We start from the raw sequence: 72089 nt of genomic DNA, 5'->3' as shown, positions 1-72089 counted from the left end.
ATTCAGGTCTGTGATCAGCATGCTTACTGTAATATGGTGGAAGAAGAACTTGATGGGGAGCCATGGTTCCATGATATCAAAGAATACATCAGGATGGGGGTATATCCGGTACAGGCCACATGTGATCAGAAAAGAACAATTCGACGATTGGCAAGTGGATTTTTCTTCAGTGGAGGGGTATTGTATAAAAGAACTCAAGATTTGGGATTGTTAAGATACATAGATGCTAGACAGGCCACAACTATCATGACTGAGGTACACTCCGGGGTTTATGGACCACATATGGGTGGGTACGTTCTAGCAAAGAAGATTCTCCGAGCAGGTTATTACTGGCTCACTATGGAGCGAGATTGCATAAGTTTTGTGCGCAAGTGTCATCAGTGCCAGGTGCACTGAGATTTGATTCATTCCCCACCATCTGAATTGCATACAATGTCGGCACCATGACCCTTTGTTGCTTGGGGCATGGATGTCATTGGGCCAATCGAGCCAGCAGCATCAAACGGACACAGGTTTATTCTGGTAGCCATTGATTATTTCACCAAGTGGGTTGAAGCAAAAACTTTCAAATCTGTAACGAAGAAAGCAGTGGTCGATTTTGTGCATTCAAATATCATCTATCGGTTTGGGATTCCGAAGGTAATCATCACGGACAATGGTGCTAATCTCAACAGTCATCTGATGATGGAGACCTGTCAGCAGTTTAAGATTATACATCGCAATTCCACCCCATATCTCCCTAAAGAGAATGGGGAAGTCGAGGCAGCCAATAAGAACATAAAAAAGATACTTCGGAAAATAGTGGAAGGGTCCAGACAATGGCATGAGAAGTTACCTTTCGCATTGTTGGGTTATCGCACTACTGTTCTCACTTCAGTAGGGGCCACTCCTTATCTGTTGGTGTATAGCACGGAGGCAGTAATACCCGCAGAAATTAAAATCCCATCCCTTCGAATTGTCACTGAGGCAGAAATTGATGACGTTGAATGGGTCAAAACCCGCTTGGAGCAATTAAGTTTGATTAATGAAAAGAGATTGGCAGTAGTATGTCACGGCCAATTGTATCAACAGAGAATGGTGAGAGCATATAACAAGAAGGTACGTCCACGTAAGTTCGAAGTGGGTCAGTTAGTGTTGAGACGTATCTTGCCTCATCAGGCTGAAGCAAAAGGAAAGTTCGCCCCAAACTGGCAGGGGCCATTTGTCGTAACTAGAGTGTTGTCCAATGGCGCGTTATATTTGACAGATGTAGTGTGGAAGTGTAGAAATGGCTATCAATTCCGATGCAGTCAAGAGATACTATGTATGATTTCTTTGTTTGATTGTACTTGTTTGTATTTGGCATATTTTGAAGATTGAAATGACGAAGGCGTTTTGTTCTGCTATCTAAACACTTTATCCCTCGTCACCCCTTTTGAACCTTATTTATTTTCTTTCTTACCCGTCTTTCGAAATTAGTAGTGAATATCAGAAACACGAGCGTGAAAGATAAGAAAAGGAAGAAAAGAAAAAGAGAAAAGAAGGAAAAAGAAAAAAAAGAATGGAAAAAAGAAATACGAAAAGAGAAAGAATAGGAAAAACAATAAAAAGGAAAAAAGAGAAAAGCAAAAGAAAAAAAAGAGAAGAAGAAAGAGAAAAGAAAAATCACAACAACAAAGTAATTTCTATGACATGAACTACGTTTGACATGATTCCTTTTAGGGATATGTAGGCAGCCTCACTGTTCGGTCTCATCAAAACAAAAATCCAAAAGCCCCAAGCAAGAAACTGGGGCAGAAATTGTGGCTGTTGTGAGAAACTTGATTCCGAAAGTTGTAACTTTAACCCATTTGAATTGTTTTGAGCCTTTTATACCATTTCTTTCTAACCCTGCCTAAAAGCCCACATTACGGTCCATAGAAAGACCTTCTGATCAGTCTTTGAGAAATGCCAAGTCGAGCAGGTAAAGGTAATTCATGTCAGGGGCAACACTCTGGTTCAAGCAGGAAAAATAAAAATGAGAGAGTCTTATTGGTGAAAACATTCACAGGCACCATAAGGCGACGGGAGTTGAGAAAAATAAAATGAGAGAGTCTTATTGGTGAAAACCCTCACGGGCACCTTAAGGCGAAAGTGAGTTGAAAAGTCAACCAGTGAGAAAGGTCTGTTGGCGGAAAACTGTTTCAAGGCACCACAGGATGAATAAGATCAAGGTTTGGGTAAAGTAATCAGGTCATGGAAATTCTGAGGCAACAAAGTACGGCAACTGAAAGTTGATTGGTTGGACAGATTGGGCCGATTAATCCAAAATTCATGTCATGATCATTGGTACCAACTGTTCCACTCAGATAAGTTTCTTTTTCTTTTTCCCTTTGTAGCAGTCATCTGGTTTCAGATTCTTCTTATCTAACCCGCAAAGTCATTGCATTTTATTTTCTTTTGAGATTATTTGTATAAGATGTTTTAATGTCGGTCTTGTCCCAAGTAAGTGGAAAAGAATTTCAAATCTCACTACCAAGTTCCAAAATTGCAAATCACAAAGTGGTTAGAGCATACTAAAGACATCATGATGAAAGGTGGGACACAGGGGATCACCCAAAGTTTCACCGGTGGAATGATTTGGTGGGAGGTGCAAAGGTTCAGATAAAAGGGGTCAGAGGTGTGAAACAACAACATGGGTATAGAACACTCGGTTCGTCAAAGGTCATGGGATTTGAAAGTCACTCAAAAAGTCAAAGCGGTTCAGGGCCAGTTTGGGAAAGCCATTCAAAACAAAACAATGCAGTGGAAAGATTTTCAGCAAGAATGCCATCAGCTAACCGCCACTTGAAACTGACAAATTTTCTTTGATTGAAATAGGGGAAGAAAATTCATTTGTTTCAGAGAAACTCTCCGCAGGGGAAGAGCAAGCATCAAAACAGGTTTGACCGTAAATTTTCAGGACCCTCCTGGAAAATGGGACTTAGTTTAAAGTTCAGAAATAGCATAATCTAGCATAAATGTATCCCAAAAGAATATAAGTTAGCTTAGAAGTTTGCATGTTCGAGATAGGATTCAATTAGGAGTTTTCAGGACCCTCCTGGATAATGGGACTTAGCTTTAAAATTTCGATTAGATAGCAACATTTAGCGTAAATTTTGCTGTAGGGTAGTATAATTTAGCCATAAAAGTTGTCACTCTTAAGATAAAACTTGACTTTTGATTTTCAGGACCTTCCTGGATAATGAGGAGTAGTTTGAAGACCCTCTTAGATAATAAGATTTAGGAGAAGTCACACTTTAGAAGATATAACTTAGATTTTTAATTGTCGTTTAACTAGGAGTTTTCAGGACCCTCCTGGATAATGGGACCTAGCTTTCAAATTCTTAGTAATATTTGGTAATATGATTCAGTTTAACACTTACATCTGTGCCCATCCACCAAACTGGGGCAGAAAATTTTCTTTGTTTTTGTCTATTTTGTTGAAGTCAGGAGCCCGCCTGGAGAGCAGGGAATACATTTCAAATTGAAATCAGGAGCCCGCCTGAAGAACAAGGGAGTACAATTTAAATTTTAGCTTTCAAATTCTTTGTTTTGTCTATTTTGAAGTCAGGAGCCCGCCTGGAGAGCAGGGAATACTTTCAAATGCAGTAGTCAGGAGCCCGCCTGGAGAGCTGGGAATACATTTCAAGTTGAAGTCAGGAGACCGCCTGGAGAACAAGGGAGTACCATTTAAGTTTTAGCTTTCAAATTCTTTGTTTTGTCTATTTTGAAGTCAGGAGCCCGCCTGGAGAGCAGGGAGTACTTTCAAGTTGAAGTAAGGAGCCCGCCTGGAAAGTAGGGAATACTTTCAAGCTTCGCAGTCAGGAGCCTGCCTGGAGAACAAGGGAGTACAATTCAAGTTTTTTTTTTTCAAAATTCTTATTGATAGTCGGTAATGTGATTCGTTTTACACTTACACCTGGGCCCACATACCTAAACTAGGGCAGAAAACTTTCTTTGTCTTTGTCTATTTTGCTGAAGTCAGGAGCCCGCCTGGATAGCATGGGAATACACTCACGTTTTGAAGTCAGGAGCCCGCCTGGATAGCATGGGAATATACTCATGTTTCGAAGTCAAGAGCCCTCCTGGATAGCATGGGATTACATATCAAGTTCAGTAGTCAGGCATACACCTAGAGAAAGGGAAACATCTCAGTTTACAATTCAAGGCGGCAACGAAGGACTTTTACCGAGAGAATACAAGGCAACAAGGCAACAAGAAACACAAGATCAAGTTTGAAGATCTAGATAGGATTTTGTAAAGCATAGATCATAGTCTAGTCTAGCTTCTTTTATTTTTGACATGGTGTAATAAGGGGTTCAGTGAGCAGCAGCAACAACAACAACAACAACAACAGTGAAATCATAGCTCCATGGTAGTCCCAGCTACCAGACATTCCTGAACTACACTGACCTGATTCCTTTTTAGCCAAGGATATGTAGGCAACCTCGGAAGTAGGGTGCGGTCAAATCTTTCAAAAATGCTTCCCACGGAGTATTCAGACGGGAAAAAATAGCTCGTATCCGCTCACTTATCTTTGCACGAAAACTCTTCGTGTTTTCGGGCAAAGAGGGGAAGCTGTGAGCACGTGATTTTTGCCCTATATGAATTATTCCAACAAATTCAAAATAAAATAATTTCTTTCAGTGTTTGCAATTTTGTTGGATTTTGTGGCATTTTCTGTTAATTATTTGCATTTGTCTGTGCACGTTTATTTTATCTAATTCATGAAAATACAAAAATATCACGCACTGCATTTAGGATTTAATTTAGAAATTAGTTTGTTTTACAAAAAATGAAAATCCCAAAAATAGTTCATTTGGCATTTTAACTTTTAATTTGAATTGCATAGTTTTTCTTTAAATTTAGGATTTAATTGATTATTGTAAATACCATAATGAGTGATTAATGTAATTAATTTAGGTTTTATTTTAATTTTGAAAAGGAAAGAATTTTGAAATTGAAAAAGGAAAAGAAACAAATGAAAGAAAATCTAAATTTGGGCTAAAACCAATTCAAATTTCCCCAGCCCAAACGAAATTACCCGAAACCCGGCCCCGGCCCAAACCACCTTAACCCGGTCCGGTTTCCCCCCAAACCAAACAACGTCATTTCGATAAGTATTGATCTGAGTCGTTGATCTCCCCTTGATCAAACGGCTCAGAACTGAAGCTCCGGGTGTATTTAAGTGTCCGAATAACCCTCCCCCCTTCAGAATCCCCTTCTGCTCACCACCCTCATCAGAAACACCCTCGAAACCCTAGCTAGCCGCACCCAAATCCTCGGCCTCCGGTGGCGGCGCCACCTCCAAACGCCACCAAAATCACACCCTATAGCCTCCTCACTCCCCTCTTTCCAAATCCATACTCCATTACCCTCGAATATTTCCCCAATTCCTCTAATCGTAGATCAGAAACGAACCCCAGAAATCCCAAGTCAAGTTTTGGCGAAATTTCGTGCCGAATCCGATTTTATTCGTGTGCTCTTCGTAAGAGCACACGATTAACATCAGATTTGGCCGAAAAATCCGAGGATCTGAAGACCCAGGCTCCCTTGTTTATTTTTCGAACTTTTCTTAAGTATTCTTCTTTTCTTCTTTTGGTTTAATCTGTCCTTAGTTTGTTTTAAATTTTTTGTTTCTTCTCTTCTCCTTGAATCATTCTTCATTTGTTCCGGAGTCTATTCATTCATGCATGAGTAATTGGAGTCTTGTTAGGTTAGTTTCAAAATTGTTAGTTTGGTTAAGTTTAGTTAGTAAACCATTTAGGCTAAAGTTTTAATGGTTCTGTGTTATTTCGTAATCAGATAACTGCTAGTTGGGCTGAATAGATCTTTGACCTTGAGGGTTGGGTTTTGGGTCTATTCCGGTTCATTTGGGGTTGAACAGTTGGGCCAAATTAACCCATGACCCATTCGGTCTGTCTAAGTATCAACAAGGGTTCTGCTAGGTTGGTTTCTTAGAGTAAATAATCAGGGTTCAAGGGGTAGTTTAGGTAATTGGTTGAGGGAATCTCTCAAATAACTACCTAGGAAGCTTCCTAGAAGCTGGGATTGGGACTTATATGAAATGCTAATTTTAAAACTTAGGACATGAGAGCAAAAATAAAAATTCAAAAAGGGTTCAAGTGCAAAACTGAACCCATTCTTTGTTGCCCTGGTGCCTTGCCTATAAAGGCAGCCTTTCTTGCCTTTCAAGGCAGACCCAAGAGAACTTTAGAGAGGAAAAAAATACAAAAATTGAAGAAAACAACTGAAAATTCTGAAAAGAATACACTGAATTCCCTGCATTTCATTGTCGAAACTACTCAAAAATTCTGCTTGGTTTTTGGTTTTCGGATCTTCATTGTTTAATTTAAAACTACTGAAAATACCAAAGTCTTGCACCTGGATTGAAATGGATTGAGTTTTGGATCTTTAGAAGTTTGGGTTTGAGTTTTGATGTTACTGTTATATTGTTGATCACTGCTACTGTTGTTTCCTCCTAATCTCAAGCTAAATTTCTGATTCTTTTGTTGTATTCAGGTACACATTTCTGAGTTCTATCTAATGTGAGGCCTGATTTAAAGATGAAATGAAAATCTGGAGTTTTGAGCATAATGTCACCTTGTTTTGCTCATAGTCTTAGCTTTATTTTGTTTTAATTGCATTGTTTTAGAATCGTATAGTGCATTGTATTCTGCCGGTTGTTGATAGTACCCTTCTGAGAGCTGAATTTGGTTTGAAATCGGTGGGTGACTCCATTTTCTATCAAATATCTCATAGCTAAATGTTTGTTTTGGGCAATTGAACTCCTATCCCTGAATCTGATCCTAGACTATCATAGAAACTTGATGAATAACTTGTTTAGTCGAATTAGTAGTTATACTTTACCATCAATCGTGCAAATCGAGTAATATGGACTGTATGAAAGCTTCTTTTGCTGTGTAATTTATTTGAACTGTCATGGCAGGCTTGGTGTACTTAAATAGTATTTGGTTTTCATGAATTGGCTGATTGGACGGGTTTTAAGTTAGTATGCAGTTCTATAGTATTTTGGTCAAGGAAAATGTTTCGGTTTGTCACTTCAGGGTCTGAGACGTATATAGAATTACCTTGATTATTTGTGAACATGTTAAATATGAGTCTATTGTTCAAATTCAGATTCACTTATTTAACAGTCTCATGAGGTGTAATTTGTTATTGAAATGGTTTAATTAGGTGTAGAATCTCGCATAATTGCTTTTATTGAATTAGCTAAAGGACTGATTTGTTTGAATATGATAGTCTGATGTCTAGGCGTCCCTTGTGTGTGTTGTAGGGACTCAATCACGGGTCTTGTTTTGGCCTTGCGTCATTTTTAAAAAAAATTACTTTGCCTTGGGGTTTGGATTTCGAATCCATGTTGATACGAAAGGGGAGGCTTCGTTTGTCTTACTTTTGGTCAGTGCACATTCCATTATTAGTTTAGATTTAGCCGTGTGTTCCATTCTGACGTGTATAGCATGTAGCCTAAATGTGTATAACATGTAACCTAAATGAAATCTAAAACAAAATGAAGTAGAAGAATTGAAATTGTAACACCCATATGTCGTATGCTCCAAAGAGTCCTTTTGGCCTCACAACAATCTCACATTAGCTTTAGGAAAATAATTGTACATTCGTAGTTTGCTTTAGGCATGTTTAATATACCATTGCGATTGTGGACACGTCCGCGTGACATGATTTGGAAATTCTAAAAGTAACTCGAGGGATGCGTTCGCGCAACTTCAACAAAATTTTCTTAAATAAATAAACAAAGCGTTATTAGTTATGGACACGTTCGCGTGACATGATTTTTGACGCGCCAAAGGAAAAGAGTATACGTACGCATAACTCAATTCTTTAACTACGAATAATCAAGTGATTTAAAAGCGGTAAAGGGTAAATGCACATAGGATCTAAGTCTGTAATTAAACAATTTTAATAAGCCAAGTATGATCAAAGCGACCCTGCTGGAACCACGGAACTCGGGAATGCCTAACACCCTCTCCCGGGTTAACAGAATTCCTTACCCGGATTTCTATGTTCGCAGGCTGTAGAACAGAGTCAACTTCCTCAATTCGGGATTTTAAACAGGTGACTTGGGACACCCTAAATTATTCCAAGTGGCAACTCTGATTTTAATAAATAAACGATCTCGTTTCAATTTTCCTTTAATTAGAAAAACTCCCTTGTATTTATACCCTTTACGGGGTGTAGTAAAAAAGGAGATGTGACATCCTCAAGATGTCAAATATTTCTTGAAGATGAATCAAATAATCCCCTGCATTAAGAGACTTAGCCAACATGTCGTCAATGTATACTTCCATAGTTTTTCCAATTTGATTCTCGAACATCTTATTAGCAAGCCTTTGATAAGTAGCTCGACATTTTTAAGTCCAAATGAATTATATTATAGTAATATGTGCCAAAATTTGTGATGAATTAGGGTTTTTTCTTCATCAATCGGGTGCATCTTATTTTGATTCTACCCAGAGTATGCATCAAGAAAACTCATCAACTCATGAACAACTGTAACATCGATCATTTGATAGATATTTGGCAATGGAAAAGGATCCTTCGGGCGAGCCTTATTTAGATCTTTATAACCTATACACATTCTAAATTTATTATTCTTTTTAGGTATGAGTACTACGTTTCCCAATCGGGATAACTTACTTCACTTATAGAACCTATGTTTACCAACTTGGTTACCTTTTCTTTTAAAACTTATTTCTGATCTCGGCTATCAACCAATTCTTTTGCTTTACCACAGAGAAATTAGGATCCAAACTTGATTTGTGGACAACCACTTCCAATAGAATACCTGTCATATTTGAATGAGACTATGCAACACAATTAAACTTATCTTTTAAAAATTCAATAATTCAAAGCCTGAGTTCGGGACTCAACCCTATTCCCAAGTAAACCTTTTTATCCGGGAATTCAATGAACAAAGAAATTTATTTGAGTTCATCTACAGTTGGCTTTGTTGCATTCTTTCAGTTCCTGGAAGGATCTAGGCACCTGGTACAATCCGATGTCTCATTCTCTTCATCGCCTTCAACGGGGATCGGAAAGGAAGTAGACATCGGTTCCTATAGTTTTTATTTGCTGGTTCCCTCTGCCTTGCTACTCTATAAGGTGACTACATTCATTTTTCTCACAGTAGATTGATCACATCTAATCTATTTGATCTCATCCGGTGTAGGGAGCTTCAACAATTGATGGTAAGTTAATGGCACAACCTTCATTTCATAAATGCATAGTCTACCAAGGATCATATTGCCATCCACCGCCTCTAACCCATTCGGTATGCATAGGAAAGAAGACCTCTCCTCGGGTTGTTATGCTGGTTAAGTTGAATCCAGCCAAAAGCTTTGTCGAACTTTACTTATTCTAAGACCCTCAAGATGTTATTGGCTAAACTACCTAGATCAACCAAAACACATTTAATTTTAATATCTAAAACATTTAAAGATATTTCTATCATGTCACTATGTGGTAAAATAAGGCGTCAGCATCTTCCTTTGTGAAAGTGATTTCATAATCTTCTGATGCTTCTCGAATTCTCTTGCCATGAGTTACCAATATTTTCGTATTGTTCGCTGCAGAAAAATGTCGCCCCATTTATTTCAATCACACCAAAATCATGTTTATTATTAAACGAGGTGATCATGCGGCTGGTTTTGCCAGATCCATTGCATCTCGGTTCCTCCCAAAATTGTTCTTAGCCCGGTCATTCAGAAATTCAGGTGACCGTTTTTCAACAACATCTCTACCTCTTCACGAAGGGGCTGGCATTCCCCAGTCCTATGGACATGCATTTTGTGAAATTCACACTACAAACTAGGATCCTTTTGAGTGGGATCTCATCGAATTAGTTTCAGAAACATTGTCTCCTTGATATTTCTCATCGCTGAAACTAACTATACCAAACTTATATTAAAATTATAATTCGATAACTGGGGATATCCTAAATCTCAGGATCCCATGGCTCTTTATCCTAAAAAGCTCCACTAATTTGTCCATGATCCGTTCTTCTATCCAAACCAAACCTTTTTGAAGACTGAAAACCTTTAGATCCACATCCATCAGATCTCCCATTTGATAAATAAGGTTGGAAATGACTTCTGGATGATCTGGTCTGCATCAGAATCATTTTTGAACTTTTCTTGATTTCGATCATGGTTACGACCCTTGGATGACATTCAAGAACTCAATTGGTCATCTTCAATTCCGATTTTTGATTCATAACGATTATGGATATATGCCTATGTGGTTGCTGAAATTCCTACAGTCTATCCTTCAATTTCCTCGAGGAATCGGATCTTAAAGGATTGAGGCCTTTGGTGAATGCCTCTGCTGCCCATTCATCTGGTATTGCCGACAACAACATCATCTCTTTTTGGAACTATATCACGAACTCTCGAAGTAATTCAAATTCTCCTTGAGCGATTCTAAATATATCTGCCTTCCTAGCTTGGACTTTTCTTGACCTGGCATGTGTCACACCTTCTTTTTACTACCCTGAAGGGGTATAATGGAGTTTTTTCAAATTTAAGTGACAATAAAAATGAGATTAACTATTTATAATATAGAGTCACCACTTGAGATAATTTATGGTATCCCAAGTCACCGGTTCAAATTCCGAATCTAGCAAAGATTGACTCTATTCTATAGTCCGCGAACACAGAAATCTGGGTAAAGAATTTTGTTAACTCGGGAGAAGGTGTTAGACATTCCTGGATTCCGTGGTTCTAGCACGGTCGCTCAAACTATTATAATTGGCCTATTATTAGATTCATTACATGTGTTTAGCCTATGGTGCATTTTAACTTTATTAACTGCCTTTAATTATTTTTAGGAAAATTCAACGTTATTTAAAGCATGCCTTGAATCACGTCACATGAAATGCACCCGCGGTTTGCGACACGTTCTATTTAACGTTGTTTGAAATTGAGTCACATGAAATGTGCACCCGGATTTAATAAAACAAAAGAAAATCAATTTAAAATAGCGCGCCTAAAGCAACTACAAAATTCCAAATTAATCACAAGGTTTGCGAGGGCCATGGAAAGTTTAATTGATGGCACACCTCGATTTTAAAGAGTTAGTATTAATTATACGAGGGCCATGGGTTATCTAATTTTGTTTATGGCACACCTCAAGTTCAATTTTAAAGGATGTTTGAACTACTCTTTTGAGGGCCATAAATTATATGTTTTGTTGAAATGGAGCACCTCAATCTAATTGAAGGACAATACTTAATAAAAAAAACCAAGACGTTAAGCCTAATCTAAATTGAGGTTCAGTTTGCTCTTGCTAGTCACAAACCCAAGTGTAATGAAACAAACATTTTAATCACATGAGATGGTTTGGGCCAGCTATAGGCCCAATGTTATTTGAAGACTTTTCAGAAGAAAGAATGAGAGTGGCCAGGCCTGATACCCGAAAACCAACATCAAAAGGGAATGGCCATTCAAATCTCGAGGACGAACCCTTTTTCATCATATCCATTACAAAAAAAAACAACGAATTAGAACTTTTCTGGATAGGGCCCAAAGTTGGGCCTGAAGAGTCACCAAGGGCGGAAACAAACATATTAGCCCCTTCCTAACAGGCAGACCCATATTGGCTTAAGCGGGGTCCAATTCCCTTAAGAAAACTCCAAGAAAGCATAGGCAAGAACTAATATACATTACCATATTGAGAGTTCAAAATTTCTTACGCCTGTTTACAAGTAATGGTGAGGTGAACAAGAATCCAAGGCTACCCTTTATCACATGCTAATTTTGGCATTAACAGCTTACCCTAACGATGATAAAAACTATGTATATTCAACAATCAACCAACGTTAATCAAATTATAACAATTGAGCTGTGGAGTTTCAAACAACCAATTTTAATGTGATATCCAAACCAAACCTAAATATGAATGAGAGATGCAGAACTCAAACTACTGATTCAACCGATAACATTATTCACTAAATCTCTACCATAATAGTCCAAACACACAAGTACTTGAGAAAGAATTTAACCAAACTAGAATCAAAATAACAAATTAGAGTCCAAATACAGTCCGAAAATACACTGCCTAAGCATGACTGAATATAGTAGCGTTCAAATAGTCAAGCTGATTCAATAAGAAACACATAAGCAATCTTTGAAGAGCATAGACCAATATTCAGCTAACATTCAACCACAACTATCTAAATCAATTACAGGGCTTCACATTTGCACCTCATATGTTACTCAAGAGCCAAGGCATACCTGGAAATCTAAACAAAAGCAAATGAGTGAGGACTTCAAGCAGTAACAGCAGCTCATCACATCAATCAATAGCAGTACTCAATTCTTCTAGACCATTTTCGGACCAAGATAAACCAGAAATTCTTTTGAAAGTTTTAAGCTATTCCTAACAATGAACCTAGAGAGCAATTTTCAGCAATTTAAGTTGAAATGATGCAGAAAACTTTCTGTATTTTTCAAGGTATCTGGGCTGCCTCTGAAATGAATCAAAGAAGTCTTTATATAAGCAGCTTAAGGCAGCCCTAGCCTGAATAACTATTTCCTCTTTTACCATCCCAATTCATGGTCATTTTACCTCTTTTAACCCTTCAAAATATCTAAAAATTCCCTCTTCTTAACCAACCAGCCAAACCTTATCCTCTAGAAGGTTCTATGCTAACAGAAAAATATTCCCTGAGTTTTAAAATACCCAAATTAACCCTCTGCCCCCTACAATTTACATTCAGAAGATCACATGGGTCAAGTTTGACCCAAAACCCAAACCAAAATGAACTGGTTTCTTGAAACAGGTCAGTGATGACCGGAAAAAAAAAGGCCCACAGCTAAAACATAAATCACCCAACTGAGCATTTGAAGCTCAAGCTATGACCCAGGCTACACTAAGGGTGAATTGAAGGAAAAGAACAAAGAAGAAAGGAGCTGTAATAAAGGAAAATAATTCTGATTCAGCAAACACTTAATAATCTAAGTATTAGTTCGAAATCAATGACTAACCTAAGTAAATTCGGCCAAAATAAAATATAAAAAAATCAAACAGAAAAATCATGATAAAACATTTAATCCTAATCATGCATTCAAATAGTTAGAATTGTTGATTTTAAGCAAACTAAAACTAATTCAAACCAACAACAAGTAGGAACCAGAAAACGGACACAAGAAAAAGGAAAAGAAGAAGGAATGGTACTGGTTTTAACCGGAATAAATCGACAAAGAAGACGAACTTGTCCGGCGTCAATGGTCTGGTCAGAAGTTGGTAACTCTCGAAGTGAGCCAAAACTACTGTTAATCAATTATTCTGAACGAGAACAATCAACTAACGTAAGTCTTGAGTCAGATCAAGCCTTGGAAACATGAAAATCGACGTTAGGGACGGCTTAGGTTTTTTTTTTTTGAATTTTCAGAATTGGGATTGAAGAGAAAAGGTGGGGATTTTGGGGAAATTCGTGTTGTATTCATATTCCATGGGGTGTGAGGATCGTAGAGGACAAATTTGGGGTTGATTGAGTTGCCCACCGCCGGTAGAGATAGTGGAGGAATTTAGGGCGGCGGGTCTAGGGTTCATAGAGAGAACCTGAAGGAGGAGATGAAGTGAGGGGGTCGATTCGGGAGGGGGGTGGGCTCGTTTCGGACATATATGTATCTAATGGAGTTCAGTTCTGGTCCGCTGGATCAGTGTGATCCAACGGTTGACATAGGAGGGAGTCGGAACGGCGTCGTTTGGCCATAGTGGGGATTTGGACCAGGTACTGCTGGACTTGGCGGGTTAATGAGAGGAGAAAGGTTGGGCTCAATTGAACTTTTGGCCCAAATTAACCCAATTCTGATTCTCTCTTTTTTGCTTCAATTTCTTAATTTCTCTTTTTCTTTTCAAATTGATTAACAAACAAAATAACTATTAACTTAAAATAATTTACCAATTTAAACTAACTACTCATCATAGTATTTACAAAAATTAAATAACTCCTAAATTAAAAGAAGAACTATAAAATTTAAAATTAAAAGGTTAAAAATGCAAAGTGAGTCATTTTTGTGATTTTTTCATTTTTATAGAACAACTAAGTTACTAATAAGCCCCAAATGCAATGCAAGGTATTTTTTGTAATTTTTTATGATTTAAATAAAATAAACATGCATGGACAAATGCAAACAATTAATAAAAATCCTATAAAAAATCTACAAAAAATAATGGGAAAATTTATTTCTTGAATTTATGGGAGTAATTGATATAGGGAAAACATTACGTGCTCACAGCTGCCCCTCTTTGCTCGGAAACATGAAGAGTTTTCGTACAAAGATAAAGTGAGCGGATACTAGCGATTTTTGCCCGTTTGAATACTCCGTGGGAAGCATTTTTAAAAGATTTGACCGCGCCATGCTTCCGAGGCTGCCTACATATTCTTGGTTATAAAGGAATCAGGTCACTGTAGTTCGGGAATTTTTGGTAGCTGGGACTACCAAGAAGCCGTGATTTCACTATTGTTGTTGTTGCTGCTTGCTGAACCCCTTATTACATCAAGACAAAATAAAAGAAGTTGGACTAAACTCTGATCTATGAATTACAAGAATCATATCTATATCTTCAAACATGATCTTGCAATATCTGTTGCTTTGTTGAATTGTACTCTCCAGGTGAACTTCTTTTGTTGTTGACTTGAATTGTATTCTGAGGTGCCTTCCCTTTTTATCCAGTTGGGCGCCTGATTGCTGAACTTGAACTGTCTTCCTTTGAACATTATTGCTTTCCCTTTGTTCTCCAGGTGGGCGCCGAATTACGAACATTTGAATTATATTCTTTTCCTCCGACACTTGACTTGTTTTCCCTTTGTTTTCCAGGTGGGCGCCTGATTGCCGAACTTGCACCGTCTTGCTTTGAACCTTGCTTCTTTCCCTTTGTTCTCCAGATAGACTCCTGATCACCACCATTTACGCAGTTTTTCCTCGAAACTCGAACTGCTTCCCTTTGTTCTCCAGGTGGGCTCCTGATTACTAACACTTGAATTGTTTTCCCTTTGTTCTCCAGGTGGGTGTCTGATTTCCAACACTTGAATTGCTTTCCCTTTTTTCTCTAGGTGGGCTCCTGATTACCAACACTTGAATTGCTTTCCCTTTGTTCTCCAGTGGGCTCCTGATTACCAACGCTTGAATTGTTTCCCTTTGTTCTCCAGGTGGGCTCCTGATTACCAAAACTTAAACTGTATTCCCTTTGTTCTCCAAATGGGTTTCTGATTACCAACACTTGAATTGCTTTCCCTTTGTTCTCCAGGTGGGCTCCTGATTACCAGCATTTGAATTGCTTTCCCTTTGTTCTTCAGGTGGGCTCATGATTACCAACACTTGAATTGCTTTCTCTTTATTCTCCAGGTGGGCTCCTGATTACCAACGCTTGAATTGCTTTCCCTTTGTTCTCCAGGTGGGCGCTTGATTGCCAAAACTTTAACCGTTTTTCCTCGAAACTTGATTTGTTTTCTCTTTGTTCTCTAGGTTGGATCCTGATTGCTGAACGTGAACTACTTCCTCTTGCGACTGCTTTTCCTTTGAACTACCTTCCCTTGTTTCTACTGGCGGGTGCCTGATTGCTTGAACCTAAATTGTCCTTTTCTTGAAACCGCTTTTCTTTTGAACTGTCCTCCCTTGTTTCTCCAAGTTGGTGCCTGATTGCTTGACCCTAGACTGCTTTCTATTCTCAAAACTCGTGTTGTTTTCCCTCACTCTCCAGGTGGGCGCCTGATTACAACAGAATAGACAAAACAAAGAAAAATTTCTAAAGGTATGACTTCCACTAAATCTTGTTATCTATGAATGTCTTAAAACTACATCCCATTATCTAAGAGGGTCCTAAAAATCAAAATCAAATCTCATCTTAAGAGTGACAACTTTAAGGCTAAATTATACTTCCCTACGGCAGAACTTACGCTAAATCTTGTTATCTAATGGAGGTCTTAAAGCTAAGTCTCATTATTCAAGAGGGTCCTGAAAATTTCCAATTGAGTCTCGTCCTAAGAATGAAAACTTCAAAACCAACTTATATTTTCACAAGGTAGAGCTTATGCTAGATCTTATTACTCATGAATATTTGAATTTTAAAACTAGGTCTCATTGTCCAGGAGGGTCCTGAGAATTTACAGTCGAACCTGTTTGGTGCTTGCTTTCCTCAAGGAGGGTTTCTTCGAAACAAACGAAATTTTCTACCCCTGTTTCAAATCAAACAAAAATCTTGTCAGTTTAAAATGTGGTGGTTAGTTTGTGGAATTCTTGTTGAAAGTGGTCTCTCTGCTACCGTTCTTTGCTTTGATTGGTTGCCTTGAACTGGCCAAGAACCGTTTGACTTTCTGACGGACTCTCAACCGCAGAACCTTGGATGACCCGAGCGTTCTACATCCAAACCGTTGTTTTACATTTCTGACCCTTCTACCTAAACCTCTGTATCTCCCACAATATTACTAAACCATTCGACCAATGGAACTTTCACTGACACCTTATTTCCCACTTTACATCATGTTATCTCTGGTATGCTTTGGCCGCACTTTGCTTTGTGCAATTTGGAGGTTTGTTATTAAGCTTTGAAATCCTTTCTTTCTTACTTAAACAAGGGTGACATTTGGAAAATATTAGAGAAATAAACATAAAGAAATGAAACGCAATGACTTCAAGAGTTAGGAATAAAGAGGAAAATCCAAAACTGGATGACATGTTTGAAAGAGAAAAGGGATAGAGACTTATCTGAGTGGAGCAGATGGTACCAATGATCATGACATGCATTTAGAATTAACCAGCCCAACCTATTCAACCAATCTTCTTTCAATCTTTGCACTTTTATGCCCGTGGTTCCCATAATCTAACTCTCTTTCCAAGTCAATAACCTTATTCGGCTTGCGCTGCCCTGAAGAGTTTTTACTAACAAACCTCTCTCATTTATGTCGCCTTACGGTGCCCGTGATGGTTTTCACCAATAAGACTCTCTCATTTTTCACTTCCCTGCTCAGAACAGAGTGTTTCCCCTGATACGACTCGCCTCTACTTGCTCGACCTGGCATCTCTCGACGACTGATCAGAAGGTCTTTCTTTAGACAATAATGTGGGCTTTGGATAGGGTTAGAAAGAAAGTATATCGAAAGGCTCAAAACAATTTGAAAGGGTTCAAAATTACAACTTTTGGAATTAGATTTCTTACAACAACCACAACTTTATGCCCTAGTTTCTTTGCTTGGAGACTTTTGAATTTTAGTTTGATGGGACCGAACCGTGAGGCTGCCTACTTATCCTTAAAAGGAATCAGGTCAAACGTAGTTCATGTCATAGGAATTACTTTGTTGTTGTGATTTTTCTCTTTTCTTTTTCTTTATCTTCTTTTCTTTTTTTTTTCCTTTTTCCCTTTTTGTTGTTTTTTTTCTCTCTTCTTTTTTTTCCACTCTTTTTCGTTCTTTTCTTTCTCTTTTTCTCTCTTTTTCTTTACTTATCTTTTGCGCTCGCGTTTCTAAACTTTGCTACTAATTCCAAAAGAGGGGTATGAAAGGAAATAAATAAGGCTCAAAGGGGAACAAAGGATAAAGTGTTTAGATAGCAGAACAAAATTCCTTCGTCATTCCAATCTTCAAAACATGCCAAGTACAAACAAACACAATTTAAACCAAAGAAATCATACATAATATCTTTTGACTGCATCAGAATTGATAGTCATATCTATACATTTTCCTTCTATATCTGTTAAATACAAAGCACCATTGGACAACACTCTCGTTACGATAAATGGCCCCTGCCAATTTGGAGCGAACTTGCCTTTTGCTTCAGCCTGATGTGGAAGGATGTGTATCAATACTTGCTGACCTACTTCGAATTTCCGTGGACGCACCTTCTTATTGTAGGCTCTCTCCATTCTCTTTTGGTACAACTAGCCATGACACACTACTGCCAATCTTTTCTCATCAATCAAACTTAACTGCTCCAGACGGGTTTTGACCCACTCATCGTCGTCAATTTCGGCTTCAGCAACAATCCGAAAGGATGGGATTTCAACTTCCACGGGTATTACTACTTTTGTGCTATATACCAACAAATAAGTGTTGCACCTATTGAAGTGCGAACAGTAGTGCGATAACCCAACAACGCAAAGGGCAAATTCTCATGCCATTACCTGGAACCTTGCACCATTTTCCGAAGTATCTTATTTATATTTTTGTTGGTTGCCTCGACTGATCCATTTGCCTTGGGGCTGTATGGAGTGGAATTTCGATGTGTAATATTAAACTATTGACACACTTCTTTTATCAGATGACTGTTAAGATTATCCCCGTTATCTGTGATGATCACCTTCGGGATTCCGAACCGACAAATGATATTCGAATGAACAAAATCGACCACTGACTTCTTGGTCACAGACTTGAAAGTTTTAGCTTCAACCTACTTGGTGAAATAATCAATGGCCACCAGAATGAACATGTGCCCATTGGATGCTACCGGCCCAATTGGTCCAATGACATCCATACCCCAAGCAACAAAGGGCCATGGTGTGGACATCGTGTGCAATTTGGATGGCAGAAAATGAATCAAATTTATGTGTACTTGGCATTGATGACAGTTGCGCACAAAACCGATGCAACCTCGCTCCATGGTGAGCCAATAATAACCCGCTCGAAGAATCGTCTTTACCAGAACATACCCACTCATATGCGGCTCGCAAACCCCGGAATGTACTTCGGTCATGATGGTCGTGGCTTGTCTAGCATCTATGCATCTTAACAATCCAAGATCTGGCGTTCTTTTGTATAAAACTCCCTCACTGAAGAAAAATCCACTTGCCAATCGACAAATTGTTCTCTTTTGATCCCTTGTGGCTTATATTGGATATACACCCGACCTGATGTACTCCTAGATATCGTGGAACCAAGGCTCACCATCAAGTTCTTCTTCCACCATGTTACAGTAAGCGTGTTGATCACGGACCTGAATATGCAAAGGGTCAACGTAAGCCTTATCTGGATGATGTAACATCGATGCCAAAGTAGCCAAGGCATTGAAAACCTCATTATTGATCCTTGGAATGTGCTTGAATTCTATTGATCGAAACCGCTGACAGAGATCATGCAGACATTGTCGATATGGTATGAGCTTTAAATCCCGCGTCTCCCATTCTTCTTGAATCTGGTGCACCAGAAGGTTCGAGTCTCCCAAGACCAAGACTTCCTGGATTCCCATATTTACAGCTAGCCTTAAACCCAAAATGCATGCCTCGTACTCACCCATGTTGTTGGTGCAATAGAAATGAAGCTGAGCCATAACAGGGTAGTGATGCCCTATTTCAGAAATGAGTACAACTCTTATCCCAACACCTTTCATGTTAGCAGCCCTATCAAAGAAGAGTTTCCAACCGGGCTTTTCCTCCTTCTCGACCTCGTCAATGTACATTACCTCTTCATTAGGAAAATTGGGCTTCTGAAAGATATACTTCAAAGGATCCAAACGAAAGATGAGGTAAGTAGTGTAGGACGACAAATAATGCTTCAACTTCTGTGCCACCCAAGTCAGGGCGCAACATGTACTTTCAAGGGGAGTATACTTAACCTCGTAAGATGTGAACTTCTTGCTGAGATAGTAGATGGCTTGCTCTTTCCTGCCAGTGATGTCATGCTGACCCAACACACAACCAAATGAGTTATCCAGGACTGTCAAGTAAAGAATCAAAGGTCTCCCTGGTTCCGATGGGACCAACATAGATTCGTTTGACAAATACCCCTTTATCTTATCAAATGCTTCCTGACACTCATCAGTCCACTTAACCGCATCACCCTTCTTTAGCAGCTTAAAGATGGGCTCGCAAGTTGTTGTGAGCTAAGCAATAAACCTACTAATGTAGTTCAGCCTCCCTAACAGACTCATCACCTCAGTCTTGTTCTTTGGCGGTGGTAATTCCTGGATAGCCTTGATCTTTGACGGATCCAATTCAATGCCCCGCCGACTAACTTTGAATCCCAACAATTTCCCCGATGGAACACCAAATGCGCACTTTACAGGATTGAGCTTAAGATTGTACCTGCGAAGCCTCTGGAAAAACTTTCTCAAATCCCTAACATGGTCAGACTGCTTCCTGGACTTTATGATCACATCATCCACATAAATCTCAATCTCCTTGTGTACCATGTCATAGAATATGGTCATCATTGCCCTCATGTAAGTTTCCCCAGCGTTTTTCAAACTAAAAGGCATGACCCGGTAGCAGTATGTTCCCCATGGTGTGATGAATGCCGTCTTTTCCGCATCTTCCTCGTCCATTAAAATCTGATGATACCCCGCATAGCAATCCACAAAAGACCTAATCTCATGTTTGGCACAATTAATGATCAAAATGTGGATATTTGGTAGTGGGAAGTTGTCCTTTGGACTTGCCTTGTTGAGATCATGGTAGTCAACACACACTCTAGTCTTACCATCCTTCTTTGGTACAGGCACAACATAGGTTAACCACGTGGGGTACCACATGACCCGAAAGACCTTTGCATCTAACTGCTTTGTGACCTCTTCTTTAATCTTCACACTCATGTCGGTTTTGAACTTTCTCAAATTTTGCTTAATGGGTGGAAATGCTGGATCAATTGGCAATTTATGGACCACCAAATCGGTACTCAAGTCGGACATATCATCATATGGCCATGCAAAAATATCCTTATACTCAAACAATGCTTTAATTATCTCTTCCCTGATTTGCGGTTCAAGATGGACGCTGATCTTAGTTTCTCTAACATTATCTGGATCCCCTAGATTGATTCTTTCTGTATCATTCAGGTTAGGCTTGGGTTTTTCTTCAAAATGACTTAATTCCTTACTAATCTCTTCAAAGGCCTCATCCTCATCATATTCTGATTCATCGTCACACTCTATTTCTTGGATTATTATTTCAGAATTAGATTAACTTTTAAGACTAGGCCGAAGATTCCTCATACATGTCATGTCATTGAAATCAACATAAAAAGAATTGTACAGAGAAGAAAAGAAAACAAAACTATCAAGAGTGATGGAAAGGGAAATTGCATTTCATTAAAATAAAGGGTAACGGGGTTTGTACATCAACAAGCGAAAAATAAAAATCTGGGTCACAACCCTGGAATGACCCAGTTAGAAAGAAAAACAAAACAAACTACCAAGACTCCTTCCTGGTAGGGAGAGGAGTAGCCTTCCAATTGTTAAGCTTTGTGTCCGGCGCAACGAACACGTCTGCTTTGCTAGAACCTTCTCCAACTTCCACCATGTTCACATCATCAAACAACCTCTGGAACCTTTCAATTAACTCCTCATCAATGTGAACCACAGAACTTGGGACCTTCGTCACTGGGCGTTTCCTGGCATCGGGCTTGACAAAGGACCTGGAGAGATGGGGAACAGGCTTTGGAAGTGCCCATGCCTTCTGTTTCAACCTTTTAGCCCTTTTCACATCTGCCGCTGTAGGTTTGAATCCAAGACCGAACGTACCCAAATTTTCATAGAGGGACACTGGCTGTACGATACCCTGCAGAGATGCACCTAGATCTTTACCGGGCACAAAACCATTTTTCAGCATTTCAAAGGCCACCATGACTGATACGGAGGTTATCTTTGGAGTTGGAACACATTTTCCCTCTGGAACCTTCTCGACCGGCACTGTTTCAAAAACTTGATAGACCCAAGGCCCTTTGTCATCTTCAACCTCAATGAACGGGATAGAGGCATCACTGTGAGCACACAAATTATCTTCGCCATGCATGACGATCTCCTGCCTATCCCATTCGAACTTGACCATCTGATGCAGGGTGGACGGGACTGCTTTGGCGGCATGAATCCAAGGTCGTCCTAATAGCAAATTATAGGAGACGGCCACGTCCAGTACCTAGAACTCCATGGTGAATTCCACTAGCCCTATTGTTAAATCAAGCACTATATCACCAACTAAATCATTCCCTCCACCGTCAAATCCCTGAACGCAGATGTTATTCTTGTGAAACTTTTCATCATCCACTTTCAACTTGTTCAGAGTAAAGAGGGAGCAGATGTTTGCACTGGAACCATTGTCAACTAATGTCACACCTCCTTTTTCCGTCCCCGCAAGGGGTGAAGGAGTTTTTCCAATTAAAGGACAATCGAAACGGGATTTATTTATTTATTCAGAGTCTCCACTTGGGAGATTTAAGGTGTCCCAAGTCACCAATTTAATCTCGTATCGAGGAAAAGAATGACTCTGTATTACAGTTTGCGAACCAGAAATCCGGATAAGGAATTCTGTTAACCCGGGAGAAGGTGTTAGGCATTCCCGAGTTCCGTGGTTCTAGCACGATCGCTCAACTGTCATATTTGGTTTGTTTATCTGATTTTATACAATTATGAGCTCATGTGCAAATTTTTAACTCTTTACCGCTTTTATTATTATATTTTAAAAAGAGTGTGAACATCGTTTAAAAACATGTCTTTCGATTGCGTCACATGAAATGCACTCGCGATCCGGAACGCATTTTTATTCAATGTTTTGGGATTTGGATTTGGGTCGCATGAAATGCACACCCAAGTTTAAGAAGGTAAGATTATTAAAATGTGCGCCTAAAGCGATTAGCATATTATTATTTCTGGGTAAGGCCGTGGAATTTTGCTAAACGGCTCATCCTGAACTCTAAGTAATTTTAATTAAACATTTATCTAGGGGCCCTCAATTTGTGGGTTTTATTGGGCGAGGCTCATCTCATTTATTTTAAAAGGATAATCCTAAAGTGCCTACATTTTTTCTATTGAAATTGTCTCTACAAAATGAAAGAGAAAAGGTCTTAATTTATTTACATGCCTGAATTGTTATAATTGGGTTTCGAATATGATTCATAAATTCTGAAAATGATGCAAGCAGGGCAGTCCGTTGCCAATGCGGGCCCAGGCTCAACGTGTATGGCATAAACTAGACCTGGGCCATCTTATTCAAATGTTACTACCTAGTTACATTATACTAGGCATGTTCACAGTTTGTCAAATTAAAAAAAACTTAGCAATCTAATTTTAATTCTAAACCATTTACATGCTGAAATTAACCAATAGTATTTAACTAAACCACATTCCTACAAGTTCCTAAATGGTCTATTTGTTTGATGAACTAACGTGCTTTTTGAGACATGGTAATCATCCAACAATAACGAATTAACTAGACGGAGTTACTACACCATTTATTTATTTTTAGGCAATATATTGATAGTTCGTCCGTTAAGCTATCGTCAGATGTTCCACTATATATTTTAAACAGCTACATGATTCTGATTAGAGTAAGCTAAATAATTTATATATACAAATAAAATTCAGAATATAATTAAAATAAATTCAGAACTTCAACTCTTCATTTTTCGTATTCATGCTTCATGTTTCAGTTTACAATAACCAGCGTGTCAGTTGTGTACCTGATATTGGAAGCAAAAGAAAAGGGAGATCAACAGAAATTTAGTAGCACACAACAACAGCGACACCCAGTAACCAGTAACAACCAGCAATGAGAAACCAGTGACGGATTTTAAAACTCAAGATAAAAATCCAGAAGCACCAACAACAATCAACGGACCGAAGCAAAGGGAATTTTTTCAGATTTGAAAGACTAGTTAATGCTTAACCCTTAATTTCTGAATCCGTATATCAGAATATTTAGATTGTATATCAGGTGTATACTACTCACTCTTTTAATTTCCAGAATGTTTTTATTTGTATTTTTTGGAAGTTTTAATATTTTCGGAATTTTTCTCTCTCTTCAATATTCAGCTCTCTTTTTCTCTATTTTTTTTTTTCAAATCTGTCCAAGTCCCCCTATTTATTACCATCTTTCAGCAATTTTTAAAAATTAAAAACCCACTATCTTCCACTTATCCCCCTTTTAATCTCACTACCTAATGTTTTGTCCCCCATTATATTAAACAAATACATTATCCTCCCCCCATTATATCTTGTTCCTCATGCTTATATTAAACAATTGCATTATTCTCCACCATTATATCTTGTTCCCCATGCTTATATTAAACAATTGCATTATTCCCGATGCTTATATTAAACAAATGCATTATTCCCCACCATTATGTCTTGTCCCCCACAATGTATTATTTTAATATTATTAAAAAAATTATTTAATTTTAATGGACAAAGCACTCAAAATAAATAATTGTTCAAATTTTTAATTCCAAAAATACCCCTCCGCCCTTACTGAAATTACCATTTTACCCCTGAAAATACTGCATTTTACCAATCTAACCCGTCAGCTATAATCAATTCTAACCAAAATATAGCAGCTATAACCAATTCCTAATCAAATTTTATGAACAAATTCAAACTAAATGATGAACAACAAAGAAACAACTTGAATTATTTTGACTGAACAATTTTTTTTTAAACAACAAACCTATTTTTAGATTCATCAACAATAACAAACAAATATATTCAAAGCATGAGCTAAAATTCAAATTAAACTTAAACAAATAAATAAACAGATTCAAATCACTAAACTCAAATAATCAATTGATCTTCAAATTAAATCCAACAAAATTATAACAAAGATACATGATTCAAACTAAATCAAAAAATTAAAAAACCAAAACATAAACTCACATTAAATCACTAGATTAAAAACGAACTTCAAACAAAAAATGAACATGAATTAAATCTATATTAAACAACAAACATGGATGATTCAAGCGATTAAACTGACATATTTCTATATTACAACTAAATTCTTTTAAACGAATAAAAACAACCGAAGAAGAAATAATTAATTGAATTTCAACTTGAATCTAACAACATTAAAAATTTCTAAAGAAATACATAAAAATACATGAAACAAACTAAAGAAATAATTAATTAAATTTCAATTTGAATCTAATAACATTAAAATTAAACTAACAATTTCTTTTAATAAATAAAACACTTGAACAAACTGAAAAACTAATTAATTAAATTTTAATTTGAATCTAATAACATTAAAATTAAACTAACGATTTCTTTTAATAAAAACACATGAACAAACTGAAAAACTAATTAATTAACGATGAACACGAACAAAACAAGAATCAAACATGCACCGATTTTAGATCCGAGAATATCAAAACAAAAATACGGACAAAATGAAACTCAAACCCACTAACCGGATCGAAATGACGAAGAACTTGAATGAAAGCAAATCTGTTCGGAGACAATTATTGCACCAAAATCACTCGAATCTGCCCGAAAACTTAAACAATAGACGAAGCTCTATGGAGGGGTGTTTGGCGACGACGAGAACTGAAGCAGCAGCAATAAAGCAGCCATGGCCGCGCGAAGCTGGAGAAGAAGAAGCATCGAGCAGCAGCAACAAAGCGGCCATGGCTACGCGAAGCTGGAGAAGAAGAAGCATCGAGCAGCAGCAGTGACGGAGTAGCAGTAGCGGAGCAGCTGCTCGACGAGCTCGACGCAGCCATGGCAGCGAGGATGAAGAATGCAGCAGCGTCCATGGCGACGTGAAGCTGGCAGTAGCAGCACGTTGGAGCAGCAGCGACGCAACAGTGAAAGATGAAGAACGCAGCAGCAGCAGTGTCGGAGAAGAAGAAGGAGACGCGCAGCAGGGAGCTTGACGAGCTCGTCAATGGCGGAGCTTGGCAGGGTGGTCGACGGACTGCTGTGGTTGGGCGAGTGAGCTGGTGTTCAGAGGAAGAAGAAGAAGAAGGAGGACAGTCCATGGACGAGCTTGAGCTCGCCATGGAGAAAACAAAGCAGCAAGGGGCATCCATGGGAGCTTGACCTCAAGGGTGGTCGTTCATGGCGAAGCTTCGAGGGTGGTCGTCCATGGCTGGTCGTTCAGCTGAGGAAGACGGACGACGGGGCTGGTAAAGGCGATGGGGAAGGCAGCCATGGGAGTGTAGTCTGAAAGCTTGAATAAAGAGAGCAAGAGAGGGGCAGGTGGGTTTTTTTCCAACAGTGAATGCTTTAGGTTTTTTTTTTTTTGAAATGAAAGATAGGGAAATAGGGGTGTTGGGTCTTTGGGGTTATGGACTGGGTCGGCCCGGTTTGGAATGGAACGGGTCGTAGAGGAAGGTTGGGTATATTTGGGCCTGTGGTTCAAAATTGAAGAAGATGCCTAATTCCGATTTTCTTTTATATTCTTGCTCTCTTTTCTTTTACTTCCTAATTAATAAAACTAAAATTCTAAATTAACTTATAAACTAAATTAACTTATAAAAAATACTAATTAATTCCAAATAACTATTATCGCACATTTAAATAGCAATTAACGATAAAATCGCACAATTTAGACGTTAAATGCTAAAAATGCGACGTACATTATTTTTTTTATGATTTTCTCATTTTTGTAAAACAAACTTAAATAAATACTAAATGAAAATGCGACATATTTTATATTTTTATTAATTTAAACAAATAAACATGCACAGACAAAAATACAAATAATTATACAAAAATACCACAAAAATACAAACATTGCACACAAAGGAAAATTGTTTTATTTTGAATTTTTGGGAGTGATTCTCATATAGGGCGAAAATCACGTGCTCACAGCTGCCCCTCTTTGTCCGAAAACACGAAGGGTTTTCGTGCAAAGATAAAGTGAGCGGATACGAGCGATTTTTACCCGTTCGAGTACTCCGTGTGAAACATTTTTTTTTGAAAAAGATTTAACCGAACCTTTGCTTCAAAGGTTTCCTACATATTCCTGGCTAGAAGGGAATCAGGTTAATGTAGTTCGGGAAGTTTTGGTAGCTGGGACTACCATGGGAGTGCAATGTTACTGCTGTTGCATGTTGTTATCACTGCTTACCTATCTCCTTGTTACACCGTGCATAAAAGAAAACAAGAAGCTAGGCTAGACTACGGATCATAAGATCTCATCTATCTTCAACTTGTTCTTGTTGCCTTGCTTTCTTGTCAGCTTGTGTTTCTTCCGGTGCTTTTCTTCCGTGAATTTGGGGATGACACTGGCCTTTTGCTTTTCTGAATACCAGTTTTCATCATTTTGTTCGGTCCGCTGGGGATATGGCTTCCTTCATCAGATTTGTTATGCTGGGCATAATTTAATGTTCACAGACCGCTTCTTTCAAGACGCGTCTTTTCTTCCTTTTGACTCATGCGCTTGAATTTGTGCTGGGACCTCTTATTGCAACCTTCTGCTTTCCGGTGCTGGGGATTTTTATTGTTTCCTGCTGGGGATTCCTGTTGTAACCTTCTGCCTTCCGGTGGGTTACTGATTTCAAGATCTGCAGTATAATACTGAAAAGTATTCCTCTCGTTATACAGGTGGGTGCCTGAATGCAAAAATATGAAATGTATTCCCTCGTTATACTGGTGGGCGACCTAGGACATGAAATGAAAAACAGAAATGTATGCCCGCATTATACTGGTGGACGACCTAGAAAATGAAAGAACAGAAATGTATGCCCGCATTATACTGGTGGGCGACCTAGAACATGAAATGAAAACAGAAACGTATGCCCGTATTATACTGGTGGGCAGCCTAGAAATGTATTCCCGCATTATACTGGTGGGCGACCTAGAAATGAAAAAACAGAAATGTATGCCCGCATTATACTGGTGGGCGACCTAGAAATGAAAAAACAGAAATGTATGCCCGCATTATACTGGTGGGCGGCCTAGAAATGAAAAACAGAAATGTATTCCTGCATTATACTGGTGGGCGACCTAGAACATGAAATGAAAAACAGAAATGTATTCCCGCATTATACTGGTGGGCGCCTAGGACATGAAATGAAAACAGAAATGTATTCCCGCATTATAGTGGTGGGCGTCTAATGGTAAAGACATGAAATGTATTCCCTTGTTATACAGGTGGGCGCCTAATGGTAAAGACATGAAATGTATTCCCTTGTTATACAGGTGGGCGTCTAATGGTAAAGACATGAAATTCATTCCCTTGTTATACAGGTGGGCACCTAATGGTAAAGACATGGAATTTATTTCCTCGATTCTCCGAGAAAATTTTCACTTGTGGCAGAAAATTTTCTGCCCCAGTTCTGGCGATCTTTCTTATGGCGTGTCTTTCGGCCATCATCACCACTCTATTTTCCTGTTCAAATTAAAGAAAATTTAGTTAGTTTTTTTTCAAATATGGCGAGTGGTCATGTCACTCCTGATGGGGATGATTGTTCCCTTCCCCTTATTCCAGTTTGGCGTTCCCGAAACTTGTTGGTGATGATGTTATTCGCTGGGGATAACATTCTGCTGGGGATGGTTTTTCCATTTATCCCTTCCCCGTTCTGTATCTCAAAACTTGTTGGGGGTTGTTTTGCTGAAGATGGATTTTCCTTTCTTCCTTTCCCACTCTGTGTTGTCTGACCACCTCGGAACTTGGTCGATATTCGGTCGGAGTCCTGCTGGGGATCCTCTTGGAACTTGGCCCACAATTTCCTCAACATGTTTTTTCCGGTTCTTCCCCGTACTTTCCTTGCCATTTTAGACCAATATTATTCGGCCTGGAAACCAACGTCTTTTGTCTTATTGCCTTGTCTCTGGCCTGCCCTCTTCACATTTTACGTTGTACCATTTTGGCAACTAGTTGTAAGCTCTGAAAGACCTTTCTCAAAAAAAAATTCTGGAAAAAGTCTTTTAAACAAAGAAATGAAAAGATAGAAAAAGAGAAAATCTTTCTGAACAAATGATGGAGAAAAGAAAAGAAATGAACTTATCTGGGTGGTATAACCGATTCCAACGATCATGTCGTGCATTCCGGATTAATCAACCCAGTCTATTTGTGTCGATCAATCTTTCTGATGTCTTCACTTGCTGGGGATAAATAGGTGTCCACCTCTTTGCAAAATGCGGATCCTTTCCGCCAATCTATCTTGTCGCCTCATAGTGCCCTTCGCGGGGTTTTCACTAATAAGACTCTCTCATTTCTCTTAGTTCCCGTCGCCTTATGGTGCCTGTGAAGGTTTTCACCGATAAGACTCTCTCATTTTGCTTCTCTTAGTTTACGTCGTCTTATGGCGCCTGTGAAGGTTTTCACTGATAAGACTCTCTCATTTTGCTTCTCTCAGCTTACGTCACCTTATGGTGCCTGTGAAGGTTTTCACCGATAAGACTCTCTCATTTTGCTTCTCTCAGCTTACGTCGCCTTATGGTGCCTGTGAAGATTTTCACCGATAAGACTCTCTCATTTTGCCTCTCAGCTGGGGATTGGAGTGTTGTCGGTAAGATTCTCTCTGCTGGGAATTCTTATGGCTATCAATTCTTTCAGCTCAGGATCCTCATTCAGTCGGGGACCGGCGTGTTATTCTCGGCTTTCATTTGCCTGTCTTGGCACCTCTCGAATACTGATCGGGAGGTCTTTTTTTGGACATCAATAGGGGTTTTATGTGGGGCTTAAAAGAAAAGGATATAAAATTCAAAATAACTTTGATGGGTAAAACATTACAACTCTTGGAATCAAACCCCTTTTTTCCAAAATTTAAAAACATAACTTCTGCCCCAATTTTCTTGCTTGGGGAATTTTTGATTTTTGTTACATTATGACCGAGTTGTGAGGTCCCTACGTATCCTTTTTGAGGAATCAGGTCGAACGTAGTTCACTCGATTCCTTAGTTTTTCTTGCGACCTTCCTCTTTTTTTTTATTATTATTATTTTCTCTTTTTTCATTTTTTCTTTTTCATTAATGATTCCAAGAGATGGGTATAAAAGGATAAGTAAGGCTCAAAGGGGTAAAGCAAAGGTTAAAAATGTTTGGATATAAGAGAGAATTGCCTCCGTCATATCATTATCCGATAAGCACCAAGTACAAACAAACAAATAACCAACAAAAGAAATTACACATAATATCTCTTGACTGCATCAGAATTGATAGCCATGTTGATGCATCTTCCTTCGACATCTGTCAGACGTAAAGCGCCGTTGGATAATACTCTGGTCACAATATACGACCCTTGCCAATTCGGGGCGAACTTGCCTTTTGCCTCGATCTGATGTGGGAGGATCCGTTTCAATACTTGCTGCCCTACTTCAAATTTCCTAGGGCGCACCTTCTTATTGTATGCTCTTGCCATTCTCTTCTGATATAACTGGCCATGACATACTGCTGCCAAACTTTTTTCATCAATTAAACTCAACTGCTCCAGTCGGGCTTTGACCCATTCGTCATCATCAATCCCGGCCTCAGCGACAATTCGAAGGGATGGAATCTCAACTTCTGCTGGTATCACTGCTTCATTTCCGTATACCAACGAATAAGGAGTTGCACCTACTGATGTACGAACAGTAGTGCGATAACCCAACAATGTAAACGGTAACTTTTCATGCCACTGTCTCGACCCTTCTACCATCTTCCTCAAAATCTTTTTTATATTTTTGTTGGCTGCCTCAACTGCACCATTCGCCTTGGGACGATACGGGGTGGAATTACGATGTGTAATCTTGAACTGTTGACATACTTCTTTCATCAAATTGTTGTTAAGATTAGCACCGTTGTCCGTGATGATCACCTTCGGGATCCCAAATCTACAGATGATATGGGAATGGACAAAATCCACCACTGCCTTTTTGGTCACCGACTTGAAAGTTTTGGCCTCCACCCATTTGGTGAAATAATCGATGGTTACCAGAATGAACATGTGACCGTTTGAAGCTGCCGGCTCAATGGATCCAATGACATCCATGCCCCATGCCACAAATGGCCATGGCGCTGACATTGTATGTAATTCTGTCGGCGGAGAATGAATCAGATCTCCGTGTATCTGACACTGATGGCATTTTCGCACGAAACTGATACAATCATGCTCCATGGTGAGCCAATAATATCCCGCACGCAGAATCTTCTTTGCCAATACATACCCGCTCATATGGGGCCCACAGACTCCAGCATGTACCTCTGTCATCACTGTCGTGGCTTGACTAGCATCTATACATCTCAGCAATCCCAAATCTGGGGTCCTTTTGTACAGCACTCCTCCACTGAGGAAGAATCCATTTGACAATCGCCGAATGGCTCTTTTTTGATCTCCGGTGGTCTGTTCCGGGTATATCCCCATCCTGAGGTATTCCTTGACGTCATAAAACCATGGCTTGCCATCCACTTCTTCCTCTATCATGTTGCAATAAGCATGTTGATCACGAACCTGAATAAGCAACGGGTCAATATGGATCTTGTCTGGATGGTGCAACATCGATGCTAAAGTGGCCAAGGCATCGGCAACCTCATTGTGAACTCTCGGGATGTGTCTGAACTCCACTGATCAAAATCGCTTGCTCAAATCGTGCAAACATTGTCGATATGGTATAAGCTTTAAATCCCGAGTTTCCCATTCACCCTGGATCTGATGTACCAGAAGGTCCGAGTCTCCCAAGACCAAGACGTCCTGTACATCCATCTCTGCAGCTAAACGTAAGCCCAGAATGCATGCCTCATATTCAGCCATGTTGTTGGTACAATAGAAACGTAGCTGAGCTATAACAGGAAAGTGATGTCCTGTTTCCGAAATAAGTATCGCTCCTATTCCAACTCCTTTTGCATTCGCAGCCCTATCAAAGAAAAGCTTCCACCCTGGTTCCTCATTCAGTTCTAACTCCTCTATATGCATCACTTCTTCATCTGGAAAATACGTCCTCAAATGCTCGTATTCTTCATCAATAGGATTCTCAGCCAAGTGATCGGCCAATGCTTGGGCTTTCATGGTCGTCCTCGTCACATAGACAATGTCGAACTCTGTGAGTAATATCTGCCATTTTGCCAATCTTCCTGTGGGCATAGGCTTCTAGAAAATATACTTTAATGGATCCAGGCGTGAAATAAGGTAAGTAGTATGTGACGATAGATAATGCTTAAACTTTTGTGCTACCCAAGTTAGAGCACAACATGTCTTCTCAAGTTGAGTGTACTTATTCTCATAGACTGTAAACTTCTTGCTGAGATAATAGAAGGCTTGCTCTTTTCTTCCTGTGATGTCGTATTGCCCCAACACACAGGCAAACGAATTCTCCAGGACCGTTAGATAAAGGATTAATGGTCTCCCCGGCTCAGGCGGAACCAACACAGGTGGATTTGATAAATATCCTTTGATCTGGTCAAATGCCTCCTGACATTCTGCCATCCATCCTATCGCGGCATCTTTCTTCAGTAATCAAAAAATAGGTTCACAGGTTGCTGTGAGTTGAGCAATAAATCTGCTGATGTAGTTCAACCTTCCCAACAGACTCATTACTTCTGTCTTGTTCTTCGGCGGTGGCAAATCTTGGATAGATTTGATCTTTGACGGGTCCAGTTCAATACCTCGCCGACTGACGATGAATCCCAACATCTTTCCAGATGGAACACCAAAGGCACATTTACTGGGTTAAGCTTAATATAATACCTTCTAAGTCTTTGAAAGAACTTCCTTAGGTCTGCTACATGGTCTTCCTGATGCTTAGACTTTATGATCACATCATCCACGTACACCTCGATTTCTTTATGGATCATGTCATGAAACACAGTAGTCATTGCTCTCATGTACATTGCCCCAGCATTATTCAAACCAAATGGCATCACCCGGTAGCAATAAGTTCCCCACGGCGTAATGAATGCCGTCTTTTCCGCATCTTCTTCATAAATCAGAATCTGATGATACCCAGCATAGCAATCTACAAAAGATCCGAGCTCACGTCCGGCGCAATTGTCGATTAAAATATGGATGTTGGGTAAAGGAAAGTTGTCCTTTGGGCTTGCCATGTTCAGATTGCGGTAATCGACACACACCCTGATCTTCCCATCTTTCTTTGGCACCGGCACCATATTAGCCAACCAATCAGGATATCGAGTGACACGAATAACCTTTGCTTGCAGCTGCTTGGTTACTTCTTCTTTGATCTTCACACTCATATCCGTTTTGAACTTCCTCAATTTCTGCTTGACGGGAGGGCATGCCGGGTCAGTGGGCAATTTATGAACCACTAAATCTGTGCTTAACTCCGGCATGTCATCGTATGACCATGCAAAAACGTCTTTGAACTCAATAAGTGTTTTGATCAATTCTTCCCTGATATTTGGTGCAATGTGGATGCTTATTTTAGTTTCTCTGATATCGTCGGCATCCCCTAAATTGATGGCTTCTGTGTCATTTAAGTTGGGCTTGGCTTTTTCTTCAAACTGACTTAACTCCCTGTTTATCTCCTCGAAGGCTTCATCCTCATCATATTCCGATTCATTATCATAATCGACCTCTTGTATAGTTAGTTCAGAATCAGATTGATCTTTTAGACTAGGTTGAAGATCCGTTGTGCATGCCATGTCATTAGAACCAGTATGAAAAGAACTGTTCAGAAAAAGAAATGAAGGAAACAAAATTAAAAATAACATATAAAATAAGGAATAAAGAAGAAACTTTTTCGTTTTATTGAATTATGGGATAACAAGGTTTCACACTTTGTTGAGCAGTAATAAAAAGGAATCTGGATTACAACCCTGGAATAATCCAGAAAACAAAAAGGAAAATCAGAGCCAACTACCAGGACTCCCTCCGAGTAGGAAGAGGAGTAGCTGTCCAATTGTTGACATTAGCCCTAGGCCCCACAAACTGTATGTCTGCCTTACTGGAACCCTCTCCAGCTTCTATTGTGTTGACATCTGCGAACATTCTTTCTAAGCCCTCATCCAAATCTCCATCTGGCCCAATCAACGGTCCACGAATTTTCGGGACTGACGACCTTGTGACTCCTGCTCTAACAAAAGATCTAGAGAGACGCGGAACTGGCTTGGGAAGAACCCAAACTTTCTTCTTCATTTTCCGAGCTCGCTTTATATCTGCTGCAGTTGGTTTGAATCCCAATCCGAAAGTCTCTAAATTCTTGGGCAAAGAGACAGGTTGAACAATTCCCTGGAGCTCAGCCCCCAGACCTTTTCCTGGCACGAACCCATTACTTAGCATCTCCGAAACTATCATGACGGTTTCGGAAGCTATCCTGGGGTGTGGAATGCTTTTACCCTCGGGAATCTTGTTTGCTGACACTGCATCAAAAATCTGGTAAACCCAGGGACCTTTGTCATCGTTAGTTTCTATGAATGGCACAATGGCACCTCCCATGGTGCACGCAGTGTCTTCCCCATGCAGCACGACATCTTGTCTGTCCCATTCAAACTTGACCATTTGATGCAATGTGGATGGCACTGCTTTGGCCGCGTAGATCCACGGTCGTCCTAACAAAAGGTTATAAGATACCGAGGCATCCAATATCTGGAACTCCATAGTAAAGTCGACCGGGCTGATGGTCAACTCGAGTATAATATCCCTCACGGTGTCTGTTCCACTTCCGTCAAAACCTCGGACGCAAACGCTGTTCTTGTGGATTTTATCATGGTCAATCTTCAACTGGTTCAGTGTGGATAATGGACAAATATTTGCACTTGAACCTTTATCCACCAATGCCCGAGTAACTGCCGCATCTTCACATTTGACAATCAAGTAGAGAGATTTATTATGTTCTGTGCCCTCTACTGGCAAATCGTCATCAGAGAACGTTACCCTATTTACCTCAAAAATTTTGTTGGCAATTGTTTCAAGGTGATTCACTGAAATTTCATTGGGTACATGAGCTTCATTTAGTATCTTCATCAGGGCCCGGCGATGCTCATCCGAATGGATCAATAGTGATAACAACGAGATCTGGGCCGGTGTTTTCTTCAATTGTTCAACAACGGAGTAATCCTGCACTTTCATCTTTTTCAGGAATTCCTCCGCCTCTTCTTCTGACACAGGTTTCTTTGTTACTGCTGGGTTGGACCTTCTCAACTCCACGGGAGTAAAACACCGTTCCGATCGAGTCAGTCCCTGCGCCTCACAACTATCCTCCTCCACTTGCTTTCCCTTGTATATTACCACTGCCTTTTCATACTTCCAAGGCACAGCCTTGCTAGGCACAACCTTGCTATCAATCACTGACAATTGGACTACTAGCTTTATGATGACCGGTTCTCTGTAGACCCCTTTCACAACAACTGTGGGTGCAGATGATGCTCCCGATACTACCAACTTGGCTGGCTCTGGTTCCTTTGTAGTGGTGGATGGATTCTTCCCTAATATCACCACTGGCTTGACATCTTCCCCCTTCAACTATACCCCTACTTCCCCACCGGTTTATTTTTCTTTCGGAGTGGCACGGATCATCATCACTGTCTGTGAGGGTTTCTTTGGCTCCCCTCCTTCATGCACAAGCTCGATCATATGGGCTTCGTGGTGCTTTGGCAATGGGTTCTGGTTAATTTTGGGTACCTCCGGTGCCTGTACCTCGATCTTGTTGGTATCAATAAGATCTTGTATCGCATGTTTCAGCCTCCAACATTTCTCGGTATCATGTCCGGGAGCTCCCGAACAATATTCATATCTTACCGAGTGATCCATATTTTGGGTAAGGGATTTGGCAACCTAGGCTCAACAGGATTTAATAAACCCAACTGCCTTAATTTGTGGAACAAGGCAGTATAAGTTTCTCCCAACTCAGTAAAGGTTCTTTGACTCTGCAGTCTTTCATTTCTGGAAGCCGGATTTCCCCTGAAACCTGTCCCTGGAGGGTTACTATAGGCTCTTGGCGGTGGATAGGTGTTTTGTGGTGGTGGGTAGGTATTATGTAGTGGTCGGTATGCATTATGGGGAGCTGGCGCACGCCATTGCGGGCGAGCCGGGGGTTGAGTATATGTCTGGGCTTGATGGACGGAGAAATGTTGTTCTTGTGGTGGGTAGTAGGGTTGTGGAGGGTAATTTGGAATGTGTGGGTAGTTTAGATGATGGGGTCTGGGTTGGTAATGAGGGGAAGGACCTCTAGATCTGGACCAATTGCCTGCCTCTATTGTCGTGACCTCCTCTCTCCTTTTCTTTCCGAGCGCACCTCCCGTGCCGCTCTGAATGGCCTGAGTCGTTGCCTTAATTGCCGAGTGACTCAGGATCTTATTGGACTTAAGTCCCTCTTCTATCATACCTCCCATTTTCACCACTTCATTGAAGGATTTTCCAACTGACATCACCAAGTGACCGAAGTAAGTCGGCTCTAGAGTTTGTAGAAAGTAATCTACCATTTCTCCCTCTCTCATTGGGGGATCAACTCTGGCTGCCTGTTCTCTCCATCGGAACCCAAATTCCCGGAAGCTCTCTCCGGGTTTCTTCTCAAGCTTTAGCAATGTGAGATGGTCTGGGACTATCTCAAGGTTGTATTGGAAGTGTCCTGCGAAAGCCTGTGCCAGATCATCCCAAGTGCACCACCTGCTCGGATCTTGTCTTGTATACCACTCTAATGCTGACCCGATCAAACTCTGGCCAAAGTAACCTATCAGTAGCTCATCTTTGCCCCCCGCTCCCCTCATTTTGCTACAAAAGCCCCGTAGATGTGCCATAGGATCGCCATGCCCTTCGTATAAATCGAATTTGGGCATCTTGAACCCTGCTGGTAATTGGACGTCAGGGAAAGGGCATAGATCCTTGTAAGCCACGCTGACCTGGTTGCCTAACCCGTGCATGTTCCTGAAGGACTGCTCCAGGCTTTTAAATTTCCGCATTACCTCGTCCTGCTTTGGGCTCTTAGCCGGCTTTTCAATCTCCGCCGGGACCTCAAAGTGGGGATTATAGGTATGTGGCTCGGGTGCTTTGAATGTGAGTTCAGGGGGGTAATATTGTGTATTGTGAGCCTGAAACAATGGCTCACTAGACGATCTGTGCAATGGGGCTGGGGCAGGTGCCACAAAGACGGGAACATTTTGTGGAGGAGGATTCTGATTGGGTGGTGGAGCTTGGGGATCATAGGCCTCTCTTCCTTGATAGTAGTGATGGCTTGGGAAACTCGTTGAAGGACTGGGAGAGGGGTATTCTGACGTGTGTCCTGGTTGGAGAGTAGGAGTAACAGGTAATTCATGCCCCTTTTGGGCTCTAGCTAAGGCTATCTGCATTTCATTCATTTCCAGCCTCATCTTTTCCATTTTTTCCATGGCTTCCTTCAGCATCTGATTTGCCGTCTTTTTTGACCCAACACTGTTGTCTGAACCAGTCATGCTTTCTGGTATGGGCCCTTTTGATCTTGTTTGATAAGGTACGGTGCCAGCACGCTTTAACAAACTAACTGATATAGATTGGAAAAACAACAAACTTGTCAGTGTTAGAATCTTAACAGATATTGTAATTACACGTTGGGGGATGCCATGTTCTTAGGCAGTTAACCATTTCTAACATGCTTTTGCTCTGACCGCATGCATCATCCCGGCTTATTTTATTTGTACCTCTTTCGAGTGTTTTAGGGACCTTTCTTTTCTTCTTCTCTCTCTTTTTTCCTTTTTTAGTTACGATCGAATCCTATAGAGATTGCCTACGTATCGTGACCCCGCACGAATCAGACCAGGCGTAGTTCGTGCATCAGTAAAATAAAGACCCAATTTTACATTCTATTACCCAAATATGCTATTACAAACTGTTATTTGAAAGAAAACAAACGAAATACAGACTCCACACTATTAACAATGTTTGAAGAGAACATAGGGGTAGACAACAGACTCTGAAAAACAAACAAGTGCAGACTTGAACTAGGGATACATTAAAGCCTTGAATTTTGGTGCCCGCGAGGCATCGTTCGGCCTTTCCGCGTGCTTTGGTGTAAGATCCCTTTGTAAGCTTTTCAACTCATTCATGATCCGGTGGACGTAGCCCATGATGGAAGTAAGAAGGGTATCACGAGGTATTTGCTCACATGCTAGGCATCTCATGTAGATGTAGTGCCCAATCTCATCAATCCTACCTCGGATGTTATCCCTTTCCCCTAACAGTTGCTCTATTCGCTGGTTCTTTAGTCCCAGTACTTGAGCATTGTCGGCGAGTCGATCCTGAAACCTCTCCATTTGTTCTTCCATTCTGGCCATCACATCATAACAGTGTCTTCTGTCTGCTTGGGCATCTCGGACTTGTTTAAAGATCCGCTCCTGAAGAGTGGAGTTTGTTTCTCTTAATAGTCCAATGCTTATTTCAGAATCCCTTATGACTTGTTGTAGATGTTTTCTCCGTGCCATTGTACCTTTTGCCCATCTGACCTGCATTCTTGCTATGCAAGCCTCGGATCTCTCCAAGTCTTCTCGGCTTTTGCTGACTTGATTTCTCAACTCTGTTATCAACCTTTCATCAGAGCGACGTTTCTGTCGGTCGTTGTTACTCTTACTGACTTGGCGAATTTGGGCTTTTAGTGCCTGGTTTTCTTTGGTTAATTTGTTCTTTTCACCCTACTCCGAGGTAACTTGCACGCTGTTCTCAAATTTAATCCTTTCATCTTGTTGCTTCAGCTTCCCGATTTCAGCCCGGTAACCTTCCTTTCTCGTCAACCAACCCCACTGTTCCTGCGAATCATCCGTAAATTATTGGACATGAGCTCTTTTAGCAGGTCTCTGATGAATCTGGAACCTTTTCCCGAACCAAACATCGTACTTTGGGTCTACCTCACCCTTAGCCAGTTCTCGAACCATAGTCTTGGGCTCAAGGAATCTACATTCATGCCACAACTTTCTAATTTTTCCTTCGGGAAACACGACTCCTGGACTCAATTCTATGGCGTGCTTGCTTAGATCCTCATCAGTGGGAATTACTTGAAATCTTCCTAGTTGGCGCAATACCCGATGAGAAGCATATGGTTGGATACTGCGAACTCCCATCAAAAGAATATGACATTCCTCGGCCGCCATGTATATTACCTCAGTATCAGGCAACCACCCAAATGCCCATTCAATTTGGTCGGTTGTCATTGACCTTAATCGTGCAAGCCACGCTTCGACACCTTCAGGGAATACAACACCTGTCATCCGTTTCTCAAAACCACTGATACAATTTTGTTCGGTCAACCCGTGATTCATGTATCCTACTCGGTGACATAGGTGTTCTTGCATCCACAGCTGGAGTAACAGATTGCATCCTTGGAAGAAATTGCCTCCTTCTCGGCATATAGTTAAAGCTCGGTAGATTTCGGACAAAACCAAAGGGACCAAAGTACTGTTAATTTTCTTGATTGCAACATCAGCTATCCCTACAAGGCCTATCTCTATTTTCTTATCTTTGCGGGGACAAACCACGATACCTAGGAATGCTGTTATGAATGCCAAAGTACGTCTCGCCTCCCACTTGTTCCTGTTCCCAGCATGAGTTAGTCTGAGGTTCAGCTCTTCAAAACCCTGAGGAGTACCATATCGTTGATACAAGAATTGGAGAGCGCAGCATCCTCTCGACAAATCATCATTTTGCACTTTCTGACTAATGTTTAGCAAATCCAAAAACCCATGTGGAGATATCGGTCTTGGTGAAAGCAAATATTGTCCCCTTAATTTCCCATTCAATCCCGCATATCCGGTGATTTCCTCTAGTGTAGGTGAAAGTTCAAAGTCAACAAAACGGAATACATTGCGGGTTGGGTCACAGAACGGTATTAGATCCCCGAGGATATCTGTCCTCGACTTGATATTCAACAGATTGACAAAACCTCCTAAAATTCTTCCCACTATCTCTTTACTATCGTCTTTCAGATCATTCCACCACATGTGGAGTTGTAGAGGGGCCTCACTAAAGACTGAGAATGGTACATTTTGATTTGTGCTCATCCTGCACATTTATTAATGTGATTAAACAAAAGAAAATTTATTTGACTAAAATGATTTGATCATTTATCCTAAAAAAAGACCTTTCAGCACTTCAGGGACGAAGATTTTAAAGTTGTGCGAGTTAACCAATTAATAATAATAATAAAAATGACAGAAGTGGCCGTTTATACAAAGTCAGCCTTTCGGCGTTCCTTTTGGGAACATTCGGCTATTTTTGATAAAAACGGCATCACCCTATGGGCATCACCCGACTCTATGACGAAAAATTAAAATTGACACATTTTTCTTTGGGCTATTTTTACAAAAATGAGAGGTTGGACCCGACGAGGGTTGCCTACGTATCTCACGCCCTGTGAGAATCAAACCGGCGTAGTTCACCCATAAACTGAACTTTGTAAACAATATTCCTTTCTTTCCAAATAAATCAAACTTAAAAAAATTCAAATTTTTTGGCAGGGTTTTGACACTACTTGCCATTGTTTTATTTTTTTTATTTTTTTTTTGTTTAAAATAAGTAGTTATCTCCATATACTGCTATATACTCTTTTTTCATTTTTTTTCTTTTTTTTTTCAAAAAATGTTTTTTCAAAAATTCCCTATTTCAGAAGCCGGTCAGCATGCAGATGGGGCAAATAAATGTGCAAAACAAACAAGATGCAGCAGGATGGTCTTTTTTCATTTCAGGCTGCTTGTCCTAGACGGACCCAACCCCTGTGTTGAGTCCCTAAGCCAAATGCAAAATGATGCAAATAAATGTTCCTACTAGGGATCCGGCATGAAGTCAAGTTATTCTAGGTTCAGAACCTGGGTGTTTGTTCTAGACCTGGCTTACCCGAGCGGACAGCTCGAGCCGAGGGGGAGGCAGCAATCCGGAAATACAGAAGCTTCGCCGGCTTTGCAACTTATCAAAACCTCGTTCTAAATTGGGATTTGACACTATACAGAAAAGAAGTCGTACGAAGTACACCCTTCTTCATGATTTAGAAGACTCATATAGGAGATGGGTTTCGGCACAGTTTATATACAGTTCACAAAATATCAAAGAGGTAAAAGCAGTTAGTTAGCACATTATACACAGATCATGTAACAAAATTAGATAAAACCAAATATAACAATTTATCTAAGCTCGAATTTCTAACCCTGAACCAGTGGTTCTGGGTCTAGTCCCCAGCGAAGTCGCCAGAGCTGTCACACCTCCTTTTTCCATCCCCGCAAGGGGTGAAGGAGTTTTTCCAATTAAAGGACAATCGAAACGGGATTTATTTATTTATTCAGAGTCGCCACTTGGGAGATTTAAGGTGTCCCAAGTCACCAATTTAATCCCGTATCGAGGAAAAGAATGACTCTGTATTACAGTTTGCGAACCAGAAATCCGGATAAGGAATTATATTAACCCGGGAGAAGGTGTTAGGCATTCCCGAGTTCCGTGGTTCTAGCACGGTCGCTCAACTGTCATATTTGGTTTGTTTATCTGATTTTATACAATTATGAGCTCATGTGCAAATTTTTAACTCTTTACCGCTTTTATTATTATATTTTTAAAAGAATGTGAAAATCGTTTAAAAACATGTCTTTGGATTGCGTCACATGAAATGCACCCGCGATCCGGAACGTATTTTTATTCAATGTTTTGGGATTTGGATTTGGGTCGCATGAAATGCACACCCAAGTTTAAGAAGGTAAGATTATTAAAATGCGCGCCTAAAGCGATTTGATTATTTCTGGGTAAGGCCGTGGAATTTTGCTAAACGGCTCATCCCGAAGTCTAAGTAATTTTAATTAAACATTTATCGAGGCCCCCGCAATTTTTGGGTTTTATTGGGCGAGGCTCATCTCATTTATTTTAAAAGGATAATCCTAAAGTGTCTACATTTTTTCTATTGAAATTGTCTCTACAAAATGAAAGAGAAAAAGTCTTAATTTATTTACATGCCTGAATTGTTATAATTGGGTTTCGAATATGATTCATAAATTCTGAAAATGATGCAAGCAGGGCAGCCAATGCGGGCCCAGGCTCAACGTTTATGGCATAAACTAGACCTGGGTCATCTTATTCAAATGTTACTACCTAGTTACATTATACTAGGCATGTTCACAGTTTGTCAAATTAAAAAAAAACTTAGCAATCTAATTTTAATTCTAAACCATTTACATGCTGAAATTAACCAATAGTATTTAACTAAACCACATTCCTACAAGTTCCTAAATGGTCTATTCGTTTGATGAACTAACGTGCTTTTTGAGACATGGTAATCATCCAACAATAACGAATTAACTAGACGGAGTTACTACACCATTTATTTATTTTTAGGCAATATATAGATAGTTCGTCCGTTAAGCTATCGTCAGATGTTCCACTATATATTTTAAACAGCTACATGATTCTGATTAGAGTAAGCTAAATAATTTATATATACAAATAAAATTCAGAATATAATTAAAATAAATTCAGAACTTCAACTCTTCATTTTTCGTATTCATGTTTCAGTTTACAATAACCAGCGTGTCAGTTGTGTACCTGATATTGGAAGCAAAAGAAAAGGGAGATCAGCAGAAATTTAGTAGCATACAACAACAGCGACACCCAGTAACCAGCAACAACCAGCAATGAGAAACCAGTGACGGATTTTAAAACTCAAGATAAAAATCCAGAAGCACCAACAACAATCAACGGACCGAAGCAAAGGGAATTTTTTCAGATTTGAAAGACTAGTTAATGCTTAACCCTTAAATTCTGAATCCGTATATCAGAATATTTAGATTGTATATCAGGTGTATACTACTCACTCTTTTAATTTCCAGAATGTTTTTATTTGTATTTTTTGGAAGTTTTAATATTTTCGGAATTTTTCTCTCTCTTCAATATTCAGCTCTCTTTTTCTCTATCTTTTTTTTCAAATCTGTCCAAGTCCCCCTATTTATTATCAGTCAACAATTTTTAAAAATTAAAAACCAACTATCTTCCACTTATCCCCCTTTTAATCCCACTACCTAATATTTTGTCCCCCATTATATTAAACAAATACAGTATCCTCCCCCCATTATATCTTGTTCCCCCTATTATATTAAACAAATACATTATCCTTCCCCCATTATATCTTGTTCCCCATGCTTATATTAAACAATTGCATTATTCCCCACCATTATATCTTGTTCATCATGCTTATATTAAACAAATGCATTATTCCCCACCATTATGTCTTGTCCCCCACCATGTACTATTTTAATATTATTAAAAAAATTATTTAATCTTAATGGACAAAGCACTCAAAATAAATAATTGTTCAAATTTTTAATTCCAAAAATACCCCTCCGCCGTTACTGAAATTACCATTTTACCCTTGAAAATACTGCATTTTACCAATCTAACCCGTCAACTATAACCAATTCAGCTAATCAATTCTAACCAAAATATAACAGCTATAACCAATTCCTAATCAAATTTTATGAACAAATTCAAACTAAATGATGAACAACAAAGAAACAACTTGAATTATTTTGACTGAACAATTTTTTTTTTAAACAACAAACCTATTTTCAGATTCATCAACAATAACAAACAAATATATTCAAAGCATGAGCTCAAATTCAAATTAAACTTAAACAAAATAAATAAATAGATTCAAATCACAAAACTCAAATAATCAATTGATCTTCAAATTAAATCCAACAAAATTATAACAAAGATACATGATTCAAACTAAATCAAAAAATTAAAAAACCAAAACATAAACTCACATTAAATCACTAGATTAAAAACGAACTTCAAACAAAAAATGAACATGGATTAAATCGATATTAAACAACAAACATGGATGATTCAAGCGATTAAACTGACATATTTCTATATTACAACTAAATTCTTTTAAACGAATAAAAACAACCAAAGAAGAAATAATTAATTGAATTTCAAATTGAATCTAACAACATTAAAAATTTCTAAAAAAAAATACATAAAAATACATGAAACAAACTGAAGAAATAATTAATTAAATTTCAATTTGAATCTAATAACATTAAAATTAAACTAACAATTTCTTTAATAAATAAAACACATGACCAAACTGAAAAACTAATTAATTAAATTTCAATTTAAATCTAATAACATTAAAATTAAATTAACGATTTCTTTTAATAAAAACACATGAACAAACTGAAAAACTAATTAATTAAACGATGAACACAAACAAAACAAGAATCAAATATTCACCGATTTTAGATCCGAGAATATCAAAACAAAAATACAGACAAAATGAAACTCAAACCCACTAACCGGATCGAAATGACGAAGAACTTGAATGAAAGCAAATCTGTCTGGAGACAATTATTGCACCAAAATCACTCGAATCTGCCCGGAAACTTAAACAATAGACGAAGCTCGATGGAGGGGTGTTTGGCGACGACGAGAACTGAAGCAGCAGCAACAAAGCAGCCATGGCCGCGCGAAGCTGGAGAAGAAGAAGCATCGAGCAGCAGCAACAAAGCAGCCATGGCTGCGCGAAGCTGGAGAAGAAGAAGCATCGAGCAGCAGCAGTGACGGAGCAGCAGTAGCGGAGCAGCTGCTCGACGAGCTCGACGCAGCCATGGCAGCGAGGATGAAGAACGCAGCAGCGTCCATGGCGACGTGAAGCTGGCAGTAGCAGCACGATGGAGCAGCACGATGGAGCAGCAGCGACGCAACAGTGAAGGATGAAGAACGCAGCAGCAGCAGTGTCGGAGAAGAAGAAGGAGACGCGCAGCAGGGAGCTTGACGAGCTCGTCAATGGCGGAGCTTGGCAGGGTGGTCGACGGAATGATGTGGTTGGGCGAGTGAGCTGGTGTTCAGAAGAAGAATAAGAAGGAGGGCAGTCCATGGACGAGCTTGAGCTCACCATGGAGAAAACAAAGCAGCAAGGGGCAGCCATGGGAGCTTGACCTCGAGGGTGGTCGTTCATGGCGAAGCTTCGAGGGTGGTCGTCCATGGCTGGTCGTTCAGCTGAGGAAGACGGACGACGGGGCTGGTAAAGGCGATGGGGAAGGCAGCCATGGGAGTGTAGTCTGAAAGCTTGAAGAAAGAGAGCAAGAGAGGGGCGGGTGGGTTTTTTTCCAACAGTGAATGCCTTAGGGTTTTGTTTTTTTGAAATGAAAGATAGGGAAATAGGGGTGTTGGGTCTTTGGGGTTATGGACTGGGTCGACCCGGTTTGGAATGGACCGGGTCGTAGAGGAAGGTTGGGTATATTTGGGCCTGTGGTTCAAAATTGAAGAAGAGGCCTAATTCCGATTTTCTTTTATATTCTTGCTCTCTTTTCTTTTACTTCCTAATTAATAAAACTAAAATTCTAAATTAACTTATAAACTAAATTAACTTATAAAAAATACTTATTAATTCCAAATAGCTATTATCGCACATTTAAATAGCAATTAACGATAAAATCGCACAATTTAGACGTTAAATGCTAAAAATGCAACGTACATTATTTTTTTATGATTTTCTCATTTTTGTAAAACAAACTTAAATAAATACTAAATGAAAATGCGACATATTTTATATTTTTATTAATTTAAACAAATAAACATGCACAGACAAAAAACAAATAATTATACAAAAATACCACAAAAATACAAACATTGCACACAAAAGAAAATTGTTTTATTTTGAATTTTTGGGAGTGATTCTCATATAGGGCAAAAATCACGTGCTCACAACTAACACCCTGGTAACCACAGAATCTTTATATTTTACCGTAAGGTAGAAAGCTCTATTGTGTTCAGTACCTTCCACAGGCAACTCATCATCAGAGAAGGTGACCCTATTCACCTCAAATATTTTGTTGGCAATCTTTTCCAGATGGTTTACTAAAATTTTGTCGGGAACATGAGCCTCGTTCAGAATTTTCATCAAGGCCCGATGATGCTCGTCTGAGTGGATTAACATTGACAACAATGAAATCTGAGCAGGCATCTTTCTTAACTGCTCCACGATGGAATAATCTTCTACCTTCATTTTACTCAGAAACTCCTCCGCCTCTTCTTCAGTCACTATTTTCTTCACTAGAACTGGGTTATCTCTAGATGTTTTAGCTTTCCTTAACTCTTCTGGGGCAAAGCATCTTCCCAAAACGAGTTAATCCCTGGGCCTCACTGACTTCTTCTTTCACTTCCTTTCCATTATAGGTCACTATCACCCGTTCATAGTTCCATGGGATGGCCTTGGTGCTGATTACCAGCAACTAGGTTACAGGCTTGATGTTGATAGGATCCGTACGGGCACCTTCTACAATTATGATAGTCTTGTTTGCCACTCCTGGCTGTTTGCCACTCCTGGCACAATCACTTTTGACTTTTCTTGTTTTGCTGCAACATCACTTGGGGATCCTTTCTTGACTACCGCAGATGGTTCATCGTTTGTCCCGCTCAACTTGTTCACTGATCCTTCAATCGTGGGTTTTTTGACTGGCTTGTCCTCACTGGACCGGATCATCATGACGGTTTGTGAAGGCTTCTTAGGCTCCCCTCCCTTATGTACTATCTCCATCATGTTTGTTTCCTGATAGGTTGACAATGGGTTCTGGTTGATGTTGGGTGCCTCTGGAGTTTGAACTTCAATCTGGTTTGTGTCAATAAGCTCCTGGATGGAATTTTCCAAGTGCCAACACTTCTCCGTATCATGCCCCAGAGTGCTAGAACAATATTCACAGCTTACTAATCAAGATTTTTAGGGACGGTTTGGAAATTTCGACCCAATTGGCCTCAGCATATCCAATTGCCTCAGTCTATGGAACAAACTGGTATAAGACTCCCCCAATGGGGTAAAGGTTTTCTTCCGCTGTATCCTCTCGTTTTTAAATGCTGAATTGGGTCAGAAACCTGGATCGACAGGGTTTCGATAGGCTCGTGGAGGTGGGTAAGCATTTTGTGGAGTTGGGTAGTTATTTTGTGGGGCTAAGGCACGCCATTGTGCGTAAGAAGGAGGTTGAGTATATGTCTGGGCATGGTGGACAGAAATATGAGGGTCTGGTAATGAGAAGTAATGCTGGGGTGGATTATACGGGGTTTGGGTGTAGGTTTGGTGGTGGGGTCGAGACTGAGTATAATGGTGTGATGGGTCCCTCGGTCCAAACCATGACCCTGAATCAATTGTTTCCACATCTTCTTTCTTTTTCTTTCTGATCACTCCTCCAGTACCGTTCTGAATGGCTTGGGTAGTTGCCTTAATAGCCGAGTAACTTATGATTTTGTTTGATTTAAGCCCTTTTTCCACCATGCCACCCATCTTCACTACCTCGTTGAAGGACTTGCCTATGGCCGATACCAAATGGCCGAAGTAAGTAGGCTCCAAAGCCTGCAGAAAATAATCCACCATCTCGCTCTCTTTCATCGGAGGGTCAACTCTTTCTACTTGTTCTCTCCAACGAAAATCGTACTCCCTAAAACTTTCACTAGGCTTCTTCCCAATCTTAGTCAAAGACAAACGATCTGGAACAATCTCAAGGTTGTATTAGAAATGACAAGCAAACGCTTGGGCCAAATCATCCCATGTATACCATCTGTCGTGATCCTGACGAGTGTACCACTCCAACACCGTGCCACTCAGACTTAGGCTAAAGTATGCCATCAATAGCTCCTCTTTCCCACCGGCTCCTCTCATTTTACTGCATAATCCCCTCAAATGGGCCACCGGATCTCCATGCCCGTCGTATAGATCTAATTTAGGCATCTTGAATCCCACCGAGCAGTTAAACATCGGGAAATAGGCACAAATCTTTGTAGGCCATGCTCACCTGGCCTCCCAATCCCTGCATATTTCTAAATGACTGCTCCAGGCTTCTAACCTTCCTAAACATCTCCTCATGTTTTGGGTTTTTAGGTGGTCTCTTAGTCTCAAGATGGAGGTCGAAACGAGGAGTGTAAGAGTAAGGTTCCGAGGCCTTGAAAGTAGGCTCTGGGGGATAGTATTGGTTATCTTAGGTCTGGAATAAAGGCTCACTGGAGGATCGGTAGAGTGTAGCGGGTGGGGGTGCCACGAAAACAGGGATGGCTGGTGGAGGAGGGTATGGAACTAGTTTGGGTGGTGGAGCTTGTGGTGTCTGGGAAGTGGTGCCTTGGTAGTGGTGGCAAATGGGAAAGCCTGGAGATGAATCAACAGTGGGAAGTTCCTAGGATTGAGCCAACGGCGGGATGAAAGCAGGGTTGGCGGGGTAGGATGGTGGTGGATGCCCTTTTACCCATGCCCGGTACATTTCTGCCATCTGTTGTTTCAACTTATACAACTCCTCTTTCAGATTAACATCAGACTCTTCCCCCTCTATTGACGGATCAATAACACTTGCATCCAGTTCTTGTTTAGCCATGATCAACTTGTTTTTGGACCTGGTGTTGTACGGGTGAGTTGCCAGAATGCCAAAAAAACTAACCACCTGCCTGAACTAAATTCAACAACAAACTTGTTAGCGATTAGAGCTTAACAGATAGGCAACCGCATGTTGGGGATGTAATTCACCTAAGCAGTTAACCATTTCTATTGTGCATTTGATCGGTTGCTTGCGTCATCCCAGCTTTCCCTAATTTCTATTTTGCAACTTCTCTCTTTTTTCACTTCTGCCTTTATTTGCTTGATTTCTCGTTGTTCCTTATTCTCTCATTTTTTCTTTCTTGTTTTGTCATTGTTTCCTTCCCACAGTTTCTTCTTTTCTCTCTTTTTTTCTTTTTTTTCTTTTTTTTTTTCTTTTTTCCTTTTTATTTTCTGGTTATGATCGAATCCTATTGGGATTGTCTACGTATCATGACGCCGCATGAATCAGACCAAACGTAGTTTTGGGAGATAAGTGTAAAAATAAATAATAAAAAAAAACATTTTAGGGTTTTCAAATTTTCCATAAAAACGTCTTGATTACGATGACTCATCCTACCAAATTTAATCATAAAAACTAACAGACTCAAAAAGGGGGACTAACAGACTCCAATAGAAAGATGAAAATACAGACTCGAAATAGACTAACAGACTCCAACAAAGAAAATGAAAATACAGACTCGAATGAAAATCATGAATACATCAATGCCTCAACTGCTCCAGGGGCCCGCGGGACATCAGTCGATCTCGCCACGGGCCTATGCGCAAGATCCCCTTGAAGACGCTCCAAGTCACTCATTATTTGACGAACAAAGGTCATTACCGTAGCAAAGAAGGTGGTTCTAGTCATGTCTTCACATTCGTGACACTTCATGACGATGTAGTCAGCAATGGCTCTAACCCTCTCCCTGATGATACCCTTTTCTTGGAGCAAATGCCTTATTTGTTGAGTCCTAGCTTCTAACACCTGGGCATCATGATGGTTTTGACCTTGCAAATGTTGCATATCTTCCTCCAACTGGGATATTAATGCATAACAATGTTCCCTTTCTGCTTTAAAGTTCTTAGCTTGCTTGGCCATCTCATTTTCGAGGGTAGTTAGCCTTTTCTTCAAATTGGTGGCGGTTCCCTCGTATTTCCTTTTCAACTGCTGGACAAACTCTGCTCGCCCCTCTACGTTCTTTGCTAACTGTGCCCGAGCTCTTGCCAGATTACCCTCAGATTTTTTCAAATCATCCTCACACTCAGCTATTTTGCTCTTGAGACCACTTATGATTCTTTCATCCTTTCGGCTCTTTTCCTAACTCTCGGCAACTATTTTCATTTTTTGGATCTGTGCTCGAAAGGCCTTATTTTCTTGAGCCAATTTCTTCTTTTGCCCTTCATCGGCAGCGACCTGTACACTTTTGTCAAATTTAAGATCCCAGATCTGTCCCTCCAATTTGCTTATGGTGGATCTGTAGTTTGCCTCCTTTGCCAACCAATCCCATTGCCCCTACGCTCCATTAGTGAATTGTTGGACATGGGACCTTTTTGCGGGCCTTTCGGGCTCTTGATGGACTTGGGACCTTTTATCGTACCAAGCTGTATAACTAGGCTCCAACTCACCTCTAGATAGATCTCATACCTGAGTCTTTGGCTCTAAGAACCTGCATTGATGCCAAATCCGACGCACCCTTTCTTCTGGAAAAGCAGCTTTTGGTTCTAATTTTCTAACCTGCCGACTCAAGTCCTCATCATGTGGGATAGTCTGGTACCTACCTAATTGGCATAGAACTCTGTGCAGGGCATAAGGCTGAATGCTTCGGAGAGCCATCAATATAAGAAAACACACCTCGGCCGACATATAAATGACTTCACTAACCGAGAGCCACCCGAAGGTCCATTCAATCTTGTTTGCAGTTAGGGAGCTCAAGTGTGCAAACCATGCTTTCGTACCATCCGAGAACTCATAGCCCTCCAACTGTTGTTTATGTTTTTCAATGCATTCAAGACCAGTCATGCCACAGTTCATGTACCCTGGATGGTGGCAAAGGTGTTCCTCCATCCAGAGTTGTAAAAGCATATTGCATCCTTCAAAAAACTTTCCCCCTTCTCGACAAACGGTTAGAGCTCGGTAAATCTCCGCCAAGATCACTGGTACAATGGTGCCATTTGCCTTTTTAGTCATGAAGTCGGCTATCCCCACAAACCCCAACTCTATGTTTCCATCTTTTCTTGGACAAATCAAAACACCCAGGAATGCCACTATAAAAGCCAATCCTCGTCGAGTTTCCCACTTATCTTTGTTCCCCGAGTGAGTAAGACCGGTATCTGGCATCTCAAAACTGCGAGGATTCTAGTAACGTCAGTACAAGAAATAGAATGTGCAGAATCCTTTAGCCAAATTCCCCTCTTGAACTTTCCGACTGATGCTTAGCAGGTCCAGAAACTTATGAGGAGTCATTGTTCTAGGTGCCACCGGGTATTGATTTCTAAGATTCCCATTGAAACCAGCGTAGCCCGCTATTTCCTCAAGCGTAGGAGTTAGCTCAAAATCAGCAAAATGGAACACATTATGTGTTGGGTCCCAGAAGGGTATCAAAGCCTCAATTATATCCTTCCTCGGCTTAATCTTCAGAAGCCCAACAAGACCACCCAAAGCTTTTATCATAGTTTTTCTGCTGACTTCTCTCAAATCATGCCACCACATATGTAGTTCTAACGGGATTTCCTCGCGAACTGTGAAAGGTTCATTTTCAATTGTGTCCATCCTACACATTTATTGAAGGCGATTGATTAAAAGATTGTGATTTACTTTGACTCAAGTGAAAAACACTCATTTTACAAAATTTAGAACAAAACATTCTTGTGAATACGGCCCTTCAACACCTCAAGATAAAAAGTTTTAGGGTTGTTTTTGTTAATCACAAAATTATTGAAAAAGGGCCTTAGGTGGCTATTCTTGCAAAAAATACCTTCCAGTGCCTTTTGGGGCATTTTTTGCAGGAATGGCGCCCCCTAATTTATTTATGACAAAACAGCTACACTTCATATTTTTTGGGTTATTTTTGCAAAAGTAGTTGGACCCGATGAGGGTTGCCTACGTATCCCACATCCAGTGAGAATCAAACTTGTGTAGTTCGGCCAATTTTGACGCAACAGAAACCACAAACTTTTGAAACAGCTTTTTTTTAGAAAATTTTGGCAGAGTTTCGGGGAATTTTGGACACTAGATTTTTCACAGGCGGGTAGTTTCCTCTATCTCACCTCAATTTGTTTTTTTTCTCAATTTTTCCTTATTCTAGAAGCCGGTGAACATGCAGTCCAAATCAAATAAATACGCAAGTAGCAAGCAAAATGCATCAGGATGGTCTTTTGATTTCAGGTGAACCTGTTCTAGACGGACCCAACCCCTGTGTTGAGTCTCCAAAGTCAAAATGCATATGATGCAAACAAGCGCTACTACGAGGGATCCGACATGAGACTATGTTATACTAGGTTTGAAAACCTGGGTTTATTTGTTCTAGACCTGGCTTACCCGAGCGGACAGCTCGAGCCGAGGGGGGGCAGCGTACCGGGAATACAGAAGCTTCACTGGCTTTGCAACTTGTCCGAACTTCGTTCTAAATTGGGATATGACTCTAACAGAAAAGAAGTCACACGAAGTGCACACTTCCCAGATGATTTAGAAGACTCAGAGAGAGGAGGGATTCATAAATATTTATATACAGTTCAACAATATCAAAGTAGTAAAAAGAAACATTTAGAACATTAGGCTCAAACACGTAAAAATCAGATAATAAATAAAGCCAACTATAACAGATATTCTAAACTCGAATTCTGAACCCTGAACAGAAGTTCTGGGTTCTTATCCCCAGCAGAGTCGCCAGAGCTGTCACACCTCCTTTTTACTACCCCCGGAGGGGTATAAGGGAGTTTTTTCCAATTTAAGTGACAATCGAAATGGGATTAACTATTTATAATTTAGAGCCGCCACTTGGGATAATTTATGGTGTCCCAAGTCACTGGTTCAAATCCCGAATCGAGAAAAGATTGACTCTGTTCTATAGTCCGCGAACACAGAAATCCGGGTAAGGAATTCTATTAACCAGGGAGAAGGTGTTAGGCATTCCCGGATTCCGTGGTTCTAGCACGGTCGCTCAAACTATTATAATTGGCCTATTATCCGATTCATTACATGTTTTATCCTATGGTGTATTTTAACTTTATTAACTGCCTTTAATTATTTTTAGGAAAATTCAACGTTATTTAAAACATGCCTTGAATCACGTCACATGAAATGCACCCGCGGTTTGCGACACGTTCTATTTAACGTTGTTTGAAATTGGGTCACATGAAATGCGCACCCGGATTTAATAAAACAAAAGAAAATCAATTTAAAATAGCGCGCCTAAAGCAACTACGAAATTCCAAATTAATCACAAGGTTTGCGAGGGCCATGGAAAGTTTAATTGATGGCACACCTCGATTTTAAAGAGTTAGTATTAATTATACGAGGGTCATGGGTTATCTAATTTTGTTTATGGCACACCTCAGTTTAATTTTAAAGGATATTTGAACTACTCTTTTGAGGACCATAAATTATATGTTTTGTTGAAATGGCACACCTCAATCTAATTGAAAGACAATACTTAATAAAAAAAACCAAGACGTTAAGCCTAATCTAAATTGAGGTTCAGTTTGCTCTTGCTAGTTATAAACCCAAGTGTAATGAAACAAACATTTTAATCACATGAGATGATTTGGGCCAGCTATAGGCCCAATGTCATTTGAAGACTTTTCAGAAGAAAGAACGCAGAGTGGCCAGGCCTGATATCCAAAAACCAACATCAAAAGGGAATGGCCATTCAAATCTCGAGGACGAACCCCTTTTCATCATATCCATTACAAAAAAAACAACGAATTAAAACTTTTCTGGATAGGGCCCAAAGTTGGGCCTGAAGAGTCACCAAGGGCAGAAACAAACATATTAGCCCCTTCCTAACAGGCAGACCCATATTGGCTTAAGCAGGGTCCAATTCCCTTAAGAAAACTCCAAGAAAGCATAGGCAAGAACTAATATACATTACCATATTGAGAGTTCAAAGTTTCTTACGCCTGTTTACAAGTAATGGTGAGGTGAACAAGAATCCAAGGCTACCCTTTATCACATGCTAATTTTGGCATTAACAGCTTACCCTAACGATGATAAAAACTATGTATATTCAACAATCAACCAACGTTACTCAAATTATAACAATTGAGCTGTGGAGTTTCAAACAACCATTTTTAATGTGATATCCAAACCAAACCTAAATATGAATGAGAGATGCAGAACTTAAACTACTGATTCAACCGATAACATTATTCACTAAATCTCTACCATAATAGTCCAAACACACAAGTACTTGAGAAAGAATTTAACCAAACTAGAATCAAAATAACAAATTAGAGTCCAAATACAGTCCGAAAATACATTGCCTAAGCATGACTGAATACAGTAGCGTTCAAATAGTCAAGCTGATTCAATAAGAAACACATAAGCAATCTTTGAAGAGCATAGACCAATATTCAGCTAACATTCAACCACAACTATCTAAATCAATTACAGGGCTTCACATTTGCACCTCATATGTTACTCAAGAGCCAAGGCATACCTGGAAATCAAAACAAAAGCAAATGAGTGAGGACTTCAAGCAGTAACAGCAGCTCAGCACATCAATCAACAGCACTACTCAATTCTTCTAGACCATTTTCGGACCAAGATGAACCAGAAATTCTTTTGAAAGTTTTAAGCTATTCCTAACAATGAACCTATAGAGCAATTTTCAGCAATTTAAGTTGAAATGATGCAGAAAACTTTCTGTATTTTTCAAGGTATCCAGGCTGCCTCTGAAATGAATCAAAGAAGTCTTTATATAAGCAGCCTAAGGCAGCCCTAGCCTGAATAACTATTTCCTCTTTTACCCTCCCAATTCATGGTCATTTTACCTCTTTTAACCCTTCAAAATATCTGAAAATTCCCTCCTCTTAACCAACCAACCAAACCTTATTTTCTAGAAGCTTCTATGCTAACAGAAAAATATTCCCTAAGTTTCAAAATACCCAAATTAACCCTCTGCCCCCTACAATTTACTTTCAGAAGATCACATGGGTCAAGTTTGACCCAAAACCCAAACCAAAATGAATTGGTTTCTTGAAACGGGTCAGTGATGACCAAAAAAAAGAAAGACCCACAGCTAAAACTTAAATCATCCAACTAAGCATTTTAAGCTCAAGCTCTGACCCAGGCTACACTAAGGGCGAATTGAAGGAAAAGAACAAAGAAGAAAGGAGCTGGAATAAAGAAAAATAATTCTGACTCAGCAAACACTTAATAAGCTAAGTATTAGTTCGAAATCAATGACTAACCCTAAATAAATCCGGCCAAAATAAAATTAAAAAAATCAAACAGAAAAATCATGATAAAACATTTAATCCTAATCATGCACTCAAACAGTTAGAATTGTTGATTTTAAGCAAACTAAAACTAATTCAAACCAACAACAAACAAGAACCAGAAAACGGACACAAGAAAAAGAAAAAGAAGAAGGAATGGTACTGGTTTTAACCGGAATAAATCGATGAAGACGACGAACTTGGCCGGCGTCAATGGTCTGGTCAGAAGCTGGTAACTCTTGAAGTGAGCTAAAACTACCATTAATCAATTATTCTGAACGAGAACAATCAACTAATGTAAGTCTTGAGTCAGATCGAGCCTTGGAAACATGAAAATCGGCGTTAAGGATGGCTTAGGGTTTTTTTTTTTGAATTTTCAGATTTGGGATTGAAGAGAAAAGGTGGGGATTTTGGGGAAATTCGTGTTGTATTCATATTCCATGGGGTGTGAGGATCGTAGAGGACGAATTTTGGGTTGATTGGGTGGAACGCCGCCGATGGAGATGGAGGAGGAATTTAGGGTGGCGGGTCTAGGGTTCATAGAGAGAACCTGAAGGAGGAGATGAAGTGAGGGGGTCAATTTGGGGGGGGGGAGGGCTCGTTTCAGACATATATGTATCTAATGGAGTTCAGTTCCGGTCTGTTGGATCAGTGTGATCCAACAGTTGACATGGGAGGGAGTCGGAACAGCTTCGTTTGGCCATAGTGAGGATTTGGACTAGGTATTGCTGGACTAGGCGGGTTAATGAGAGGAGAGAGGTTGGGCTCAATTGAACGTTTGGCCCAAATTAACCCAATTCTGATTCTCTCTCTTTTTTGCTTCAATTTCCCAATTTCTCTTGTTCTTTTCAAATTGATTAACAAAACAAAATGACTCTTAACTTAAAATAATTTACCAATTTAAACTAACTACTCATCATAGTATTTACAAAAATTAAATAACTCCTAAATTAAAAGGACTATAAAATTTAAAATTAAAAGGTTAAAAATGTAAAGTGAGTCATTTTTTGTGATTTTTCCATTTTTATAGAACAACTAAGTTACTAATAAGCCCCAAATACAATGCAAGGTATTTTTTTGTATTTTTTCATGATTTAAATAAAATAAACATGCATGGACAAATGCAAACAATTAACAAAAATCCTATGAAAAATCTACAAAAATTGCAAATAATGGGAAAATTTATTTCTTGAATTTATGGAAGTAATTCATATAGGGCAAAAATCACGTGCTCATAGCATGAGATTTGATAAATGAATCTGCAAGCGTTTCAAAAGAATCAATTGAATTTTCAGGTAAAGGAGAATACCACGTTAAAGCTCCATTTGTAAGGGTTGTGCCAAATTTCTTTAGTAAAATTGATTCAATCTCCCGTGGAGCCAAATTGTTTCCCTTTACAGTCGTAGTGTAAGTCGTGATGTGCTCACATGGATCCGAAGTTCTATCATAGTTTGGTATATCCGGCATCTTAAATCTCTTTGAGATCAACTTCGGGGCCGCACTTGGTTTGAATGCTAACTTAGTATATTTCTTTGAATTCGGGCCCTTCAATACCTGAGGTGCCCTCGAGATCTAATCCATTCGAGCATGAAATTCTTTAGCGTTTTGATCAATCTGATCACTCATTTCCCTTATGAACCTCATGAACTTGGTTTTAATAGGATCATTCTCGGATCCACTGCCTGCACCACCTGCTTGATTATTATTTAATCAAAGCTCATCTCTCGAAGTGATGTTACTATTCTTTCTACTTCTTGATTTGCAGGCACGCTAGGAGGGGCTCGAACACCTCCATTGAAATTATTAGAGGCAATCGAAAGTGCTTGTTGGAGCTCAGTCATTATTCAGTCCTATTTTGAGAGATGATTCATGATTTACCTTTCCTGCGCTCTCAAAACTTTCACCATTTCGACAACAGGTTCATCATTTATATCATCAAGGGTAGGACTCTTAACACGCCGAAGATTTTGTTCTTCCAAACTGGAGTTGTCTCATCTCGATCATTGCGAGTTTCACTAATTGGATCATCATGTTGTTTTCCATCACGAAAAATATCTTCATGCTCATTGTTTGTTCCAACATTGAATGAGATATTAACATCATTAGTTGTCATATTTGCTTTTACTTTACTAAAGAAAAGTGTCAAAATATGTTAGTAACAGATGAATGGATCAAAGTAATACCACAATTGTCTATGCCCTACAGTGGGTGTCAAACTATATACCCGTAAAGACTCCTTTTGATAGTTGCATAACGGTTGACTATAAATGCAAAGATTCATTGTAACGGCTGCTCCTCGAATGGTGCCTTCTTCAACCGATAACTCACTTTCAAACTTTTATCTCTGGTTCTAATGTCTTCGGAACCCCTACAACACCAGTTACATGTCCGTGATCGGTATCAGTTATTTGCTGACTCATATCTTATCTATCTTTACTGTCACATGTCAACACGACGAACGTCCACTTGTCATTCATCAATTTTATCCATACAAAGGCGAAATCCTTTTATAACCTCGACAAGACAACACAAATTCCATGATAATATAACCTGGTATTTCAAGAATTATATATGTTAGAAAATTTGAAATCAAAATATATATAAACATATAGTACTAGCGCTTGGGGCTCGAAAAACCTTGAGAAACAGTTAGGCCTCATTTGTTTGCACTTAATGGAGGTCTGATCTTAATCATTCAAATCTCAAACATTAAGTGTGTTTGTTTTAAAAGTTTGAATCTTAATTATTCAGATCTTAATCATTAAGTGTGTTTGTTTTTTTACTTCACAACCACTTAATGGGCCTTAATGGAGGTCTGAATCTTAATCATTCAGATCTCAAACATTAGGTGTTTTTGTTTTTAAAGTTTGAATCTTAATTATTCAGATCTTAATCATTAAGTGTGTTTGTTTTTTTACTTCATAACCACTTAATGGGCCTGAATAGGTCTGCATGAGTAAGATCTATAACAGAGACTTAATTTCATTAAGATGCAATCATATTCATTATTAACTGTCGCCACCACCTACCATTATCAACTACCGCCATGCCACCACCACCACCATACTCAACCACCACCACTACCATGCCACCACCACCTCCACCACCATCACGCCACCATCATCCTCAATCATAGCTGCCACCATTATTGACCATCACCACCCACTATCCCCACTACTCCGACCACCATCATTCTCACCCACAATCAACACTCATCCACCTCAACTACCACAACTAATCAGCCCATCACCATCAACAACCACAGCCGACATTGCCCATCATTATAACCCACCACCACCCACCACCACCTTCCTCAGTCACACTGCTACCACCACCCCCCATTATTAACTATCACCATCCACCACCACCATCCTTAATCATAATCGCCACCACTACCAATCACTACTAGCTACTAGCATGAACCACCATCATCAACCAAAACTACCACCAACTACCGCCTCTAGTCGGCATTCACCTGTTAGTCATCACCACCAACAACTATCATATTTTAAAAAATTATATATTTTATTGATATAATATTACATTAGTTAGTATTTTAATTGAATTTTATGTTTATTAATTTTCAAATGAAGATAATTTTTATACATTCAGATGTTAAAAATCAAACAGTCTTAATTATTTAGTATTCAGATCTTAATACACATCGTAATATATTCAAATGTGTATTCAGATTCAGATGTCTTAATCTTAATACACTTCTTGATATTCAGATGTATATTCAAATTTAGACGTCTTAATCTTAAAAAAAAACAAATGAGGCCTTAGTGATTTTTGTCAAGTAGGTTTAAGACTGCTAAATGACACCAGACATGGATCCTAAAGGTTTAAGATACTTTTGTTTTAAGGGGTTATAATTCCAAATCAATTCTCGGAATTGGACAACAATTCTATCAATTATATCCCTTTTCACCTAGTAATTTTTCAGGGTTAAATATTCATGTTACAATATTGTATTGAGACAAATTTAAATGGAGAGATATGAACATGGGCGGAGCCTAGGGTTCAAAAGGGTACATTTGAATCCCCTTCCTTAGAAAATTATAGTGTATTTGCAAGGCTAAATTTTATTTTTTTGGTAGATATAATAGATGCTAAATTTATTGACTTCTTGTATTTTCATCTTTATATTTTCAATACCCTTATTGAAAGTTCTAACCCCGCACTGGATATGAACAGCGAGAAATTATATAGCTAAACCAAATTGTTTGGGATTGAGACATATAATGGTAGTAGTATATATATCAATAGGTGTTATATTAGGTGGTTTGGTTTGTAATTCCCTTTAAATACCAGGTCGGCTAACCACATCATTAGGACTTCTAACTCCTCCTTTTCTCCCTCTACAGAGACATACACAAAAACCATATATATATTTCTTCCAAGCATCTGAAACATATATCATTCACCAATACCTGTTTAATTGTTTGAAAATGAGATGCAAGCCAGCAGTAGACAAACCAAAGCAAAAGCACAAGAAGGGACTGTGGTCTCCAGATGAAGACCAGAAGCTCAAAGACTACATTATTAAGTATGGTCATGTCTGTTGGAGCTCCGTCCCCATTAATGCTGGTAAGTAGTTTGCTTAATATAGATTGTGTGTTAACAGTTGAATTGTGTGATCATCTTATCAAAAACTTATAAGTTATTGATATAACACACTTTTATTTGTTTAACTATGTCTTTGATACATCCCACACAAGAGCCTAATTATTTTTCATGGGTCAAACATGTGAAGATTCGGGTGGTAATCGTGAAACTTAAGTCGTGGACTTCCTGTCTGCTCTAATATAATGAGCTTTCGGATGAGATGGCCACAAAATTCATAAACGTGTACAATATTTGTTTCTTTATTTCTTGCATAACTTAACTTGCGGACAACATTTGAGCTTACTAGTTCAAGCATGTATGTTAAATAGTTCAGATATCCAACAGTACTAAGTTAAACTTGGGCTAGATCGATCAATGAATGCTAAGTTAGATTTATTGAGATATTTAAACTTCACCGAAATAAAAATTCCTAGTTTAAGGGCTTGAGTATTTGTAACCTACTGCACTTTTTCTACTGTTACTAGCCATTACTTACTATTGTCTTTTGACCAATGATTTTAATCAACCAGTAAACAAATTAAATTTCCCGGATACCATGCATCTTGACGTGCGAAAAGAAATAAAAATGTTTCTTGATTATGAATTGAGCTTTGAAAGTCTACGTCTTCAAATAAAAAACAGAAAATACATTGCATTTTGACAGAGGTATGTTTCATTTATGCTGCACTACTTGGGAATAGTTTTATTTGTTGGGAACAACTAGGGTGGCAGCAATAAGTCAACAAACAATTGAATTTTCTCTTATAACAGAAAGGGATTGATTAGAATTATGTTGTGCTAAATCAGCACAAAGATATTTTTAATATGATGTGATATTATCTAATTCGAGCCAAACCTGTACGGTTTTCCCCCAGAAGGCATCATAATATTAAGAGTATCTCTACATCTCATATATATGTAGCTTTCCAATCTTTTCAACTACCGATATGGAACTTCACTCGCACACCCAATAACTCAAGACCAATTCTATCCTTCATTATATGAGTTGACATATGTGGTATTCCTTTTTAATATAATTATTTACAGGCTTAAAAAGGAACGGAAAGAGTTGCAGATTGAGGTGGATTAATTATTTAAGGCCAGGCCTAAAACGAGGGGCATTTAGCACAGAAGAGGAGGAAACTATCCTGACCCTTCATGGCATGATAGGCAACAAGTAAGAGACCATAATTTCCTTTACTCTTCTTGAATATGAAGCTGTTAGCAGCCTTGACTGCCCTCAATTTTATTAAATACAATGAAATACAAGTACTGGTAAATGATTCTTGAAAGCTGGCTTTAAAATATACATAAAATACATAGTTGGTAGGGAATAGATGAAAACCGACTTAGGGTAGAGGCGGAGCCAGAATTTTAATTTTATGGGTTCTGAATTTTAGAACGATGATTTCAGGTACTAATAACTGAGATCTAAATTGGCAAAATGGTCAAATATATCCATGTACTATTGAAAACAATCTACACATATCCTTCATTATACTATCGGTGCAAAAATAACCCGACTTTAGTCAATTGTTCAAATATAACCCTCCTCTGTTGGGGCTATCTAAGGTAGAGTTCAATGTGATGACGTGGCTATTAAAAACAAATAAATCAAAGACAAGTCAGCAAACGCCCCCCCCCCCCCCCCCAACAAAAAAAAAAAAAAAAAAAAAAAAAAAAAAACATCTTCATACGAAGCTTACCAAGGAGGACCACATTATTCTTCTCTCAATCCCCTCTACTGTGAAACTCCAATACTGCCGGCAACCCACCACTAACAAAACATATTACCACAGGATTTCTATCTTGAAACCTCTATACCAAAGCTTTGCCATTAATACCACCATAGCCATGAGAATACTCCATTGACAAATTAAAGTTGTTAAAATCTTCAAATAAAATAGGTCATAAAATGAATTAGGAGTTGAAACCCAGTCATTTCTGTTTTAACTTGGTATGAATAATTCTTACATTCTTTTTTAAGTCATTGAGATAGAATAGAATTTAGACAATCCCATTGAAATCATTGCAGAAGGATCCTAACTACTACAAATATAAAATGCTTCTCTCACGAGTCGTTACAAAATCCAACTTCAGCAAAAGGTCTTTAAGAACACGGCATAAATTCATAATTCCAGAAAGCAAAAACATAGACAAAATTAAATATTTTCCATCACATTATGAAACAAAATTCTCGTGGCTATGGTTGCATTAGTGGAGAAGCTTTTGTATAGAGGTTTCAAAAAAGAAATCCGGCAATAATGTGTTTTGTGAGTGGTGGGTTGCTGGCGGCAGGAGCGGATTTACATTAGGTGACGCGGTGTCACGTGACACCGCTTTGCCAAAAAATTTAACAAATTATATGTATTAGAGTTGTTAATATGGACCGGGTCGGTTAGCCCAACCTAGCCTATGTGGGCTTTAGCAATTGTTGGGCTGGGTTAGCCAACCATTTTGATGGGCCTTATAACGGTCAGCCCACCCCAGCCCTATGTGGGCCACGGGCCCCCACGGGCCGACCCATCATTTTTAAAAATATAATTTTATATTTTTTCTTTAAGTTCTGACCTAAAAAAAGATAATTATTTAAAAGTTAAAAAATATCTTATTGGAAAAAATTCATAAAACTTAATAATTTTTTATATTGTTCCAATATATCACAATAAATACTAAACAAGTAAAAGACATGACTATATTTCATTAACTAAAAGTCAAAACTTAAAACAAATTATTCAAGAGATCGTTCATGATGCTTATGAGATATCCAACACATCATTTTCATCAAACACATTTAAAAATAATTAAATTTTAAAAATTACTAATATTTAAATTCACATAAAAATATTACCAGTTTGAGTACGGGAAAACCTGTGCAGCCAATTTCAAGTAGTAACAAGTGTTTGGACGTTTTCATAATAAATGCAGCTTTTGTACTTTGTAAGAACACGCCACCGATGCTAAATGTTGATTCCGATGGTACAATGGTAATAAGAATACTAAGTACATCACGCACCATCATTGAAAGATCGTGATATTTTCTAGAATGGTCCTTCCAATACATGACAACATCATCTCTTGAAACTTCTCAAGATCAAGTTTTGGTTCCTCTTAATAAAGATCCAATTCTGACTTTCCATCTCTAAAAGCAGTATACTTTTTATTTTTTATATATTTTAAATAAATATTTTATTAGGCCCACAGGCCGGCCCGGCCCAGCCTCAGTCAAGCCTCACGGGTCACGGACTTACTCGGGCCGGGCTTAAAAGTCTCGTTTTTAAACGGGCTCCAAAAATTCTAGCTCAGCCCTACTAAAGCACGGACTGGGCTGGCCCACCTGAGCAACCATTTCTCCGCAACAACAACAACAACAACAACAACCCAGTGTAATCCCACAAGTGGGGTCTAGGGAGGGTAATATGTACGCAGACCTTACCTCTACCCCGAGGGGCAGAGAGGCTGTTTCCAGGAGACCCTCGGCTCGAAGAGGCAACAAGAGACACTATATTAGTACTATCAATATACTCATAATAAAACAACATAAAATATCATAAAATCCATAACATAACATAAATACCAGAAAAAACAAAGTAACAGCAATATAAGAGATATAGGAAATACGGGAAAGATGTAAGGTATTAATACACAGAAGATAAAGCTCATCATCAGTAGTTGATCAATAGCATTCTAAGACTAATTCCTAACTGGCTAGTCTCACTCTAGTGCGCTGTAAAAAAGACATCACAATTTCCCCTAACCTACAACCTTAATGCTCGATCTCCACAATTCCCTGTTTAGGGCCATGTCCTCAGTAACCCTAAGTCGCGTCATATCCTGCGTGATCACCTCTCCCCAATACTTCTTAGGTCTCCCTCTACCTCTCCTCGTACCCACCACCTCCAGTCGTTCACACCTTCTCACCGGTGCATCAGTGTTCCTCCTCTGAATGTGCCCGAACCATCTGAGTCTTGCTTCCCGCATCTTGTCCTCCATGTGGGCCACCCCCACCTTCTCTCGAATATCTTCATTTCTAATCTTATCCTTCCTTGTATGCCCGCACATCCACCTCAACATCCTCATCTCTGCAACTTTCATCCTCTGGATGTGTGAGATCTTCACCGGCCAACACTCGGTCCCATACAACATAGCAGGCCTAACCACTGCCCTATAAAATTTACCTTTCAGTAACAGTGGCACTTTCTTGTCACACAGGACTCCCGTCGCTAACCTCCATTTCATCCACCCCACCCCTATACGGTGTGTGACATCCTCGTCGATCTCCCCGGACCCCTGAATAAACGACCCCAGGTACTTGAAACTACCCCTCTTAGGGATGACTTGAGAATCAAGCCTCACTTCCACTCCCGCTTCCGTCGGCTCTGCCCCAAATTTGCACTCAAGGTATTCCGTCTTCGTCCTGCTCAACCTGAAACCTTTGGACTCAAGGGTATGTCTCCAAACCTCTAACCTCTCGCTGACGCCGCGTCGTGTCTCGTCGATTAGGACTATGTCATCAGCAAATAGCATGCACCATGGCACCTCCCCCTGAATATGATGCGTTATAGCATCCATCACCAGGGCAAATAGGAAAGGGCTGAATGCAGATCCTTGGTGCAACCCCGTAATAACCGGAAAACCATATTGACGGCTCTAATATGTATAAAAATGATATCTGCACGGTAAAAACGGTTTAAATATAAATGGATGACGTCAATTGATAGATGCATTCCCTTTGCGCAGTGGGAAAATGCTACTTACATTTTATTAGGTAGGTGGCAGGATCGAGTCTCCCCATTGTGACGCTGGCTTCTTCTTTCCTTTTAGCAAAATACTCAATATATCAATCTTGCTAAGTACTAGTATCATCTTTACTTGCTAATGACAAAGATTTAGCTTTATTTATTGCTTTCTTTTTAAAAAAAGTATTTTCCCCCTTTTTTCGTTTTCTTTTTGAATGTTAATGACAATTACATTTAGCAAAATTCTCAATATATCAATCTTGCTCAGTACTAGTATCATCTTTGCTTACTAGTGGCAAAGGTTTAGCTTTATTTATTGCTTTCTTTTTTTAAAAATATTTCCCCCCTTTTTCTGTTTTCTTTTTGAATGTTAATGACAATTACATTAATGCATTTAAATTCCCTACTTTTTATTGATTCGATCTTCTTATAACAATTTATTTATGTATTTATTTACTTAAGTGTGACACCGCTTATAAAAAAATCTGTGTACGCCATTGGCTGGTGGTAATGGAGTTTCACGATTGAAGGGATTGAAAGAAGAAAAATGTGGTCCTTCTGAGCTGCGTATATGATTGAAGACTTGGATTTTTTTTAGGGGTCGTTTGCTGACTTGTCTTTGATTTATTTGTTTTTAATAGCCACGTCATCGCATTGAACTTCACCTTGGACATCCCTAAAAGAAGAGGGGTATATTTGAACTGTTGATTAACGTCGAGGGTATTTTTGTATCGATAGTATAAAGAAGGGTAAATGTAGACTATTTTCGATAGTATATGGGTATATTTGACCCTTATTCCTTCTAAATTTAATATTACGTATTTGATGTACTTTTTAACACAAATGCAATGCTTGAACAAAAGCTATTGGGTTCACCGAACTTGTATTCAGGCTTCTAGCTTCGCTTCTGCATAGAGGAACTTTTTTTGTAAATGAGATTAATATATATATATATTGACAGTGAAAAAAGATTTTTGACCATCCTAAAAAAGCCTTAGGTGGATCAAGTTTATATGGCTCAAAATACACATTGTGGGAGAGTAAGGGAAGGAAAATCTTGTTCACTAGACTAGCTAATAAACTTTTGGATTTAAATTTTACCTTAATTAAGAACATATGGTAGTTATTCATTATATTGAGTATCTAACAAGGTTCGTTCTAAACAGGTGGTCTCGGATAGCACAACATTTGCCTGGACGGACTGATAATGAGATTAAGAACCATTGGCATTCTTATCTAAAGAAGAGAGTGGACAAAATAGCAGAAAGTGAAGGCCAGAGCCAAAATATAGATGGAGTATCTTCTTCTTCACTGAAGTTGGCTTCACGAAACTCTAGTTTGGACTCATTTGCACAAACAGTAGGATCATTGGCAGATACAGATCAAGATGTTTCACCGGTGGATTTCTTAAATGAACCTCGTAAAAGCAAGTTTCGTAAAGTATTATTCGCCGAGTGGTTTTCGTTAGATCAATTTAATGGCCAGGATTTCCAGAATTCAGATCTTTCCAAGAATAACTTTTGCTACAATAGTTCAGAGTTCCAAGATGCTTTCGTGATGAGTAAAGGTGCCTATGAAAATGACATAAATATTCAAGGGATTAACAATGAAACAGTAGATAATGATATGTTTCAAGCACAACTCAAGTTTGAGGATCAGTTGTCTACAAATGGATTTGAAGAATTGTTATCTGGTGATTTCAACATAAACGGTGATGTCATGTACATATTATGAGTTCCTTTAGAGAGTAATTTCTTTGTAAATAGTTTTAAAATTAATAAACCAGGACCATCAGTGCTTTAAGGTCCTGTTTTCTTTATAGCGATAACAGCCCGAGTTAATCACCAATTTACCCTTATTTGTTAGCATAAAATGATACTAAATCCTTTAATGACTTGGCTTCAGAAAATTAGAATGCTATTAAGTTGGTGCATAGAAGAACAGTAGCAACAACAAGAGGGATTGAAAGAACTGAGCAGAATTATATTGCTGGAGCTACAGACTCAAGCTTTTTATATTTTTAAGATTGTCCCTTATTGGCTGAGTAGTGAGATGTTGTCTTCTTATTTTTGGTTGTAGTCTCGGTGAATATTTGAGGATGGAATTGTGACCAGTACGTATCAAAATTTAAGGTTTCTTCTAATCGAAGCTTTTCTATCAAAAGGGTACAAACTAGAGATTAGTTAAAAGTAAGAGGCTTCACAGAAACTTCCTCACAACCAGAACAAATTAAGATACATTCCATTCCTTCTCATTTCCTAGTTTATTTATAAAATGTTGCCACTTAAGCTTTTGGTTACTTATAAATGCTCAACTCTCTGAAATGTTGTCCTTGCTCTCTTTCTTCTTTTTCATTGATCAAGCATTAAAAGCTTATAGATGGATTGTCAGAGCCTCCCAATTACGAGAATCTGACAATGAACAAAAAAAAATCTCATGTATGAAACCCTCCGCAACATGGAAGGTTGATTTGTGCTCATCGTGATGTTGCGGAGGGTTTCATACATCGTGATTTGTGCTAACATGGAAGGTTTCTTTCAAGTTTTTTCAATACAATTTGACAGATAATTATCTCCAGGAGCATAATATCACAATGTTGTTTCTAACACAAAGAAATTCCCAGTCCGCACACTTCACTATACAATGTTTGTAACCAATAATGTATAGGATTATATGATATTTTGCCACTTCAAAAACATCCAAGGAGAGGTTTCTTTGGAGAAGTTTCAGTTGCACGGTGTTTTGCTGCTGTCTCCTCTGCCATAAGAAGATCTTCTCCACGTTTAGCTTCAATTATCGCTCTCTTTTCTTCTGCTGACTTGTGGAGTAGAGCAATCTTGTTTTTCATTTTCTCAATGTACTCTGCCTTCTTTTTCAACAATTGCTCCTGCTCACCCATAACATGTGTACGGTTAAAACAAGATGAGAAAAGACAGTACAAGTTTCACTTCTTTTACTCAATTTGTACGATTATCTAGACAGAATGTAACTTCAGAAGCTAAAATACAACAACAGATATGGTTATTGAAGAAGTTCTAAGATGAATTTACATGACTAGGATATGGTTATTGAAGCATCAACACATAAGGCTTGTATTAGCTAATACCAAACAGAACCATCAACTAAAATGGGAACTGAACCCCTACACATGATTAGTATACCAGAACTATACGTTGTTGAGAAACCTGAAAAATATGTCCCGAAAACTTTACTCAAGCACCTAGCATTACTTTTCACTGAAGAACAGGATATCAGCAGATGTTAGACGCTGAAAGAATATTATTGAACTATGAGAAGCAAACGAAACATTTTTGTGGTATTAAGAGATCCCTTTCGGACCTGTAATAATGAAATCACCAGAGGATGTATGCAATGTAACTCGTTAGAGCATGGGGACATAGCAAAATAGAAGAATGACTTGTCACCTCAATCCTTTTGAGCTCAGCCTCCAAGCTTGCTTTCTTGCTGTTCTCCCAAGCAAGGATTTCAGATTGCTTTCTCTGAGCTCTGTCAACAAGTGGGAAAAAATGGTTCAGATTACCAGCTTAAGTGAAATTCATAAGCATACTCCCTTAAATAAATTTACACATAAATGAATGAATCCTAGTTTCACTCCCTTCTTATCCATCAAGAACTAAATAGAAAAGCCCAGAAATCATCAATATTTGTGTGTGTCCAAATAGCATAACCAAGTGAAACAACTGTCATACAATTGATAAATTCACTCAAATGAAGAAATAGCTGATAAAATGGCTTCAAAACAAGTCATTTATAACACCATAATCCACAAAAATCTGTCACTTGAGGTATGCATGTCAAATTCCAACCAACAGTAAATTTAGTTGTAGAACCTCAGCATGCATGAGAAAGTGCGGTCTCAGAACGTACTTGTTTTCAGCTTTTGATTTCTCACTTTCTTCCCATGCTTTGATTAGGGACAACCTCTTCTCTGTCGTAAATCGTGCAAGAGTTGCATCTGAAGATTATATATACAAATTAGGTTTGATTGAGCTGTAGATTGATTTGAGATGGAAGACAATAAAACAATCCTAAGTACCTCTGTCAATAGATCCTCTTTTCTCAACAGGTACTAGTGCTTCTGCCAAGGACAAAACATTTGCACATACAAGTTAGAGAAAGACTTCAATGAACTATAGATTGCTGGGGAAGTGAAATTAATCACTATTCGGAAAAATACACATATGTATAATACTAGCTCCAGTAATATATAGATGAGGAGTAGATCTTTTAGGCTATTTCTTTAACATGGACAAATTGCAAGTTAAATAAAGAAAGGGAAGTAAAGAAACAATCGAGTCATCTGAAATGAAGTTATCAGTTATGCTGATCAATTAAATAGCCAATAGATTATCCAAAAACACCATAGATTGGTAAAACTTGAGGAGTACCATATATAAGTAAAATCTTTTGATAGTGGCAGACTGGCAGTAGCATGTATAAAGTCTCTCCAATCACAACAAGATATAGATTCCCCAATATATTAAACTTACAACGGAAAAGGCCTAAAAATGCCACCCAACTTACAGAAATGGCCTATCGATGCCATCCGTTAAAAGCTCGCTCTTTCCATGCCACTACCGTTAAACATTTGGCCCATCTATGCCATTATTTGACTAACGGCTGAATTTTTTCTTTTTTAAATATTTATAATTAGTGAATAGACCCACATTTCCACGTGTCTGTCCATTATTGGTCCGACTTTACCCCTGCCCTACATTAGTTTTAACCTTAGTTAGGTGCATTTACCCAAACCCAACCCGTTAAAACATACCCAAATTATTAACCCAACCTAACCCAAATTATTAACTCAACTCTGTTATTAACCCAACCTAACCCAAATTGGTTACTCGACGATCTTTCCCCTTTTCACAAAGCCATCACCACCGATTCCACTTTCCTTAGAAAGCCCTTTTATAAACATCCCTCCAACAAATTCCGTCAAGGTTCCGCCTCCATCCACCGCCCCAAAATCACCTTTTTGTTCCTAACAAACTTCGATTTACACTTCGAATCCTTATGGCATAAATTTTTCAATGCTTCCGATCCGCATCTGTATAATATCTACATACACACTGACCCTACAGTGAAAATCACACCTCCAACCGGTGTTTTTACTGATAGATTTATACATTCGAAGAGAACTCAACGCTCATTGCCGACGCTCATTTCCGCCATGCGCCGCCTTCTTGCTCACGCGCTGCTCGATGACCCAGATAATGCTTATTTTGCTCTTATTTCGCAGCATTGTATCCCTTGGGTTAATATCTTGGGTTTGTTTTTACCGGGTTGGGTTTGGGTAAATACACCTAACCAAGGTTAAAACTAATGTAGGGCAGGGGTAAAGTCGGACCAATAATGAACAGACACGTGGAAATGTGGGTCTATTCACTAATTATAAATATTTAAAAAAGAAAAAATTCAGCCGTTAGTCAAATAATGGCATAGATGGGCCAAATGTTTAACGGTAGTGGCATGGAAAGAGCGAGCTTTTAACGGATGACATCGATAGGCCATTTCTGTAAGTTGAGTAGCATTTTTAGGCCTTTTCCGAACTTACTATTTCCCATTTTATGTGACACTTTTTCTATTTTAGTTTGTTCCAAAAAGAATTACACGTTAGAAAGACAAAAACATAACTTTAAACTTTCAATTTTACCCTAAATAACAGGATTTTAGACCACAAGTTTCAAAATGCTCTCTTACTTTGTTAAATTTTTTGCTCAGTCACATAAATTGGGAAAAAGGGAGTAATCGTTATTATCTGATCAATTTTGAAACAAAGATAACTTTTCCCTTGAGAATCAGAAACCCTGTGAGAATTCGAACAAAATGTCTCTATAGAAACGCTTATCAAAGAAAACAAAACTCCTAACAGAATTGTTTTCGAATCAAAAGAAAGATTTGTACGGAGCGGATAGAGAGCACCAACCACTTACTACTCCTTTCCATATTCTACTTTTGAACTTTTTTTCAGGCCAAACATGAAATTGAAGTGAAAATTGCAAACAAAAAACACATAAAAAGTACATGGGCAGATGTACGTACTAGTTTCGAGGATGGCAACAGCTTTTGAGTCATCATCGGGTTTGTCTTTTTCTTCTTGAGAAGGAGGAAGAGCTAATGGAACAATGGCTTTATCCTCGGCAACATCCTTAGCTGCTTCTTCTGCCATAATTAATGAAAATTATAGGATCAGAAGATTGAATGAGAGTCGAGTGAGGTAGAAGATATTGGTAGTTGAAATAAACTGTCGCCTTAGAAAGAAGAAAGAGAAGAGGCTTGAGTGGATACCAACCCCATTGGCTTAGCTGGATTATGATTTGTAAAGCTGCCCACTGGCCTACCCTCTCTCAAACTTTGCATTCATCATAGTTTACGGCGAGAAAAGCCTTATTTTTGTCTCATAAATTTATTTGTGGACCTATCTTACACTTGTGAATTTACAGAAATGATTTCACATAATTGTAAGACAAAAAAATTACCTCGTACAACTAATGTCATACGCATTAGACACAAATTAAAATTTTGTTGGCCTAACTAAAAGGACAGAATGTCATCAATCTAACTTTAAACATTATTGCTACTCCCTCATATACCTTTGCTAACAAATGTGGTCCTTAGTTGGGGAAAATACTTTTTGGGGTATTTTTTCGTTCCTATCTAATATTTAAAATTTATTTACCAAAATTATTTTCGATTTGTATATTGTATTTTATTAAAATTTATATTTTAATTTATTATTAGTACTTTAAATTAGGGGATTTAGTTACAATTGTTTCCGTTCTTCTCCTTTCCTATTTCTCTCGCATTTCTCGATATACAATTCACTATTAGTGCTTTAATTATAGGATTCAGTTACACCTTTTTTCTTTTTTCCTCTTTCCCTATTCTCTTCTGCCTACAAATTAAAAATAAAATTTCGTACAAATTTGATACATCTACAACAACATATAAACTAAAAATAAATTTTATACAACTTAAATATAATTTACATATAAATTTTATATAAATATGTGTTTTGTATATATTTTGTATGCGGTGTGTTCTTCTTCCTATCTAGAATTGCAATCAAAACTTCCTCTATTAATATAATTTTAATACAGATCAACAACCTTATGTAAAAAGATAGTATTTATAACTTAAATACAAATTTCATATAATGGTTCATACATTATACAACTATTTTTCAACTTTCTGTAATGACCCGACAAATTATCTTGTGTATTTGAGCCTCGTTTTCCTTTTTGAAACTTTTCATATGTGTATTTGTGATTTTATGACTTGCGGCGATGGTTGGTTTCGTTTCAGGGAGGTTTTGGATTGATTTGGAATAACTGATTCTTAATTTGGAAGCTTAATTTGGAAATGTTGATCGAGGTTTGACTTTTATGAAAACGATCCTGAATGGTATTTAAATGGTTCCAATAGCTTCGTATGGTAATTTTGGACTTAGGCATATGCTCGAAATTGGATTCGGAGGTTCCTAGATTGAGTTGGCTCTTTTTGCCGAAAGTTGGCAATTTGAAGGTTTAGAAATTTTTTAAGTTTGACCGTATGTTGATTTTATAGCTATTAGGTTAGAACTTTGGTTTTGGGACTTGGAAAAGGTCATTTTTTTCATTTTAAATTAATGTGTAAAGTTTGGTATTATTCCGAGTTAGTTTGGTAGGAATCGGAGACTTGGTTGCGATTTTAGCGGTTCTTGAGTTTCATTGTGAATTCTATGTGTTTTGGTATCTGATTCGTAGTTCCGGATGTTATCTTGGTGATTTGAATTTGCGAGCGAGTTCGTATGATATTTCTAGACTTGTTTGAATGACTGGTGTGAGCCCCGGGAGCTCGGGTGAGTTTCGGACGTGTTTCAGACCATTTGAGTGAGTTTTCGATTTGCTGGTTTTGTGTTGTTGTTGTAGTTATTGCAAATGCGAACACCATTTCGCATTTGCGAATACCACATTTGCGAAGGGGGCTGGGGAATGCAGGCTTCACATTTGCGAAATAAGCATCGCAAATGAGAAAGGGGTCAGGTCGCTTTTGCGACCATAAGGTCGCTTTTGCGAAATGGGGCTGTCAGCCTGAGACTTCGTTTTTGCGATAATTTTTAGGTATAGAAGGGATCACACTTGTGATCCATTGTCTATATTTACAAACCCCAGGTCACATTTACAACTTCTAACAAATAGTAAAATTTCGGAACTTGGTCCTATTTTATCATATTTTTTAGCCCAAGACTCAGTGGGAGGTAATTTTAGGAGAAGATTTTTATACAAGGCTATTGGGTAAGTAATTTTCACTCCATTTTGACATTATAATATGATTATTTATGAATTTTAACATCTAATCCATGAGAGTTGAAGAGAAATTTTGGAAAATTTTTACTATATTTTAAAAAAT

At 38.8% G+C, this 72089-nt stretch overlaps 2 protein-coding genes across 2 annotated transcripts; one reads left to right on the top strand and one right to left on the bottom strand.

The window, feature by feature from the left end:
* Positions 1-58642: 58642 nt before the first annotated feature.
* On the top strand, positions 58643-65752 carry LOC107793397 (uncharacterized). The gene is made up of 3 exons (XM_016615742.2): positions 58643-58917; positions 59983-60112; positions 64841-65752. The coding sequence occupies exons 1-3, from the start codon at positions 58779-58781 to the stop codon at positions 65406-65408; spliced, it is 837 nt and encodes a 278-aa protein (XP_016471228.1). The 5' UTR covers positions 58643-58778; the 3' UTR covers positions 65409-65752.
* Positions 65753-66205: 453 nt separating this feature from the next.
* On the bottom strand, positions 66206-70062 carry LOC107793398 (remorin). Its single transcript, XM_016615743.2, has 5 exons — positions 69741-70062; positions 67732-67773; positions 67563-67650; positions 67100-67181; positions 66206-66561 (listed from the first exon to the last, which is right to left on the bottom strand). Exons 1-5 carry the CDS (start codon positions 69865-69867, stop codon positions 66364-66366), a joined length of 537 nt encoding a protein of 178 aa, XP_016471229.1. The 5' UTR covers positions 69868-70062; the 3' UTR covers positions 66206-66363.
* Positions 70063-72089: the final 2027 nt, after the last annotated feature.

Source organism: Nicotiana tabacum, chromosome 11 (assembly GCF_000715075.1).
Source record: "Nicotiana tabacum cultivar K326 chromosome 11, ASM71507v2, whole genome shotgun sequence".
Taxonomy (NCBI): Eukaryota; Viridiplantae; Streptophyta; class Magnoliopsida; order Solanales; family Solanaceae; genus Nicotiana; species Nicotiana tabacum.
The sequence above is the reverse complement of the archived record's forward strand: the minus strand, read 5'-3'. Positions and strand labels throughout refer to the sequence as shown.

Bases quoted from the DNA above. Each gene is read 5' to 3' on its own strand.
- LOC107793398 (XM_016615743.2), bottom strand. From the start codon at position 69,867: ATGGCAGAAGAAGCAGCTAAGGATGTTGCCGAGGATAAAGCCATTGTT. The intron at 67,774-69,740 runs GTACGTACATCT...TGTCCTTGGCAG, and splicing joins TGTTGCCATCCTCGAAACTA to AAGCACTAGTACCTGTTGAG. The intron at 67,651-67,731 runs GTACTTAGGATT...TATAATCTTCAG, and splicing joins AAGAGGATCTATTGACAGAG to ATGCAACTCTTGCACGATTT.
- LOC107793397 (XM_016615742.2), top strand. From the start codon at position 58,779: ATGAGATGCAAGCCAGCAGTAGACAAACCAAAGCAAAAGCACAAGAAG. The intron at 58,918-59,982 runs GTAAGTAGTTTG...AATTATTTACAG, and splicing joins CTCCGTCCCCATTAATGCTG to GCTTAAAAAGGAACGGAAAG. The intron at 60,113-64,840 runs GTAAGAGACCAT...CGTTCTAAACAG, and splicing joins CATGGCATGATAGGCAACAA to GTGGTCTCGGATAGCACAAC.